The following is a 60,948-nucleotide window of genomic DNA, read 5'->3' as shown; positions in this document are numbered from 1 at the left end:
ATTTTCAGTAGATTGCGTTTCTGCTATACGATTTATTACTTTTTGATCGTCCATACAAATCGACTCGGGCCAAATTACCGCATTCATATCGAGTAAAATTTATCGTAATTTTCCTATTTGAGATTATGGCATTCGATAACGAGCAAGAAATTTAGTTCATTTTATAATAATTTCGATATCGAAATCATTTTTCGATACGATAGGTATCGACCTACTGTACACAATTATACGATTTGTATATTCCCAAATTCGAATATTTGGTCGTCTCCAACTACTCGGCTGATTAATGACTCTTTCAAAAAGACAAATTATTAAATAATAAATTAATCTCTGAACCCTATATTTTGCTTTTATTGTTCCATGTTCTAAATTTAAAAGACATTAAACTTAATTTTGTAATTAAATAATATATATTTGCTTTAATCCATTAAATTGATGTTTAATACACAGACGATATATTTATTTAATCATGTTGTTTGTAGTACATGCATTAAATATTTAATATTAAATGAAGTTGTTTAGTATAAACAACTCACAGGAAGTTAAATTTTGCTTTTAAATGAAAACAATAATAATGTTAGCAATTTAAACAACATTCCATAAAATAATAAAATAAAAAGCAGTATACGAATTTTTTAAATAAAAAACCAAATATATTTTTATGTTTTTTTTTATATAATATTAAATAATATTCATAACCGTATGTTTTCCTTGAAATAATTAAGAAAAATTGAGTAACTATATAAAAATTAAAACAAGATTTAATTAAATAATAAAAATTGAAATGTTTAAATAGTTTTGGTTTAAGTATTTTTTTTTTTCGTTTATGTATTTTTTTTATCTTTTGAAAACATCCATCTATGGTTAAATATAGTAAGAGTGTTTCTATTTGTTTTGACATTTATTACATTTAATTGATACATTTTCATTGTTATTTCTTTTTTTACTTTTAATATTTGTTTAATTAGTTTGGTTTTAAATATAGTTGAGAAAGAATTGCAGGGTGTAAAGTGTATGTGGTTGGTTTGTTGGTTTGTGTAGCTTTTCTGTGTTACTATTTTTAAAAATGAGAAAATCAAACGAAGTGTTGTAATTAGAAACAAGCCAAGAAAGAAAGTTTTATTCTTAACAATGAAGGTTTGCAAAATCACTCTCCTTCTTGTTTTCTTTTGTTTTTTTTTTTTGTTTTATAAGATTAATAATATTCAATTTAATTTTAATTAGCGCTGTGTTGTTGTTGTTATAATTATTGATGTTAGATGATCGTACCTCCCGATAATTTATTTGAGCTTATTTTTGCTGCTAGCTGTTGCTGTTGTTGTGTTGTGGCTCAAGTGAGAAGAGCTATTTGGTTGAGCCGTTGTTAGTGGTTTTTCAGTTTTTAACTTATTATTTGCTGTTTGCTTACCAACGGCTGTTGATGTATCTCCTCCACTAGTACCGCCACTTGTTGAAGCAGCGGTTGTAGTTTTTCCTCACTTACCAGGGGGCGCCATCGGTTGGCCGCGGTCTTTGCCTCGCAATTTTAAACCAATGACACGTTCAATTTTGCCCAACACCATATTGTTGGGAATGCCACGGCCAGCCTCATAATCAGTAACCACTTGTGTTTTTTCACAAATTTTCTACAAAATACGAGTGTTATAAAGTTATATATTAGCATAGTAATGAAATTAGTACTCGTATAACAAATAAACTTTCTTACAGTTGCGAGATCCTTTTGACTTAAACCTTTAGATTGACGTCCTTGCATAATAATTTTTCCCACTTCTAGAGGAACTTTTTCATGACGCAACTCTTCAGTCTCACGATCCAATTTGGCAGTGTTCTTAGTTGTTATATGTTGTTTATTAGTGCCAGCACCATCTGAAATAGATAATCATTATAATATTAATAGGCAGTCAATTGAGACCCCTTTTACGCTCACATTATACATTCAATTTGGGCAAAAAATATACCATTTTAAAGGAATTTATTCACAAATATATATTTTATTGAAATCGGTTCAGTTTTTTAGCAGTTAAGCAAGTAGTCAATGTATACCTTATAGACAGTAATTGTCACTAATGTCTGTACACTTGGCTGACTCCACTTTATATATTTTGGATCATTTGACACGTATGTGCTCTAAGTAGTGTGAAGTGAATTGGTTACTTTATACTTAAGTGTCTCTAAGTAATCTAGAGTAAGGACATGCACAATATGCATGCTAAAATAACGAGTCAAGTAACTATGTAAAATCAATAGTTCGGAACAGTCTCCTAGAACTGCTGGGATGTTTAATTCTCACACCTCTGCAGGCAAAATTATTTGTGTTTTTTTTCTTTTCTGTTTCTCTCAACCACTAACCTAAAATATTCTTCTATAAATATCACAGTCTCAGTGATAACGTATGCGGGAAACAATTGCATCAAAACAGAAAACGGTTCAGAATTTTTTAGCTCTTTTTGGAATTTTATGTTATTATTTTCTCGTGTTTTAAGTTAAAATAATCTACAAACTCTCATCTAAAACTCTAAACATTGCGACATTTCTTCACTTCGCTTGGGTGTGACAGACAGGTGGATGCTCGAACAGTTAAGAACTCTATTTTTAAATAATCTCTGATGTTTGTTTAGATGAAATTATTAACTTTCTGCTAATATTTCAAAATCCGAAAAGCACAAATTTGCAATTTACGGCAAATTTAGGGATATTTCCTTCCAAAAAAAATGCACTTCTCTGCCTTTCATTGCCACCTAAGTTAAATGATGACAAATTGTTTCCGTTGCAAATAGAAAAATTATCGAAAAAATTATAAATATGTTTACAAGGTAGTTCTTTAAAAAGTTTCAAATTAATTAACAAATTTGTTAACATTTTGAAATGTTGAGATACAACAAAATACATTGACTAACATGTATATAGTTGTTGCGAAAGTTAGGTTTTTGACAATTACGCCTCTATGTAACCCTATAGTTTTATCCAAAACCGTATTTTGTTTGCTGTAGACCGTTTTTCATTCATTAAATTTATTTGTCATTATTTATTAGATATATGTACATAGATATAATTAATTATAAAATTTATGCAATACAGTTTTCAGATGCAGTTGCATAGGCTATCTATCAGCTCATAATCAAATTATTGCTTGTTTACTCTAGTTTGTTTTTCATGAAATCTAAATTTGTTATAGAAAGTTTTTAAATATCAATTGTTTTGGGCTATATTTAAGTTTCAATGAGCTAATTTTAGCTATCTGACTTGTTTACTCTTAAACACAAAAATATGACGTTATAATAAAAAATAAACCATTGGAACTATATTAAATCTTCACACAGAATGACACGTGAAATGTATATATATAAAAATATAAAACAGATTTCTAACTAGAATGACTTTCTCTAAATGTCATTTAGTTTAAATTGATAAAGAACTAAATTAAACTAAAAATAGGTCAATATTATTATGTTTGTGTGTATATTTATGGAACAACAAACAAAATACATCATCAAACACATACACTTGTACAACTCCCGCCCCCCTACTTTCCCATTTACACCAGAAGCTATTTAACAAATAATACCGGAACACTAAAATACAAGTTAATTAAACCTTACAAAAATATTTATCATAGTGCAAAACATGTGTTTTACCTGCAGTTTACTAAAAACTAGCAAAAGTATGATGAAATTGCATTGCAAAACAAATCGATAAAGAACAAAAAAAATGAAAACAATAACACTTAATAGGGTTATATAGAGAACTTCGGGCATACATAACCTAAAACACTAAACCGATATATCCAATTTTCTTATACACGTATCAAAATAAAATAATACTTACATTTTTGTTGGGTATCAACTTGTACACCTTGGCGCCTGGCGGCATTAATAGCTGCTTCAGTTTTAAGAGCACCGGCCTTTGGAGCTTTCTTGCGCAGTACGGTTACTGTATCCCAATCTGACATGTCTGCAGTTGTAGTGTGTATATATAATTTTCTTAATTGTGGTAATGTAATAAAGTAGATGACTAAATTTCTGAGATAACGAAATAAAAAATAAACTTATTTTTAATTTATGCAATACTATGGAAATTTATTAGCTATTTTTCTAAAACTGTTTTTGTTTTAATGAAATTCGTCTTACAATTTTCTTAACAAATATATATCGTTTTGTATTCCAGAAAAATCCAAAATATACAATGACAATGTGTTATTGCAGAGTTGTATTTAATTGAAAATAACATTTACAGAGCCCTCTGGTGAGCAGTAGTAGTACTCAAATATTGTATAGTATAAGTGTTGCCGGTTTCTGTGTATATAAATAGAAAAATTAAAATTTCTTTGGAAATAAAATCGTTGTGAATCTTAAAAACTATTATGCTTTCTCTATAACTTAACCCTAGTCGAACATATACTTATTCGTGGTTAATGTATAAATCTATTGCTTCCAAAAATTCTGAAATAACAGATAATACGCCAAAACGAAGATATTATTTAGTTTCAGTAATCACATTTCATACAAAATATATAAAGATATCATTGTAAATTTTTAGCCTTTTAAGGGAGTCAAAAGAAAACTAGGGTAAGATGTATGTGCAGGTTACATTTGATCGCCGCTTGTATATGACAGCTTTGAAAGACATTCATAGAGACACTATCAATTCCGCGGTAGAAGCATACCGTAGGAATGTGGTACGGTATGCTTCGCCCACCACCGATAGCAGAAGCCGAGAAGATTCTGCGCGTAAAACAAGAGTCTGCCACAACTATGATCAGGATGAATCAACAGGCTTAATGCTTTTTGGTCCCGTATAGACCGTGCCGTACTGCAATTTTACACCATGAACCGGCGATACTTTTCAACAATACTATAAAATGCCGAAAATATACAACACTGTCAATGAATATTTATCTAATTTTGGTTATGTGTTGCCAGTTTTGGAGATTTATCCCCAAATTGTGGATTTTGATTTGGTAAATGAGGATAACTTTTTCGGATTGGGAAGCTAGCTAATTGTTTGGTATGAAAAAAAACATTGTTAGTGAATTTTTGGGGAAAAATATCATTGTAGTAGAAGAACAATTTTAATAAGTACCTTCAAAAAATGTCGTCATATTAATTAACTTTTATTACACTACATAATTGGTCCTATATGTATATGGATTACTCCACAATTCTCTAGTAACATGTTGAAAAGGAGTTTAGGGGATACAAAAACATTAACAAGGGAGGACGACTGACAAAATACTGACAACTCTACTTTTATTGCACATTCTCTCATTCGCACTCTTTTAATCAGCTTGATTCATTTATTTAGAATTTCGCGAGAAATTAAATTATTTTATAATTTTCTTTTAACAAATAAAAGATCTTACCTATTTTGTTGCAATTAAAAAAATAATAATGGCTGATTGTGAAAATAGTAAAGTGGCAGAAACGAATGAAGCGTCACAGTCTGACGAAAGTGGCAGTGAAAATGCAAATGAAACCCCACAACAATCAGATTTGGTGGCTAATTGTGAAAAGGCCTCTACTCGACCAAATGTAATACCGGGTGAACAACTTGCTTCTATTGAGGATGTAGTAAATAGTGATCCTGAATGTTATGAGTTGGATTTGAATCATCATCGTATTGATAAACTGGAAAACTTGGAGCCGCTTACTCAGCTGGAACGGCTTTTTTTGCGTTGGAATCTAATAAAGAAAATTGAGAATCTTCATACATTGACTACACTTGTTGAGCTGGAGTTGTATGACAATCAAATAACGAAATTAGAAAATTTGGATGCTTTAGTTAATTTGGAAATACTCGATATCAGCTTTAATCGTTTGACTAAAATTGAAAATCTGGAAAATTTAAAAAAGGTGGAAAAATTGTATTTGGTTGGCAACAAAATTACTCATATTGAAAATATTGGCATGTTAACTAATCTCACTATGCTGGAGTTGGGCGATAACAAAATCAAAATTATCGAAAATCTGGATTCCTTGGTCAATTTGCGTCAATTGTTTTTGGGCAAAAATAAAATCTCAAAAATTCAAAACCTCGACAAACTGGTCAATTTAGAAATACTCAGTTTGCAGGCAAATCGCATAGTGAAAATTGAAAATTTGGATAAATTAACCAATTTAACCGAACTATATTTATCTGAAAATGGCATAGAAATTATAGAGAATTTGAACAATAACAAACAATTGGACACTTTGGATTTGGCTAAAAATCGCTTAAAAACTATTGACAATATAGAAGAACTTGGTCAGTTGGAAGAATTATGGTTGAATGATAATGCCATTGATAATTGGAAAACCATTGAGGGCATTAAGAATAACAAGTCCTTAAAAACGATTTATTTGGAATATAATCCCCTTGCTAAGGATGCCATGTATCGTCGTAAATTGAAAGATATCGCACCATGGTTGGAAAAAATTGATGCTACTCTGTGCCGATAAGTTTAAAGTAAAACAAAAAGTTGTTTATAAAACTTTTAAATTTAGTTTCATATTTTTTTTTTTAATATTTCACCACCTTATTTATCTATACATAATTTGTAATAGTGCTTGAAGCACTTAGATTGTAAACATTTATTTTGTCTAAAATTAAATTTAGATTTTTAATTGAAAAAAGTAATAAAATTGGTATTTAAAAAAATGTATGTATTGTTTGATTCGAAATAATGATATAAAAGGACGAACGGTTTAGACATGTGGACTCCACAAAAAAGTTTTGTTTTGATCTAAGAGTTTTATTTTTGGAAATTTGAGTTTTTCTTTCGGTTTTTTTAAATAATATATCTCGATTTAATTTATAGCAAATTCGCGATTATATCCATTATTGGTCCGACTTTGATTTTCAATATTAAAACACTATGCAACAAATTTGGGCTCCCGGTCTCAGATAATTTTGAAGATGATTTATAGCAATGGAACTAATTCCTGATTCAATTTTCAAAATCAAATTAAATATATCCTCTTAATTCTTAATGTGTTAATTATGTAAAATGTTTAATAAAAGTTGTTTATAATGTCTCCATGATCCGAAATTATATAATGTATTTGTACATTAAAATATAAAAGATATTTTGACTTATATCTCCATAAAAAATCTTAAGAACAAGTAAAGTGTATATTAATTACATGTTACATACTTTTAACGAATAATTGAAAACCTGTTTTTTATCAAGAAATAAGATAAGATAAATTTAAGCTGTTCAAACACTATATAATTTAAAGTAGAAAATAAGAAAATATAAATGAAATCCTAGTATGTATATACGTATTAGGGTGGATCAAATTGTAGGGGGTCGACAAAATATACAAAGGCGCATCGCGATTCTTGTTCTATGGGTCATTCCAAGCCGGATTTCATGACCAATAGAACATGAATCGCGATGCGCTTATGTCACAAAAAATTATACTCGAAAATAATACTTGTCAACAATGTTGATAACACGCTATTATTAACATTGTTTATAAGAACAACAACATTAACTGTTAAAGCTTTAACAGCTCTAGAAATAAAACATTCTAGTTTTATCCATTAGCTAATTCATGAAACTACTAGAAGATGACTCTGTGTATATAAATAGTAACAGCGAGTTGCAGATCAATCAGTATATTGAAGGCGCTGTTAGGAAACATCAACTGCATTACCAGTGTATTCTTGTTAATTATAAAGTGTGTGTACTAAAAACGAGTGTCTATTTAAATTATTGTGTTAATTCAGATAAATAAAAAGTTGTTACAATTTTTAAACTACTGATCGCTTTTATTTTCAATTGAAAGAATACGGTTTATTTAAAGGAAATAAACTACGGTTTTTAAAAGGTAAAAACGTAACAATATATTACCATTTTAAATAGAGTAGTTGCAAAAAAGAAAAACAACATATTTTTGTATATAGTTTTTTAAATTTATATTTGAAATTTCTTATACGAGTTAGTTAATATAATTTTATGAGTAAATAAAATTAGGAAAACTACTTCATTTTACTTTGTTGATTTTGTAAATCTTTACATGTTTTTTTTTAATTTTTTTTTGTACAAAATATATATATGTGTGTAGATATACATATGTACATTTATGTACTATGTAGTATATATCATAAATTTACATTTGAAAACTTAGTTATCAGAAAAATTTAGTTAAAAACGTGTATATGTATTATAATTGAATGCCCTATTCAAAATGAAAACCGTGGTTAACTAAATTTTTTTTAGGGAAATTTACACAAAAATTGTTTTAATTTTGAAGACGGCTGTTAAGTGTCCAACAGTAATGACCCAGAGATTACCATTCTGTACGAAAATATGAAATTAACTTCAAATATAATGAATTTCTGTGGCATACCTGTTTAAATTTTTGACTGACAGTCTCACAAAGGGAAATCGTTGCAGCATTATTTTGATAGTTTCAAAATCGAAAAAAAAATGGGACGTACGGCAAAAGTTTTGATCGAAAACTTTTATCGAAAATAACTGAACAGATATGAATATAGAATTATTACAATGTTTTTATTTTTTACCCAGGACTTTGCAAATTTATCACTTAAATTAACATAAAATATAAAATTCAAAAATAATTTTTTTAAACCGCGATAACTTTTGCCAAGCCCCTTTCACACTAGGCAAATTAGTTGCTCAAATCTGCTTTACATTTTCAAAAATATGAATGAAAAAACAAACAAACTTGCTGTGTACAAGCAATCCTTAACCCGACCTTACCTCTGAAATCTACAAACACAAAAATTTCGCAGAAGACTTGCGTAACTAATTCCTAATCTGAAAGGGGTCCAACGATTTTTTTTGTTCATACAAAACGCTATTGAAGTGCTAAGAAAAAAATCATGAAATGGTAACAGTAGATGAGTAACTTGTATGTCCACAACTGTATGACACAGACGGAATATATGTATACTTTATGGGGTCACAATTGCATATACCATTACGACTCAGTATTCGAAAAGTAGTCGAAAATTAACATCTTTCCAATGAAATTCTAATATAAAATTCACTGGTTCTTCACCATAATTCGAAGCACTTCAGATTTAGTAGTTGTGGTGGTGGTCTTTCTACTTCTTTTTCCTCACTTTTCATTAATAACAAATTCATTTGAATTTAGATCGTCAAAATTACATTCATTTTCGTTTCTCACTCATTCATATCGTACTGTTCAAAATTTTTCGCATACATTTAATTTTTTTAAGCTGTGATATCTTTTTGTGAGACTGTTGGATACAGTTTTTTGTATTATTAATTACAAGTTGTAAGTCACTATTAATATGTGTAGTACTTTGTATGTTTTATGTTCTTTTGTGTGTTTGTTGTATGTTATATTATTAAATAGTAGTATTAAGTAAATAAATCATGTTGATAGGCTAAATATTTATTGAATTAAAAATTATTTTTGTTTATAAAAGAAAACAAAATGATGGTGGGTATTTTATGGGATATGCTGGTGTGGTGTATTTTGTGTGTTTAAAAAAAAATAAAAACCATATTTATAATTCAAAATAAAATTTTACTTTATTTTTAAGTAATATTTATTGCAAATAAGAAACTTATAAATTAAAAAGTCTTAAAAATATATATATTTTTTTTTTCCAAAATCACTTGCACAATTTTGTTTTGTTTGTTTTAAAAAGATTATTAAAAAATTAAGAGAAAATAATTGAAAAATTAAAACAATTTTAAAAAAATTAATCTCAAACTAATATTGAAAAATAATAAGATAAAAAGCAAAAAAAAAATAAGAAAACATAATTATCATGTGGCTATATAAATATGGAACAAATACCAAACAAATAAAAGCTAAAAAAGACATGTTATTATTTATTTCATAACTATTTTCAATGGTGTCAAGAAGAAAATAAAAAAAGTGATGTAAATTGAAATTGTTTTCAGAGGTTGTAAGAAATTAAAAAAATATATTATAAATATTCTATTTAAGAACTAGCATTACTTCCCCCTTCTGTTTTTACAGCAGCTGCATAACTGTTTGAAGATGATGATGACTTGGCTTCATCTTTTGAGGAAGAAGTACCACCAGTAGAGCCTGGAGAGGGATTTGTTGTTCCCGTAGCACCACCAGCTGATGGGGTTGCCACACCTAAAGATGGTGTAGAATTAACTGTAGTATAGTTAAAATTCAAACCAAAAAAAGAAAAATTTACAAATTAAAAAATGCAAACCAAAATAATGAAAAAATAAAAAATATACAAGTGTTATATTCTCTTGTAGACTCTTGTATACCCATCACCAATATAATACGGGCACCGATATTTGTGTATTATGTATAATAACATTTATCTGGTTTACCCGATTAACTGGATCATATATGGGAGCTATGGGCAATCATGGAGTCACAAAATCCAGTAGTATGATTTTTACACTGATGTGTGTAAAATTTTGGTTCAACATCGATATTTATAAGACATTTATGTTGGTTAATGAGATTTGTGTGGTCCAATTAAGGGCTGATATTCATAAAATTACGAACGGATATTTTTTTGTAACTGGGGGTTGACCCCGAATTTTTATACGATATTTATGCTTAAATACATTTTCGGAAGTGGACCTTATTTGGTACGAGAATTTTTATATATGTATATTATAATTATCTATATCACATTTTGAGATTTAAGGAAGTGGACTTTATCAAAAATGGACCGATACAAACAAAATATAGTTTTGTAATTATTTTTCTTTCTTCATGAATATTATTTTTGCTGAATTTTGCATGGATTTATGTACCAAAGAGCCATATTGCTGGAAGGAAATTTTTATAGGAGCTGGACGAATTAATGCACCGATTCTTACCATATTCAATATAGATTGTCCTTTTATCATAGAGAAAATGTCTGCAAATTTTCATGGTATTATCTGCAATATATTTAAAGAAAACACAAAAAAAAAAATTTTGAAAAATATCATCTTTTTGGGGTTTGTCTCTCATTTTGGTCCACAATTCTGGTTATACTTGACCGATTTTGCCCATTTTCAACACGAAACATTTCTGATCAAGAACGAATTTGTGGGGAATATTTTGAGGCCCTATCGTGCTAACAGTATACGGACAGACATAGCTATACTTTTTGGTTCTACGATCAATATTTCGATATGTTACAAACGGAATGACAAAATGATCTTATTGGTGGTGGGTATAAAAATGTAAAAATTAGTTTAATATGAATTTAGGAAAATTTACCTCGAACATCAATGGCATAACTGTCATCCAGACGCAAGTCATGTTTTTTAATCAATTGACATTCAGCTCCTTCTAGTGAGGGTATTGAGTAAACGTATAAATAACCATCTTGTGAAGCAATAAGAAGTCTATTAAAAATAAATGGAAATATTTGGTAAAACTTTTCTTAACATAAGAAGTAATTACATGATACAATATCACTCGAAACATTTTTTAAGGCGCCGTTAATATAAATTGAAAATAATGTCCAGAAAAAAACTTACCTCAATTGCTTTTGAATTTTCGTTATGGCACATATACGCCTTACACCAGCTTCCGGCAGAGTCACTGAAGCAAATGCTCGACCTTGACTGAAAACATCTGTAACCTGGGTCGGCAAATAGCTGGATACCGTTTTGCTAAGAAATCTAAAAAACGAGTAACTTTTTTGAAATGTGAGATGTGAAGATAAAATGTATGGATAATGGATGAGGATACAGTGTGAGCACAGGATTAAATTATAACAAAAACAATTTGTGTACGGGTGTTTGGTTGATACGTGAGATTTTTTTTGGAGATTTTTAGGATTATTCGTTTAAAATATGGTTGAGAGGTAAAGTACAACATATACAAAACAACAAAACAAATACATAAATACAGTAAAGTGATTGGTGAATGTTGAAGTAGTAATGTGAACATAGAGAGGTGTGGTACATGTATGAAAAAAGTAGAAAAGAAAATTATAAAATAAAAACAAATTAAAATAAAGCATGATAATATTTAAAATGAATGTTTAAAATGTACAAAAGTAAAAGAACATAAATAATTAACAATAACCAAAAGAAAATAAAGAATTTAAAAAACGACTTGTTGAAAACAAAAAATGAAAAAAAAACACACAAATTCCCCCATATACAATATGTTCTAAATGCTGTACAAAAACTAATAACACAAGTTTACAACTTACCCCATCCAATCGTCCGAACTTTGTTTGGTATCATTGGTTTCCGATGCAGTACGATCCAAACGGAATATGTGCACAGTTTCAGTGTTTGAGCTAGATACCAAAAATTCAGCACAAGTGCTAAACGACAAAGATGCAATGGAGACACAACGTTTTAAACCACGTCTCAATTCAAACAGTTTAGTGCCATCCAACGAGGAAAATACCCGTATAACAGTTCCACGTTCACTAGCAGTGCCAATTTCAGTGCCTGATGGACTAAATGCCAATGCGGCCAAAGGGCTGTCATGAGCTGGTATCATAGTTTTTGCATGTAAATTTATGGCATCGAAAATTTGCACTTCCCCCGCAGTAACACTGCCCGGATAGGCTAAATAACAGTGCTCTGAGGATGAACTTAATGCACATAGACCGGCAGAATTACAAGGAGTATCACGTATGGTATGTACAACCTTCATATCTTGTATGTTATGAATGTAAAGACTCTCCTCCAAACAAACAATTAAACGTTCACGATTTAGTTTAACGGCCAGTATGGAATTTGAATACGAGTAATTACATATTTCACTTTGTTTCTTAAAATGACAGACCTAAAAACGAATACAAAATATTAATATCATACACTTGCTTGCAATAACTTAACTGGTTTTACCTTTAGTTTTCTGGGAGCTCTTTGGGCCACAATTGCCACCAATGAACTTTCAAATAGACGTTCAATTAAAAATATTTCCTCTGCGGGGCATGTATAGATTTTATCTAGGGTGTTGTCTACCGAGCCTAAACTATATAAACTGTAACCAGCTTTTGTTCCAACGGCCAGCGAACTGTATTTGATTAAAATCGTATTTGTTATAATTAAAAGTATTTTTTTATTTATATAAAAAAGAAAATAAATACTACTTACGTAACATTTTGATTGAAGTTAACAAAAACTTCACCAGCATCCATGTCTGGTCGAAACAAAAGGCTCATCATTTGGACGACTTCAACAAAGATACTCTAACAATTTGTTGTCCTATTTTTTATGTTTTCTGTAATGTTGTTTATCTTGAAAAATAGAAATAGGTATAAGAGATATTTAAATATTATTCAATTGATTTGAAACCAAATTTGTCCATTAAAATATGCTTAAAAATACAAGTTAAGTTTTCGTTTAAGACAACTTCTCTCTCTGAACTCTGAAAATAACAGGAATTGGAAACTCATATGCGGTATTGGCAAACAATTACACAGATATTAAATTAAACTAAACCTATTTTCATTTATAATTGTTAAAAAGTTGGCCACCTAAAACTTTTATTTTAAGGCTTGTATTGCAAAAGTATAAACAAATTAATAATGTGGTAGGTAACTATAATAGAATTTTGTAAATTTAAACTAATAATGTAAACATAATAGGTAATACACATTTCTAATTTTATATTAATAGTCATGTTTTCTATTTCTATTATTAAAATTAAAAAAGAAGTTTTATCTACATTTAAAGTATTCGGAAAATACAATAACTTGTATACTACCTACAAGGATGCAATTAAACAAGTGAACAAATTAGTTTTCTTCATTTTTTGTGAGACAACACCCACTTTAAGGTAATTTCTTTAATTAAAATACACCTTTATAATTCAAATTCTAAATATATATGCAAAACAAATCTTCGAAAGCATTAAACAATTATATTTTCAAAGAGAAATAATACTAATTGTTAAATTATAAGACTGAAATAAACAAAATAAAAAATAGACTAATAGCAACTGATAAATTCCTCAAATATTGTGTGCAATAATAATATATGTATATAAAGAGACGTTGTCCATTGTCCAGTTGCTTACCCCACCAATGAAAACAAAACAAGTGAAAATTTCACAATTATCCTTAGTTATACTAAACTCTATTTATTTGGTTTTTACACTTTTAAGATTAAATATTAATGAATAATTCCTTAAGTTTGACTTTTTTTATAAAGGCGCAGTTAATATTTATTTTTATGTTTTTCGCGTATTTTTTTTAACTAGCAATCGCAACAACAAAATCCAAAGTAAGAAAAAAACTACAAACAAAAGCAACAAGACGTAAAAAAATCAGAACTGTGTACAAACAAAAGAGAATAGAAAAAATAGAGTTGTCAACTTTTTTAAAGAAATGAAAAACAAATATTTAATTTTCTAAATAAAACAATTATAATTATTTTCAATTTAAATAAAAAGTTATTTAAAACCAACTTGTTTATCTTTAAAGGATTTGAAATAATTCATTGTTTAGAATTTGGTTTTCTGCAATAAATACCTTCAAAATATAGGTTTTGCAAAACGAAATTTGGCAACTCTATACTAAAGTGAAGAAGAATCAAAATAAGTTCGAAGACAAAATGAATGAAAAAAAATATGTTGTCTTTTGTTCGTTGTTGTTGTTTGCTTATTTATAAACTGTGTGTTTTGTCTTCGTTTTCCTTTTAATTTCATAACTTTGTATGTTTACACAGTATTTCTTTAACACTTTTATTTTAACTTTTTAAATAATTACATTTACTATACTATTACTGTACTATTATTATTATTGTTTAAAAACGTTTCGAAAAAACTGTTTAAAGCAAAATTAAATAAACCAATAATAACAACTCTCGTTATTGTGGTGTTGACATTTTTTCTTAACGGTAGGGTTTTCCGAAATTCTTAAAATTTTAGTTTTTTGTGGGGATTTTGTTAATCTGGGGATCTCTTTAATATATCGTTCACAACACGTTTTGGGGAAGTGTTAATTTATATTTTTCACACAATAACAATTTTAAACTGCACAAAATGACATACCTATTACCGGCGATATATGACGGATGTGAGTATATTAGTGACAATTTCAATGTTTAACACGAAAATTGGAAAGAAACTGTTAAAAATGCCGAAAAATAATGGAAAATAATTTTACGCGTATTTAAATTTTGAATGTATCAACTGAAGTGTCTACTTTATTATGATGACGGTTTGGCTCACACACTAGGCATATCAAAATCTCAAAACCAAACCTAGACGATTTATAAAAGGTGACGACAGAACTACAAAACAACAGGCACTATAGCTTAGCATAAAAAATTTGACGTTCATCCATATTTACAAAAACAAAGCGCCTGTTGTTTTTGTACATAATGTTGTTGTCACTTTGTTGAGTGCAAGGCAAATTCATTACAGGTCCATGCGAATTCATTTACAGGTAGTAGAATTTATACAAGATGCAAGGCGTATTTAACAACCCTACAAGAACAGTGGCAGTCATGGGATGGGTTTATACATCAGTAGTTCCCATCATTTTATTAAGGGCAATATGACAAAACTGATGTAAACATTCGTGTACGTGTACGTCTAACTATTGTTTTCTCTTTCCAACTTGTGCCTTGTTATGCATGCGTTGGTATATAAATTGCTAGTGTGTTAGTTTCCATCAGTCATTTCTTGTAGGGAAGGTGACAGCAGTGGCGAATTGAAATAAATACAGGCGTATTCACTTATTTTTTATATATGGAGCAAGGCGTATTTAACAAGGTGACAGCAGTGGCGAATTGAAATAAATACAGGCGAATTCACTTATTTTTTATATATAGAGTTTGACATACGGGCGAATATTTTTTATATATGTAGTTTGACATTTGTGCGTACTATTTCTATAATCAGCTGTGCTGCCGATGGCACCTTATTAAATGCACCTTGATATGGAGATTGACATAAATGCGTTGCGGCGAATATTTTTTTTGACCGGTACGCAATTATGTCAAACTCCATATAAAAAAATTGTGAATTATTTTAATTCGCCACTGCTTGTTTGAAACATTAAAAAAAAATGGCGAAACCAAAAAAAATAAATGTAATTCTGCTGTTTGATTTCCACAAAAAACTAATTCTGCGACAGAAATCCTCATCAAGCAGTCACCTCACACGAACACATGTAATCCTTACCTGACTGACAAATTTACTTTGCACTGCTTATCCGTGCTTGACAAACACGCCATGCAAATTAGATGGGATGTTTGAAAGGTCTGACTGACAAACAGTATTTTTTTGTGCTGCCTTTCCAGTCATGGAAATAGTCAAAATACTCCTATAAAATACAACTCTGTACGAACAGGGGAGCAAAACATAACGTCATAAATTCTAGTTACCTGCAGCGATTGTCAAAATTTTGTTTATAGTTTTCTATTTTTGTAGGTCTTGCATTTTACAATTTTCCTTCGAGACAAAATGTTTTAAAAATTAATAAGTGCTTAAAATATATATTACCAATTATAAAATAATCAAATAAAATTCATATTATTATAATGAAAGAAAACAAAATCCTGAAATTGATACACGTAGCCTGGCGTGAAAGATGGTCCGACTCACAGTGGGGCATAAATATCAAAAACGTAAGTTTATTTTATTAAAACTTGAATTTATTTTGTATGTATACAAAATGTATTGAAATTAATCTTAATATTTATAAAAACACATATATTTTTGGTTAAAAACAAATTGAGTGTTGTTTACGTGTTACAATAATTTCGAATGGTGAAAGTCGACTGTTGGAGAAAAATTAAAATCCCCGTTCAAATGTTTGATCTTCGGTTTTGGCCAGAGCCAATATCAATTGCCTTTGTTTCATGGTCAATTGACGCGGTATACGTACTTTTATGGTAACTATGTGATCACCCACATTATCTCTGCCCTTAATACCACGGCCTTTAACGGTTATCTTTGTGTGTGACTCGGTGCCGGGTTCAATTTTAACATCAAATGTATCATATATGCCACGCACCTTAATGCAGGCACCCAAAATAGCTTCTGTAAGATTCAAGTACCTTTCCGTTACTACATTATTACCCACACGTTTATAATAATCGGACTCTTTGACTTGTAAACGATAGTTAATACGTTGCTTGGTATTGGGATTCTCGCCTGAAATAACATCTCCTGTCTTAACACCGGCTGGTACGTGAACCGTTACTCTGGTCGACTCTTGGACTAAGCCACGACTATCGCACAATTCGCACTGGTTGCGATTAATATAACGCTTTCCTTGACACTGATCGCAAACAGTCAGAGATGTGTATGTGGCCGTCTTCTTGGACAATTGTCCACTTCCATTACATTTGCGACATAGTTCTGAATTTGTACGGCCGACCAGGCGTTGTGACTTGCCATTGCAGGAGGGACATTTTTTCAAATACGCAAATTCTATATTCCTTTTTACACCATGCACCGACTCGATAAATGTTATATCGAGTTTTTGCTCAATGTTGTTGTTTATTTGAGGAGTAGCTTGAAAAAATAAAAAAAAATATTTTTATTGCAATCACAATTTCATTCTTTAATTATTGAAAAGATTTAATAAAACTGTTAAAATCATGTTGGAATTACCTTCATTTTTTGATGCATTCATTAGTGTATTCGTATCTGTGAATCCCATAAATTCTTTTAATTTGTTCGTTGTAGTATTCAATAGTTTATTGCCAGACTTGGAAACTTTATTAAAAAACGACTCCTCATCTTTGATCTCACCCAATTCGTCATATTCTAGACGAGTCGATTCGTCTGTTAATACATTGTAGGCATTCGATATTTCTTGAAAACGTTTCGATACTTGTTGTGGAGCATTTTCCAAATTCAACAAGTCCGGATGATAACGTTTTGCTAAAGCATAATACGCTGCCTTGATTTGTTGCAACGAGGCCGTCTTAGGAACACCCAAAACCTTGTAATAGTAATCTTTAGGCAATTGTTTGTTCTCCTCGGGCTCGGCAACCAATTGAGACTTTTGTTGTTCTTCCATGCGTTGCATTTCCATTTGACGATTTGGATAATAGATGGGTTTGTTAACCTTGAATTGATAAGCAACTGTGGCACATTGTATTTTATTAAATATAAGAAAATTTTGCAATAAAAAAGTACGCGAAAAGGGGTTGAACATTAATTTCATGACAATATCTATGCGGATGGTTGTACAGATCTTGATATTGAAAACTTAAAAAAATATAGACAGAAGCTATTATAAATGATTTTATAATATTTGAAAAAAAAAACAAGAAATATTTTTCATTTAAGTGTCAAAATATTGATTAGTTTTTCTATGAATTTTAGGTTTTACCAAGAGGTGTCAGTGGAGATGTATATAACTTATCAGATTGTATATTACAACAGGCCTTAATTGGTTCCACAGCGAATCCGGTAAGTACTCTAAAACATTAATTAAAATATAATTTAAAGTCTTTTTAATTCTAATTTATTGAGCTTGAAATAAATAAAAAGAGCCGGAACAAATTAGGATGAAAATAATCTAAAATATTTTTTTTTGGGTTTTCAGTTGGTTCTCAATTATCTTAAACATTCGCTTTGTGCTCACTTAGTATCATATTCTGCGGTGTTGAGGCGTATATCAAAGTATGAATATTTTCCAAGGATCTATTGTATAACATCACTTTTGGATTTTTTAAATTCCATTTTAGATGGTGTTACATGCCGGTAAATATAAAGAAATTATTAAGAATTTTATTAGAAAAATAATCATTAACATATTATTACATTAACAGCACAAAAACCGAGGAATCCATATTGCCTGGTGCAATTGTTTCACTGGTCAATTGGTTAATGCAAATATTTGCTATGGTGGCCACCAATTACGAAATGAACCGAGAGATCTCAGGCGACCAATCGTATATGCTAGATCAATGTTGTATGGTGATTGAGAAACTGGTGAAAAATCAATTTCTTTTGGCCATACTATATGTGGGTCGTCAAGAAGACCTCGAGTATTACAGTAAAATTCGTGAAAACTATGCCACTATTAAGACCTCTCTAACAAATTCCAATTTTACTCCTTCCCATCCTGGCATTGAGAAATATTTACAACAATTGGCCTACATAGATGTGCATCATTTGGAAATGAAAACACTAGATGTTAAACAATTACCCGAACCCATTACCTACTGTGTACAGCCCCTGTTGGCTGTGGAGGTATTATTGAATCCTTGCAATGACACCTCCTATTATGTGGCCGAAATGCAAATGTTGCAAAGACTTAAGAAATTCTCGAATACTCGCCTGTTCTATGAAATCATAAGAGCGGGATTTGTATCGCTTAGCAATGTGGTGGAGACCAGTCATGATACCACCTGGGGAGCTTTTACATTTTTCAAAGTACCACAAATTATTAAACAATTGCATGGTCTAAATAAAGGTAATTTAAAAATATTTTTGAATAAAAAATAAAACTTGTAACATATTTATGTAATTTTTATTTAGCTCCCGGTGACCAAAATCCACCAGATTATATACCCGAAGTGGTGGAAGCTTTAGAAATGCTGTTGGAAGACAATCTCTTATTAGATTTTATGGATTCCAAATGTTCTTGCAATATTATTGACTTTTTATTAAACGATTGGACCAAACAGCATTTGGTTAACGATGCCCATGTCAAACATTTTGCCGCTCAAAGAGAAGGAGTTTCAATGCTGCAAAAGCGCGAGACCGGCAATAATATGCAGCTTTCCATTATAAATTTCATTATAAGAGCTGAGGTACCTTTGTCGGGTATATTGAAGACATTAAGTGCAGATTACAATAAAGTACAGGAAGCTTTATTGGGTGTTTTATGTCAAGTCTTAGTGGGTAAGATACAAGAAAAATAAAATCTTTTCTTTTCTCATTCATAATATGTATTAAATTAAATTTAATTTCTCTATTAGGCAACAGTTTCGATTTAATACTATCTGTAGCCACCGTAGAAGGACGTTTGAAAACATTTGTCTCCCGTTTAATACAATGCAATGAAAACTCCAAACAAATACCTGGAGAAGTGGGTAAAACTTCCATAATACGCTCTACTTTATTTGATGTCTCCTTCTTGATGTTAACCTCTATTGTACAAACCTATGGTTCCGATGTAAGTTTATTAATAAATTAAATTAATTCAAATATATTTTCTTATGCATTAATGCTTTTGTATTTAAATATTTAGGCCTTATTATCGGAAAATGGTGATAGTTTCTTTGAGAAATGGGTACGCATTTGTATGGTGGAGCGCAATAAACCCAAAAATTATCACAATATGATTGCTTTGTGTGATGAGAATATTGTTGATGAGCTTTTGCTGAGTTTTAGCAAACCAGAAGCCCAATTAAAAAATTCGTAAGTTTTTCCAAAACATATATAATATTTTAATTTTGATGAGAATTCAAACATTACAGTTTGTTAACAAAATTTTATTTTATTTGTATTTTTCCAGCAATATAACATGGCAGGATATCTGTCTTAATTTACCTGGTGTAATTTATCATGTGTTATTGGCGTGGGAAAAGGAAACTTTATCATCGGCAGATGTCAAAAATATTTTGGATAACATAAAAAAACGCATGTTTTCATTTTCCGTGTGTGCCGCATCATTTTTGTGTGCCTATATGCATTCAGCTAAAAAGGTAAGAATCATAAAATAAATAATATATGTATACATATGTAGAAGCGTTAATGAGAGGAAAAACCTAAGTTAGGCGGGAAAATTCTAATCCATGCAACAACAAGATACATACATGTTAGGAGTGATTATCTTTAAGTACTTGCTGTTTTTAGCTAGTAACTAGGTAGTAACTAACAGCTGCAATTTTACAAAATTTCCCTAATGGGAAAATAATGGCACGATGGTTAGCATTGCTTATTAACAAGGATGCGATTTTCGTGGAAATCCATGTTTGTTAGTCATAAAAACATTTCTTTTATTAAGTTGTTGTATTTGACCTTTTTAGTTAAATTTACAAATAAAATATGTAGTTTAGTTTAGCTCTAAAATAAACTGTAACCACCACATTCTTAAATAAATTTGTTATTTTTCCATCAGGATGAATTTTTGAAGCCCCTCAACATGATACAACAATTTCTATCGACACCCGGCAACGAGGAATTGTCTTCTCAAGAAAACTTCAAGGAACGTTTAGGTTTATCGCTGCAAATCATACGTAAAATGCAATATGATGTCCATCCAACGGGCAACCTTAAATCACGCAGTGTAACACTAACACAAAATCTAGTATCACGTAATCCACTGATAGATCAATTTAAAGATGTATGGAATACAGTGGTGGAACATGGTTGGGTGCCCGTTAGAGCGGCACAAGTAATCGAATCGTTATTGCATGCAGGCGGAGCTGCATGGTTGGCGACACGCCTGGTAGAGGAAATGCTTAAATGTAAATATAAAAAGGTTGGTACAAAAAAACAAATTAAAACTTGGGCAATTGTTAATAATATATATATCATTGTTTTTACTCTAAAGGATATGATGAAAACCATGGATATCATATTTGCCATTTTACATTTGGATATTGAAAGGACCACAGAGGCTTTACTAACAAATGTAGTACCCTCTATTATACACAATCGTCAAGGGTAAGTTTTTTTTTACTTTTTTGTTATATAAATAGTTTGGCTAACATCTTATATTTATGCTTCTTTGTTTATTACAGTGATGATATTAATGAACCTCAATCGTATGTTTTGGCACGTTTATGTGTCTACTGTATTATATCTGCTTTAGAGGCTCGTTCACAAAATTCCTCCAGCCACAAGAAACGTACACGTTCGAATGATGGCGATGAACACGATTTAAATGCTTCTAAAATGCGTAAAATAACCGCCGATGGCTCGGATAACTCCTGCTCAAATGATTTCCTATCCGAAAATAGTCTACTCTTAAGCTCTTCTGTGTCTATGCACTCCAACAGTCTACGCGAAACACCGGCTCAGCTTAAGGAATCATTACAATCGGCTATGCAATATATTTTCAAAGTATTCCAACAATTTGTTACTACAGATGAATTATCTCCAAAAATCTATTTTGTTTATCAATTCATAACGCTGCTGGTGGAGTGTGGCAAAGAGCGTGTACGGCCAGTTTTAAAATTATTGCCCCCCAATTTAATTAACAATTTAATTAAAGTCTTGTTGACCGATGACATTAATGTTGGCTTAATTGCAAGGTAACTATGACTGTTTTTATTTTGGTTTCAATCTGATGTTAAAATGTATGTTTTCTTTTTATTTTAGACTTTATGATTTGCGTGTTAATACAGGACGTCAAACAGCTGTATCGGATTTATGTCTATGGCGTAATATTAAATTGAAACAACAAAGCATACAATTATAAATTAAAATAAGCTTTTTAAAATGCATTCACTCAAATATATACATACTATATTATATTGCTTTAATATTTTACTGCTAAAATGTGTATTATCAACATATAATTACATAATTGAAAATAAAAGTGATTTTTTTAAATACATAATATGTACATATTTGGACATTTTATTTATAACGCCACATAGATATTTTATAGTTAGGATAAGTAATTAATTAATAATTATTTAAAAAAGTTTAGTTTAATTTGTATACCCTTCACCATGAGTGGCAAGGGTATATATAATTCAGTCATTCCCTTTGTAATTTCTACATTTTCCATTTGCAATCACATATATTCTGAATGGTTATAGAAAGCGGAGTGGATATAGCCATGTCCGTCGGTCTGTTGAAACTTTCCGAAGCCCCCAAATTACTAACATGATTGATATAGTTCCAGTTTGGTTGTTATTTACATTAAGAAAAACCACTACCTCGATTTTTGATCTATACTGATGATAAACATTTGAAAAACCTTTACAACGACAAATATAACGCCATAGAAATTTGGACGACTTATACTAATATTGAAATTCGGACCAACAATGGGTCAAAATCGAGAAAAATATTTTTTAGTCGGATTTTTTTCACCAAAAAAATTTATTCAATTCAAAAATTTTGTTTCAGCTTTTGTCACCAAAAACTAGGCTTTTGTTTTAAAATACTAAAACCATAGATAATTACACATAGATCGGAAACTAGAAAAAACCTCAATCAAAAAACAATTACACAAAATAATTACATGTACGAGTGTTGTTTTTGTTTTCACATAGTTTTTATACCCTTCACCCTATATAAGTTTGTCATTCCGTTTGTAATTTCTACATTTTTCATTTTTTTTTGCGACCCCACAAAGTATATATATTCTAGATCGTTATAGATAGCGGAGTCGATATAGCCATGTGCGTCTGTATGTTGAAATCAACTTTCCGTAGCCCCTAAATAACATGATTGATACATCAATATATCGAGAATTCTCCGTAGCCCCTAAATAACATGATTGATACATCAATATATCGAGAATTCTCCCGGCTCGGTTACTATTTAAATCAGGAAAATCGGCCCACAAATGGCTGAAATATAAGTAAAAAATCTGGACAACCTCGATTTTTGGCCTATTTTTTATCTATATGTATCTGGATTACTAAGTCATTAATATAGACAATATGTATATCTAATGATAGATATTTCAAAGTCCTTTGCAACGATGCTCATAAGGTTATAGTAAGCTGGACCTACAATGGGTCAAAATCGGGAAAAATATTTTTGTACCCGAATTTTTTTTCATCAAAAAAATTTTTTACATAAATTTTTATTCACTGAAATTTAAAAAAAAAATTATAAAAAAATTTTGAAAAAAAAAAATTATTTTCTTTACATAAAAATATTCCAAAATTTTTATTTTAAAGTATAATTTGGTGAAGGGTATATAATATTCGGCACAGCCGAATATAGCTCTCTTACTTTCTTACATTCTCATCACAAGGTTTTTGACAACTGAGTTAGGTCTTTGACAGGAGAGTTTCCGATCTATGTGTATTTATCTGTGATTCAAACATTGCCAATTAAATTCGGAAATACAGAATTATTAACTCTTTCGATCGGAATAATAATTACGGAATTGAAACCATTCCGAAGGAAATGTATGACAGGCCTATTAATTTTTGAAGCAATGCACATCATGTTTATAAAAAATAGACGTGACAAGTACTTAGATCCGCCTCCTTTTAAAATTAATAAAATTTTATTTTTGTCCCTCTAGATTAGCCAAATGTAACAGTGTACAATGGCCTGTTAAAGCCCAGATGACAAATACCTAATAATAGACAAGAATATTTTAGGGATTTTTGATTAAGTAGCATATTAACAAAAATTTATAACTAGGGGCGGATATTTATGCATTTATAATTGGAAAATAATCACCTAAAATATGCTTCAAAATCAGAATATGACCTAAAAATTTAAACGATATGTACTAATATATTTGAGCAGAAACATAAAATAACTATGGATCGCTCAATGTCCTAAAATTATACTAAGAATTAAATAGTTAAAGTTTTAAAATTATAATTGTTCTTCTGAGAAAAATTTTCAAAATGTAAAGTAGCATCCAACCTTAATTTTCATCTCGTAATAAATTTTTCGGTAATGTAATCTCTTATAAATCAAAATTGAAAAAAAAATGAATTTTTGAACTTAAAGAATTTGAAAAACACTGTTTTTAAAATTCTTTCGAATAGTTTTCATACAAATTTGTTCGAATCATTTTTCTTTCGAAATATGGCATTTTAAGTTTTCTTGGGAAGATAATTCCTCGTTGCCGGGTGTCGATAGAAATTTTTGTATCATGTTGAAGGGTTTCAAAAATTCATCCTGATGGCAAAATAAGAAATAAATGTAATAATTTGATTACTGTTTATTTGTAAATTTAACATAATAAAATATGTAAATATTTTTCTGACTGTGTTTACTACCTATAAACATGGATTTCCACGAAAATCGCATCCTTGTTAATAAGCAATAAATATTTATGCTAACCATCGAGCCATTATTTTCCCATTAGGGAAATTTTGCTAAATAGCAGCTGTTAGTTACTACCTAGTTAGTAGCTAAAAACAGCAAGTCCTTAAGGATAATTACTCCTACCATGTATGTATTTTGTAGTTGAGTGGATTAGGATTTTCCCGCCTAACTTGGGTTTTTCCTCTCATTAACGCTTCTACATATGTATATATTATTTATTTATTTTATGATTCTTACCTTTTTAGCTGTATGCATATAGGCACACAAAAATGATGCGGCACATACAGAAAATTAAAATATGCGTCTTTTTATGTTATACAAAATATTTTTGACATCTGACGATGATAAAGTTTCCTTCTTCCATGCCATTTGTAATACACAAGATTTTCTATAGAAAAGATTGTGATACACAAGATTAAATCAAACATTTTAGCTAAACACGTTACATTTTTCTCTTAAAATTCATAAGAATTAATATTTTTCTCAATACTTACTTCATTCAATCATAAAAAATGTATTAATTTTTATAGATCTTTTTATTTTTGCGAAATATCTACTGAGTTATAAATATGTATGTATTTTTTTAGTTTTTATTTTCTTTTTTAATTTAACATTACATTAATGAGTTATTATATTTTTTTTTTTGCAAAATTATTTTCCTGTCGCAATCAATTACAAAATTATTCAAATTAAAAACAAATGATAATTAAGTTAAAATAAATTGTGTTTTTTCTTCTTTTCATACAAAATTATTAAAGACATCATTCATGTTTGTTGTTTAAAGACGAAAATTAAAACTTTATATAAAAATAAATTTAAATAAAGGAAATGTTAAAGAGTGTGAAAGAAAAATTACTTTAGATAGTTAGAAAGAGAGAGAGGGAGAAGATAGACAGCCAGTGGCAAAGAAAATTGAAGCTTTACTTTTTTTTGAATTTTTATTTTTGTTGTATTTAGTTGCAGTATTAATTATTCTGAAAAGTTAAATTAATATATATGCGACCACCAATACCCAATAAAATGGCCAAAAGGTAGACGCCATTTCTTAAAGTAAAAACCTTTGATTTTCTATATCACTTGAGGCAGCATTCGAAATATGTTTCACCAACAAAATTGCCACGCATGGCCTTTGACACATTATGCTCAAATAGACGGCGATTTGTTTGCAAAACATCAGCAGCTTCTTTATTCAAAGGATCCTCAGGATTTGGCTCCTAATATATCCAAAAATTAAAAATATTAAATTATGATGTGGTTTAACCTTAAAAAAAATATGATGAACATACCAAAAACAAATATTGCAAACCATAGACAATAGAACTAATGGTCAATACCGGATTCCAGTCTTCACGTAAAATATTTAAACACACATTGCCCTCGAGATCGATGTTGGGATGATAGACTTGAGTTTCACATTTAACTTTTGGTGGTTCATGGGGATAATTGGGACCAACGCGGAAATTGAATACGAAACGGCCACCTTTGTAGAAACCTTCATCGGGGCAGATGATCAATTTAAAATTGAGCAAATCATCTGGATCGGGAAATTCCGTAGCACAAGTTTTTGGCAGGGTGAGTTCGTTGATGTCTGAATGAAACAAATTAATAATTAATGGGGGAAATTTATTAAAAGATAAATAATTCAATATAAATTTGGCAACAACATATTTGTAACTTTAATCCCCATATGCATAAACAGTTTTTAAATTTGTCAAAGGCTTATAAAACAAATTTTAAATAGAAATTTTGTTTTATAAACCTTTGATAAATTTAAAAATTGTTTATGCATATGGCAGTAAGTCTTTAAGGAAGATTCAGGAGTTATTAAACCAAAAAAATAGTTTTTGTACGAGTGTGATTTAAATTTGAATTAAATTAAATTAGCAATGATAAAAACTAGTCCTGGCCGAAAAAGTTCATACGCAAAATAATTCAGAACATATTAGGGCATACAAAAGAGGTTGTTATTTTTCTAAAGCAACTATGAGATTAGAGAAATTTTGACTTGAAGGCTTTGGTCCTCGACAGTTCTATATTCATCAAAAGTCTTTTCCTGAGGAAAAAGTTTCATTGGACATTCTATCGTTTCGGAACGAAATCAAATTGATGTCAAAATATAATTTAACAGCCATATTAAAGATTTGTTGAATATTTGATTAACAAAAATTAAATTCTCATTACTTTATTTTTCGTATCTAATAATAATTTATCAGCCTAATTATAAAAAAACATTCCCCGGCAGTTTTTTCCCTTTTCTTTTTTTGACATAGAATTTGAATAGGAGAAATGAGAAAAGGGAAAAAAACTACCTGGTAATTTTTTTCATCATGGTACAATGTTTTTTCATAATTGGGCTGTATGGGTCGATTATGGATGGCAACAGAACTTTAGTTACGTTGCCAGAGGGCAACCACAAATTTCTGTTTGCCAATTTGGCAACAGTAAAAGATAGCTGACAACGCAACTTTAGTTCGGTTGCCATCCATAATATAGCCATTAGATATCGAAATTATAATAAAATTTCGTTTTGAATCATTATAAAACAGTGCTCAGCGCAAATATGGGGTGAACAGGATCGGTTATTTATCAATAAACAAAACGAATGTGAACGAAATTCATAAAAAAATAACAAGTAACACAAATTACAATCATGAAAGAAAGTGCTTAGCATTTTATCATAATCTATTTTCTCTTTATGCTGACCCCTGTTCTAATCTAATAGTTCTGCCCGGCATCAAAGGCCGGTCTTTTCTATGAAACAGTATTCAAACTGTATGTTTGTAAAAAGATATTTTGTTGGTTTTAGCTCGCTTTTAAAGAACAGTATCACATGTACGAATTTAATTAAAAAACTTCACAGTTGCTAAAAATGCATACAAGGTGGATGACGGAATATTTGAAGTACTTCAGTCCAGAGGGGCAAAAGCACAATAAATATGCAGTTTGAAATATTGTACCATACCTGAAAATAAACTCCAAACTATTATGCACCGAAAAAGTAACACATTTTCGGCAATAAAATTGCCTATAAGATTTTGTTTTTTTATCTTAAACTATGAATCTAATGTCCAATCAGAAAATGAAGTGATTAACCTATACACAAGACTCACATCGTATCATATATATTATATCTAATTTGTAGCAACGCCTAAACGAATATAATACAATTAATACATAAAACCTTGTTGCTGCGATATACTTTTGGAAAACAATTTCAAATACTTATACCCTGCTTACCTTTTTGTATACGCAATTGAGCAGCAGATGCTTTCTTTTGTTGACCACCACTCTTGCCCGTTTGGTCACCTTCTTTTTTCTGCTGTTTCAATGAGAATAATTTAATCATGATTTGATTTTTTCACTTGCTTGCGTTATTTTTGCTATTTGTGTTTAAAATTTTCCTGGTCTTGAAGTGAAAATTCGGTTTCCCGTTATAGGATTTTCCCGAATTGTTGTATTTGCAATGGGGTGTTCACTACTCTCCGTGGTATGTCTTGCTTGTCTATGCGTAGATGAGGTTTCAGGCTTCTAATGCTTCTTTTTTATTTTGCGTGGATTTTTTTTTTTTTTGCAAAATTTCTTTCCGTTGTTATTTTTTTTGGTAAGATTATTTAGATGATTAATGCAGCTGGTGAGGAGTTTGTTTTTATATTAATTATGGTAAAATAATGGTTCTTTTGAGTCGTATTTGAATTTAAAAGCGACTTTCCTTTTTTTGCTTTCGATTTATTTTTTGCCAAAATATAAAGAAAATACATTTACACAGCAAAAAATTCCAGTGCTGTTTGTCGTTTTTCTGACGTATGCAGTGTTGTCAGTATTTTTTTCAATCCTCATCCCTGGTTAAAGTTTTCTTTATGTCCAAAACTCCTCAACAATATGTTACGAAAGTCTACACTAGAATTAAAAAGCTCCCGACTGATGGCCATCTTCAAACGGAAATATTATTCATCAATGTTGGTTTAGAAACAACCCAGAGATAAAAACCATTAAAAACAAAATACTAAAAGTATCGAAATATAACAGACCCAAGATTCTCCAACAAATCTGTAGATCCCCAGTCCGTAAATTGTATTTACCAAAAAAAGTTCTCTATTTTGGATTAATCCTCAACACTGGCAATACTGGACGGATGGCAAATTTCATGATGCACAGTTGTATAGCGAGGGAGTTTTTGTTAGAGGCAGGGTTTTGAAATATTTTGCAAAATAATAGAAAATAAAATTGTAGTAATAAAATTAATATAAAACGATATCATGGCTAGAAAAAATTTCGTCAAATCTCGCAAATTGTTTGCGTTAAAATAAAACATCTGTCAAAATTTGTTTTGAAATGTTAAGCAGTTTTTTATATTAAATTCATTGAAAAATATTTCTTATGGAACGGAAAAAACAAAAGTTAATTTTTTCTGTCGAAAAAATGTGCTGAGTTAGAGAATTCTACTTCAGCCATTTTTTAAATGGCTCGGATTTATTTTAATAATCGGTTAGAAAATTCTACTTAAAAAACTTTATTGCTTTTAAAAAAACGTAACCGTAATATGAAAACTAAAGTGCTATAAAAAATGATTAAATCCCAACCCTGGGGGATTTCTACTTTATCACGTCTTAGAACCACCATATGATTTGTAATTCGAAATTCAATGTTCGAAAATAAAAAACAACATGCACATGGCAAAAAAAAACAAACAATAACAAAATTTACGCGAGTTCGCATGATACTCTAGTTTTAATTAAATTTATGTTAAAAAAAAGTTAAAATAAAATGTCCCAAGAGCCAGAAATTGCTAAAGATGCTGTACTCAAAAGAAGTGAAGCCATACCGGAGGGAACACCACAAGTCAGAGGCTATGATTTCAATGAGGGCATTAACTATAGTAAAATGTTTGAGTCATATTGCAATACCGGATTCCAAGCTACTAATTTGGGATTGGCCATAAAGGAAATAAATCGTATGGTAAGTTAAAATCAGAAAAGTAGATTAAAATCTTAAGTAACAAATTTTATTTAATAAAGTTGGATTGTAGATCACAACCATTAACCGAGGAAGAGTTGGATAAACATGAAACAGACGAGTTTATTAAGAGAAAACATAATTGTACTTTATTTTTGGGCTTCACCTCTAACCTGGTGTCCTCTGGCATGAGAGAAACTTTGAGATATTTAGTAGAACATAAAATGGTTGATTGTGTAGTAACTACAGCCGGCGGTGTGGAAGAAGATTTCATTAAATGTTTAGCTCCCACATTTATGGGTAAGTGCTATTAAATTAATTTCATTAAAAAAAATCAATAATTCAATTTATTTCAAAGGTTCCTTTGAGCTACCTGGTCGTGATTTAAGAGACCGTGGCATTAATCGTATTGGCAATCTGTTAGTGCCTAACGATAACTATTGTAAATTTGAAGATTGGATTATGCCTTTGCTGGATGAAATGCTAGAAGAACAGAAGTCAAAAGGCACAGTTTGGTCACCTTCACGTATCATACATCGTTTGGGAGAACGTATAAATGATACATCGTCTATTTACTATTGGGCTGCCAAAAATAAAATTCCCGTGTTTTGTCCTGCATTGACAGATGGTAGTCTTGGCGATATGATGTATTTCCACTCCTTCCGCCATCCCGGCCTAGTGGTCGACATACTCTCCGATTTAAGGCGTCTTAATACTATGGCGGTAAAGGCCAAAAATTCCGGTATGATTATTATTGGCGGTGGTGTTATTAAGCATCATATTTGTAATGCTAATTTGATGCGTAATGGTGCTGATTTTTCGGTTTTCATTAATACTGCTTCGGAATTCGATGGCAGCGATAGTGGCGCAAGACCTGATGAAGCCATCTCATGGGGTAAAATACGCAAAGATGCCACGCCAGTTAAAGTTTATGCTGAGGCCACTTTGGTGTTTCCTATAATTGTTGGGGAAACGTTTGCTAAAAGAGTAAATGCTCATAAGTGTAGTTAGAAAATTGTATATTCAATGTACATATTTGTCAGACTTAATGAAAATTTTATAATTTTAATATAGAATATTTTTCTATTAATAAAATAAAGTATTTTTGAATTTTAACATCCAATTTATTGAATTGTTTTATTTTAATTTAATATTTTTTTATGTGGAATTAATTAAAGCTTTTTATAAAACAGGGGGGTTATTATGTAATTCGATTCGAAAAGAAACTTTTTCGAAATACAATGTATAAAGCATACAATTTCGAACGAATTTCTTTTCGAACGGAGTTACATAATAACCCCCCAGTGTTCGGCACAAATATTGTAATATGTATTGTAATGCTTCCGTTCTGATAATTTTGTGTTGTATTCGTCTCAATTGTTGGTCCCTGGTGACTACGAGTGCTGACCATTTGAACCAAAAGTTGTCAATTTGTTGTATATGGAAGGAAACAGCATTATTCGACAAGGCATCGGTTCTTTATGGTCATACAAAATTGAAAGTTGCTAAAAAATTTTAAATTATCTTTGGTTTGTCTTTTATCGAGGTTCAAAGTTCAATTTTTATATATGAATGGTATAAAATCGTTCAATTTCAATTGTCCATAAATAACTTTTTCAATGCTTATCCAATTTTTACAGTATTGGTGTCATAGTACACTAGTTTCAATATATTTTCCTAAAAATCATTTTCTCTTGAATCCATAGAATACCGTTTCCAGTTTTTGCATATTTTTCCAAACAGTATAAAATAATTTTTATGAAAACAATATCAAGTCCTTTTCTGATAAAAATGTTTTTTGAGTAATACATTAAAATAAAAAAAACTTCCAAAGATTAACATAACACTATGATTATAAAAATTGCACAATAAGTTATAAAAATATACACAAAAAATATATTCCTAAATATCAATTATCTGGAGAACCACTCATGGTCCCATTCTGAATATTATCAGGCCTGTCACAGAATTCCATTCCGATCAAAAGTGGAATTAATTCCGTATTTTGCTTTTTCTTAAAAGTAAAACGAAAATTTCTATCGGAATGAAACCACTTTCAGTTGGTATACCGGAGTTAATTAGTTGATTTGACAATTTCTATTTATTTGTTTTTTAATGAACGTGAATTTTTTTTACACATTGCAAGTACATTAATAAAGTATCCAAAACCGAAAACCGGTCAACCGATTTTTTCATCTTTGTAAACTCCACCGGTTTCGGTTCTTCTAACTTTTCGGTATTTTGACAAACCGGTTTTTGTATGACGGTTAACCGGTTTTAATGAAATATATTTTCTAAAGCTCATTCAAACATATTTACGAAAAACTTTGATACCATTTTTAAAAATATTGATTTATTTTATAGAAAATTGTAGCATTTGACAACATTTCTTATAAGATATAAAATAATTGCATAAAGAATTCAAAAATGGTAAATTTCCATTAAATAAAAATTTAATATAAACCGGTTAACCGTTTTTTTTTGAAGACAAAAGCCGAAACCGCTTAACCGGTTTTTTTAAAAGACAATAATTGAAACCGGTTTTTTCAAAACACACAAATCGAAATTTAATTTTTTTGAAAAATTTTTTTTTGAATTGTTATTTTCATTTTTTTTGTTTTTTAAAATTTTTATTTTTTTTTGGTAAAAGAATTCGGGTTAAAAAATATTTTTCCGATTTTGACCCATTGTATGTCCAACTTACTGTGGTTTTATATACGTCGTTGCAAAGGTCTTTGAACTATCTATCATTAGATATCCATATTGTCTATATTAATGACTTGGTAATCCAGATATAGGTCAAAAATCGAGGTTGTCCTGGTTTTTTCCTCATATCTCAGCCATTTGTGGATGATTTTGCATATATCTCGAAAGCATGTCTGACAGAATTATTGAAGATTTGGATCCCGAAGATATCTGGGGTCTTCAGAAAATTGATTTCAACAGACAGACGGACATAGCTTAATCGACTCCGCTATCTATAAGGATTCAGAATATATATACTTTATAGGGTCGGAAAATTATATTGTGGAAATTACAAACGGAATGAACGGTATAAAAATGGGCTTGCTCACATGAGCTGCTCACGACGTTGGCAGCGCAGTCTGTGACTGGCAGAAATCTCAGTTCAAATATGGTTGTCTCTTCGAAACATGTCTGATTTGGTTAATGTCATTGATAAAATATGTATGTAGTATATTCAACACTTGAATGTATGACAATTATTTGTTGCTATAACATATGCCAGTGTTGTACAGGTACTAAAATATACATAAATATTATGGACTTTATAAATTTTTTTAAATAATTTTTCTATAAAATTATAAAAGAAATAATTATCGATAATATTTTTTACTATAAATCATCCTGACTCCTATAATTGTTCAAAAACTGTTATAAAATGGTCGAATGAATGAATTTCAATGACCAATATTTTTGGTAGGTCTTGTTTGTTTAGGGTGGATTCTACAGCTTGGAATCTGTTTAATTTTGCGTTTGCAGTGCATTGAGCATGAATGAAAGAATCCTTAGACAAAATGGATTCATTGCGATTTTGTTTTTTAAACATATAGTACAACTCAGATGTATTGCTGTTTGCCGGTATATTTTACACATATGTATGTATTTATTTACATAGAAATGATACGTAGTACATAAGTACATTAGGGTGGCCCCAAAATTTAAGTTGCGGATGTTCCCACCTAAAATGAAAATTTGATTCATTCTAAGACTACGTTTTGAATTTTTTTCGTCCTGGGGTCAATATTTGGCGAGCTGGATCGAAGGATAAAAAGGTCCTTTTTTGAAGTTTTTTACATTTTTTCCATATTTCTTCCAAAGGATGTATATGTAAATTTGGTATCATATGAAAGGTCTTTGAGAGACGCATTCAATTGGTTAAAAGAAATTTTTAAAAAAAAATTTTTAATTAAAAAATTTTAAAAATTTTCGACAAAATTTTAGTTTTTTTTAATTTTTTCATAGAATTTATTCAAATACATAGATGAAATTTCTTGATCATAAACATCATGTAATTTCACCGAAATGGTTTTTCTCGTTTTTTAAAATTCAGTCCAGTTCAATGTTTATTCAAATTTGTTTAAACCCAATTTCATCCCTATCTGTTAAGCAGTTTTTCACATGTTACTTAAAATTAACAACAACATTCCAAAGGAATAACATTAAAATAATCATTATAGCGCTATGTATAGCAAATGTTTTAGCTTAAATTTAAATATTCGCAGTGTAATAAAAGAAAAGTATAAGAATTTATACATCGATGGAAAGCTTATAAAATTTGAGTTATTTTGATGCCCATACATATACTATGAATTGAGTACAGAGATTGTCAGATAGGGATGAAATTAGGTTTAAACAAATTTGAATAAACATTGAACTGGATTGAATTTTAAAAAACGAGAAAATCCATTTCTGTGAAATTACATGATGTTTATGATCAAGAAATTTCATCTATGTATTTGAATAAATTCTATGAAAAAATTAAAAAAAAATAAAATTTTGTCGAAAATTTTTAAAATTTTTTAATTAAAATTTCTTTTTTTAAATTTCTTTTAACCAATTGAATGCGTCTCTCAAAGACCTTTCATATGATACCAAATTTACATATACTTCCTTTGGAAGAAATATGGAAAAAATGTAAAAAACCTCAAAAAAGGACCTTTTTATCCTTTGATCCAGCTCGCCAAATATTGACCCCAGGACGAAAAATTTCAAAACGTAGTCTTAGAATGAATCAAATTTTCATTTTAGGTGGGAACATCGATACCTTATTTTTTCTCCATACAAACGGGGCCACCCTAAAGTACATACATATATTAAATACACATGTACTAATTTGCAGTTTTTTATTTAAAAAAATTACCTTCATACATATCTTCACCTAAAATGCAAAATAACGTAACATCACTTTTTATAAGTTTATAGGAGAAGCAATAAACGATATAAAATGAAAACTGCTTGAGATATTGAAACAAAATTTTCAAATCCGACTTACAAAGAAACTAGAAATATATTTTGTAAACAAAAAATAATTTTTTAAAGCACACTTTTAGCTATGCGTATTACGTTTTTTTGAACTGTTGTTTTCTAAAACCATAATAACGTATCATCAATATAAATTTGTATTGAAAATTAAAATTTAAATAAAATTATTTTTTTTTTTTTAATTTCTAACAACTACATACATACTTATTTAAACTAAAAAATTTACTTCATTAAATTTTCATAAAAACCAATAACGGTATCGGTATTAATTTTATTACTATTTCGGTATCGGTATACCGGTATAATTTCAATAAAACGACCATATAATTCCCTACATTAAGTAAATGAGCAAAAACATTATATGGGAACTATGACTAATTATGGACCGATCCATAGTGGTTTAGAAACTTTTTATACCCTACACCACCATAGTGGGTGCTCCCGAAATTGGACTTTATCGGTCATAAATGTTTAATTTATATATGTATCTCCACAAATTCCGCTCCAAATAAGTTTTATATACACAAAATTCATGTCACCAAATTTTGTTACGATCGGTCCATAATTAGTCATAGCTCCCATATAGACCCGCTTCCGAAAATCACTTTAACGTCCATAAATCGCTTAAAAATTTTGGTAAACATACAAAATTCAACATAGTTAACTTTAATATAGACATAAATCACACGACCTAATTTCATGGTGATCGGTCCAAAATTGGTCATAGCCCCCATATAAGGCGCACTTCCGAAAATCACTCAAAAATATAAATTATTGAAATTTTAAAAGAATTTTTTTTGTGTTTTTGCTCTTTTACTTAGTGTAGGGTATTATATGGTCGGGCTTGACCGACCATACTTTCTTACTTGTTTTTTTTTTTGGTAATAATTTGGTCCCTCGGGAACTATTGGAGATATTGTTACGAAATTTCACAAGTTTGAAGATGAGGTGTTTTCGAGTTGATTTACATTTGTTCAGTTTCCTAGCGGTAATGGGGTCCAGTGCGTAGCCCCTAAAAATAATCAAATAAGTATCGGGTGTATCAAGGCTCTCTTGAACATCAAATACATAGTATCAAAAAAGTAAGATCGTAATAATTTTGCCGTACCTGTCGTCAAGGTTTAAATACTATTTTCTACTAGCAGCAAAATTGTTAAATTATGAAATTAAACTTTTATTTTTTCAAAAAGTGAGTGGTTGATATTCTTCATATTTTATGAAGTTTATTTAATTTCAAATGTTCAAAAATAAGTTAGGTTTTTAAAAAAAAATTGGGAAAAAAATATATATTTTCTAGTAAATTTTGGACCCCTAATGAAGGCTAAAATAATCTCTTAGAAAAAACCGGCTATTCGAGAAAAAAACCGGTTTCTTCGATATTCGGAATGTGAGCCTTTCAAAAAAAACCGAAACCGACTTAACCAAAAAAACCGGTTATAACCGGTTATTAAAAACCGGGCCGATCACCCTAGTATATACCCTTCACTGAAGTATTATTTAGATTGAACACAAATTTATTGAAAAAAAATTTGTTGGTATAAAAAATAGTTTGGGAAATATATTTTTGGTGAAAACAAAATGATTGAGAAAAAATTTCCAAAAACGATCCATTGTCGTTCAAATTTCTATGGCGTTATATACTACGTCGTTGGAAAGGTCTTTGCCTTTCATTTTATATCCATATCTACCGTTTAAAATACCTAAGGCTGCATTCATAATCATTTTTTATACCCACCATAATAAAAGAAGGTTATGAAGTAACTTAATAACTAAATTTCAAGATTTGCTTTAAAATTAAACTTAATCCTTCTACTATATATGTGTGTAGGATGTCTTATTTACAAAAAAAAATAAATTAATAAAGTTTATTTTTCACTTTCTTCAAATTATCTCGGCCCTCAGATAGAATGAAAAAAAATTTTAAAAAATCATCAGCATGTTGCTGATGATAAAATATAAAACTATATCTTCACATTTCAGTATTGTACAACAAGAAAACAAGGAAATATTTATGTTGTCCATTTGCGGAAAACTATGATATTGAATTGTTGCTACTTCATGGTCTTTATACATACATATATGTATGTATATGTATTTACTTCTTGGTTTCGGTAGTGTACAGTCAGTCAGTCTGTCCATGGCAACGATTTGCAGCAGAGTTTCAGTTTTATTTTTCTTCTTTATGTAATCGTAGTAGTTTTTGTGGTTTTCAGTTGTCAAACTGTCTTGAGCAACACAATGATGATGATGATGACGATGACAAATAAGACAAAAATTAAATAGAAATGGTTTAAAAATGCACTCACACTTACTCACAGACCTCATTCGATATCCAGTATTAAGGATGTGAAATTGTCGACGTCGTCACCAAGTCTTGTTGTATTAACAACTTATGTTTTTTTGTTTTAGTAAATATATTTTATTATTTCTTTAGGCGTTAAGGCAGCGGTGTGTATTTCAATATTTCTAAGCGTCTTTAAGAATTTTGAAATAATTTTTTAATAAGTTTTGCAAAAAATATGCTTTTTATTTAAACTTGTTAGATTTTTTTCAATTAATTTTGAAATTATGGGTCTGTCATTACCCCTTATGAAAAACTGAAATCAGTAGTATTTGAAATAAGAAATAAAAAAAAACAATTAAGAGTTTTATATTCGTCTGTGCCGAATCTTGTATACCCACCATATATCTATCTTGATAGAATGATTAATTTCTTAACCCTTTAATGCATATTGTTGTCAATTGTGTACATTCAAGTTCCACTTAATTTTAGACGAATATAGGCATGATACTAATTCGGATTCTAATTCAGAAAAATCAAATGGAGTACAAAAAGTTTCAGCTAACGAAATTCTAAATCAAACTAAAGCTAAAGGAAATATAATAAATAAAAATCAACTAAATATTTGATACATTATAGAAAAATAAAATTAAAGGTTAAATCTTCAAACGACTTATGTCGAAATTTAATTTTTTTATTGACAATAAAATATTTTTCTGATTATGGACCGATCATCACGGTTGGTAGAAAGATTTATGTTCATATGATCAACATATTTATGACTGGTCAAACAGAAATCCGAGGGGACATTTGTATGGAGGCTAGGTGAAATCATAAATCGATATTTACCGATTTTCAATACCAAACAAAGCTTGTCAATAGGGAGTATTTGTGGAAAATTTCAGCCTTACGTTTGGGACCCATCGTGATTTCAACTAGATCGTCTTAGAATCTTATTAGGACACAGAATATGTGATACAAACGAAATGACAAAATGTTTTTTGATTAAAACTATAAAATTTATCTTATTTTCTAGATATGAAATTATGTTTGGCAATGTACAAATTCAGAAAAAGGACCAGACTTTAAAAAAAATTTTAGTTTTTAATAAACAATTTTTTAAACAAACTGAGCTAATTTTTTATATTTATTTAAAAAAAAAGTAGTATTTCTGCTACTATTTTTGAAAAATTATGATTTATGGATTTATGAAGTCCTTTAGATTTAGATTTTTACTACTATTTTTATTTCCGTTAAAAAAAGAAGAATTTTAAGCATTTTTAACAAATTTATTATAGATGCATTTAAAAAAAATATTTTTTTAAGAAATTAGCTATTTACTGAACTTTTAAAAAAGCAGTAGATTTCTATTATTATTTGTTTTTTTTGGAAAAATCATAATTTTTTAAAATTTTTTTAAATATTAAATTTAATCAGGTTTTCAAAATAGTATGATTTTTATTACTATTTTAGTTTTTTAATATATTAGGAAATTATGACAATATGACTAATAACAGACCGTGTGAATACCCCATATGTTTATTGTGTTATCGTAACCAACCAGCAGAGACCTGAGCCGAACGCCTAAGATTCGGTTAAGCCGAGCCGTCGGGTCAAGAAATAGTAGGACATTATGACATTATAAGAGACCTTGTGAATTGACCAATTGAGTCAGCCCACATTTATTGCGATTGATATTGAAAATGTCTTTGCTTTGATATCAAATATGACCAGCTTCAACTTCCAGTCAGAGAAGAAAGAAAACGTTATAAGTATGGAAAGACATTCACAATAGTGATCAACAATTTCAGCTTGACGTTTTCTAGAGAAGCTAAATTCATAATTATTTTTAGCACCCTGCGATATGGGTGATATTTGAAATTCAAACCAAGCGATGTAAAATATATTATTTTTCCAATCTTTAAATCCCCTATACCAACCATGCCTAACATAGCATAACATAACTAAAAGTTAATAGACGATGTGTTGAAAACATCTTCAAACTGTTAGAGAATAAAAAAAAAATACAACCAAAAAAATAACTAAATTGAAAATAAAAAGGATGAGCTAGGATTTCAATGCATTTTGGCCACATTTCATGTTTAACAAGTGACTACACCAACGGAAAAAACACTGTGTATGAGTTGCGGTTGAAAACTAACTCCATAGAATGAATGAATGAATGACACACAAACTCACACAATCCACAATTCAACTTAATTTAAACTTTGGACAAAATATACTTTTACAGCCAGTGGGTAAAAATAAATAAATAAATGTATATGTATGTATGTATCTGTATCGTATCTGATTTTTACAGTATCTAAAACTTTACGACATACTAGTTATTTCTTTTATTTATTTATATTTAGTTTTTTTCCTCACTTACTTTTCAGTTTTCCTCAATATTTTTGTTAGCCAATATAAAAACTGCAAAAAAGTTTTTCATTCTTGTTTTTTTTTTTGTTCATTCCCATCATAGTTTTCCTGAAAGGAAACTTCTGTCTGTTTTCCGATTTTCTTTATGAAAAATTTTGTGCGTGAGACTTGTTCTTTCTTGTTTTTGGTATGTAACTTTTTCATATTTTTTTTTTTGACTAATCTCAGTTTTGCTTTCAAATGGAGCACACTTTTCTACTACTGTAAGGATAAAAACAAACATCTGGGATTTTTTTTTATGAGAAATTTATGGAATTTATGTTTGTGGGGGGAGTTTTGTAGTGTCTGAATACAAATACATTTTGTTAAATTTGTATTTTGTTCAAAAGTATGTCCATGTCGTCCTTTGATTACTAGTTTGCTGCACTAAACCATATTAAATCACGGAAGCAGTTCAAAACAGAACAAATTCGTTTGGGTTAGTTCCATGACCTGTCAAATTGTCTAAAATGTGTCAGTTTTCCCCCCTTATATGGCAACGCCATATTTTGTAGTATAACTAAATCTGGTCGCTATACCCGAAGTACCATTCACATAATTCTTTATTATTGAATCGCTATTGTGAATATATTATTAACAGAAAAAAGTAGGTTAATTTTATCACCGTACGAAATACCCCCCAAGTTATTTAGGACAGCTCATAATATTATTTTGTTGGTTTTGTTGTTTTTGTAATAAACGCATCATTAAAACTAAAATCATAATAGTTCATACCAACAAAATGTTTATAATAGTTTTTTTTTATTCCTTTGGTATAAAATGCATAAAGTAAGAGAGATATTAAACATTGTTGTTGGACAATGAAAACTCTACAATGCAATTTTCATATTCATTTCTTACTTTTTCTTAAGGGTTTCATTTATTAGCCGTGGTAATGCCAGAGGAGTGGAAATAAAATTAATTTTATGCAACAAATATTTATGTAACAATTTATTTAAAAACAAGTAAGAGAGCTATATTCGGCTGTGCCGAATCTTATATACCCTTCACCAAATTATACTTCATAATACAAATTTAAAATATTTTTAGGTAAACAAAATTTTTTTTTTCTAAAGTTGTTTTTTTCATTTTTTTGTTAAAAATTCATTCAGATAGAATGAAAAAAAATTTTAAAAAATCATCAGCATGTTGCTGATGATAAAATATAAAACTATATCTTCACATTTCAGTATTGTACAACAAGAAAACAAGGAAATATTTATGTTGTCCATTTGCGGAAAACTATGATATTGAATTGTTGCTACTTCATGGTCTTTATACATACATATATGTATGTATATGTATTTACTTCTTGGTTTCGGTAGTGTACAGTCAGTCAGTCTGTCCATGGCAACGATTTGCAGCAGAGTTTCAGTTTTATTTTTCTTCTTTATGTAATCGTAGTAGTTTTTGTGGTTTTCAGTTGTCAAACTGTCTTGAGCAACACAATGATGATGATGATGACGATGACAAATAAGACAAAAATTAAATAGAAATGGTTTAAAAATGCACTCACACTTACTCACAGACCTCATTCGATATCCAGTATTAAGGATGTGAAATTGTCGACGTCGTCACCAAGTCTTGTTGTATTAACAACTTATGTTTTTTTGTTTTAGTAAATATATTTTATTATTTCTTTAGGCGTTAAGGCAGCGGTGTGTATTTCAATATTTCTAAGCGTCTTTAAGAATTTTGAAATAATTTTTTAATAAGTTTTGCAAAAAATATGCTTTTTATTTAAACTTGTTAGATTTTTTTCAATTAATTTTGAAATTATGGGTCTGTCATTACCCCTTATGAAAAACTGAAATCAGTAGTATTTGAAATAAGAAATAAAAAAAAACAATTAAGAGTTTTATATTCGTCTGTGCCGAATCTTGTATACCCACCATATATCTATCTTGATAGAATGATTAATTTCTTAACCCTTTAATGCATATTGTTGTCAATTGTGTACATTCAAGTTCCACTTAATTTTAGACGAATATAGGCATGATACTAATTCGGATTCTAATTCAGAAAAATCAAATGGAGTACAAAAAGTTTCAGCTAACGAAATTCTAAATCAAACTAAAGCTAAAGGAAATATAATAAATAAAAATCAACTAAATATTTGATACATTATAGAAAAATAAAATTAAAGGTTAAATCTTCAAACGACTTATGTCGAAATTTAATTTTTTTATTGACAATAAAATATTTTTCTGATTATGGACCGATCATCACGGTTGGTAGAAAGATTTATGTTCATATGATCAACATATTTATGACTGGTCAAACAGAAATCCGAGGGGACATTTGTATGGAGGCTAGGTGAAATCATAAATCGATATTTACCGATTTTCAATACCAAACAAAGCTTGTCAATAGGGAGTATTTGTGGAAAATTTCAGCCTTACGTTTGGGACCCATCGTGATTTCAACTAGATCGTCTTAGAATCTTATTAGGACACAGAATATGTGATACAAACGAAATGACAAAATGTTTTTTGATTAAAACTATAAAATTTATCTTATTTTCTAGATATGAAATTATGTTTGGCAATGTACAAATTCAGAAAAAGGACCAGACTTTAAAAAAAATTTTAGTTTTTAATAAACAATTTTTTAAACAAACTGAGCTAATTTTTTATATTTATTTAAAAAAAAAGTAGTATTTCTGCTACTATTTTTGAAAAATTATGATTTATGGATTTATGAAGTCCTTTAGATTTAGATTTTTACTACTATTTTTATTTCCGTTAAAAAAAGAAGAATTTTAAGCATTTTTAACAAATTTATTATAGATGCATTTAAAAAAAATATTTTTTTAAGAAATTAGCTATTTACTGAACTTTTAAAAAAGCAGTAGATTTCTATTATTATTTGTTTTTTTTGGAAAAATCATAATTTTTTAAAATTTTTTTAAATATTAAATTTAATCAGGTTTTCAAAATAGTATGATTTTTATTACTATTTTAGTTTTTTAATATATTAGGAAATTATGACAATATGACTAATAACAGACCGTGTGAATACCCCATATGTTTATTGTGTTATCGTAACCAACCAGCAGAGACCTGAGCCGAACGCCTAAGATTCGGTTAAGCCGAGCCGTCGGGTCAAGAAATAGTAGGACATTATGACATTATAAGAGACCTTGTGAATTGACCAATTGAGTCAGCCCACATTTATTGCGATTGATATTGAAAATGTCTTTGCTTTGATATCAAATATGACCAGCTTCAACTTCCAGTCAGAGAAGAAAGAAAACGTTATAAGTATGGAAAGACATTCACAATAGTGATCAACAATTTCAGCTTGACGTTTTCTAGAGAAGCTAAATTCATAATTATTTTTAGCACCCTGCGATATGGGTGATATTTGAAATTCAAACCAAGCGATGTAAAATATATTATTTTTCCAATCTTTAAATCCCCTATACCAACCATGCCTAACATAGCATAACATAACTAAAAGTTAATAGACGATGTGTTGAAAACATCTTCAAACTGTTAGAGAATAAAAAAAAAATACAACCAAAAAAATAACTAAATTGAAAATAAAAAGGATGAGCTAGGATTTCAATGCATTTTGGCCACATTTCATGTTTAACAAGTGACTACACCAACGGAAAAAACACTGTGTATGAGTTGCGGTTGAAAACTAACTCCATAGAATGAATGAATGAATGACACACAAACTCACACAATCCACAATTCAACTTAATTTAAACTTTGGACAAAATATACTTTTACAGCCAGTGGGTAAAAATAAATAAATAAATGTATATGTATGTATGTATCTGTATCGTATCTGATTTTTACAGTATCTAAAACTTTACGACATACTAGTTATTTCTTTTATTTATTTATATTTAGTTTTTTTCCTCACTTACTTTTCAGTTTTCCTCAATATTTTTGTTAGCCAATATAAAAACTGCAAAAAAGTTTTTCATTCTTGTTTTTTTTTTTGTTCATTCCCATCATAGTTTTCCTGAAAGGAAACTTCTGTCTGTTTTCCGATTTTCTTTATGAAAAATTTTGTGCGTGAGACTTGTTCTTTCTTGTTTTTGGTATGTAACTTTTTCATATTTTTTTTTTTGACTAATCTCAGTTTTGCTTTCAAATGGAGCACACTTTTCTACTACTGTAAGGATAAAAACAAACATCTGGGATTTTTTTTTATGAGAAATTTATGGAATTTATGTTTGTGGGGGGAGTTTTGTAGTGTCTGAATACAAATACATTTTGTTAAATTTGTATTTTGTTCAAAAGTATGTCCATGTCGTCCTTTGATTACTAGTTTGCTGCACTAAACCATATTAAATCACGGAAGCAGTTCAAAACAGAACAAATTCGTTTGGGTTAGTTCCATGACCTGTCAAATTGTCTAAAATGTGTCAGTTTTCCCCCCTTATATGGCAACGCCATATTTTGTAGTATAACTAAATCTGGTCGCTATACCCGAAGTACCATTCACATAATTCTTTATTATTGAATCGCTATTGTGAATATATTATTAACAGAAAAAAGTAGGTTAATTTTATCACCGTACGAAATACCCCCCAAGTTATTTAGGACAGCTCATAATATTATTTTGTTGGTTTTGTTGTTTTTGTAATAAACGCATCATTAAAACTAAAATCATAATAGTTCATACCAACAAAATGTTTATAATAGTTTTTTTTTATTCCTTTGGTATAAAATGCATAAAGTAAGAGAGATATTAAACATTGTTGTTGGACAATGAAAACTCTACAATGCAATTTTCATATTCATTTCTTACTTTTTCTTAAGGGTTTCATTTATTAGCCGTGGTAATGCCAGAGGAGTGGAAATAAAATTAATTTTATGCAACAAATATTTATGTAACAATTTATTTAAAAACAAGTAAGAGAGCTATATTCGGCTGTGCCGAATCTTATATACCCTTCACCAAATTATACTTCATAATACAAATTTAAAATATTTTTAGGTAAACAAAATTTTTTTTTTCTAAAGTTGTTTTTTTCATTTTTTTGTTAAAAATGTTTTTTTGAATTATTTTAAAATTATTTTTTTTAAATTTTAAAACATTTTTTTTTTGGTGAAAAAAAAATTCGGTTTAAAAATTTTTGTGTCCTGGTTGTCCTGGTTTTTTCTTCATATCTCAGCCATTTGTGGACCGATTTTGCTGATTTTTAATAGCAAACTTCTCGAAAGCATGTCTGACAGAATTATTGTAGATTTAGATATCTGGGGTCTTCAGAAAATTGATTTCAACAGACAGACAAACAGACGGACATGGCTTAATCGACTCCGCTATCTATAAGGATCCAGAATATACATATATACTTTATAGGGTAGGAGATGAAAAATGTAGAAATTACAAACGGTATGACAAACTTATATACCCTTCTCACGAAGGTGAAAGGTATAACAAGTAAGAGAGCTATATTCGGCTGTTCCGAATCTTATATACCCTTTACCAAATTATACTTAAAAATATTTTTTTTTAAATATTATTATTTAAACAAAATTATTTTTTTTTAAATTGTTTTCAAATTTTTTTTAAAAAAATTGTTTTTTTTCGAAATTTTTTTTAAAATTTTTTTTATTTTAATTTAAAAATTTTTTTTCGTCAAACAAAATTTTTTGATGAAAAAAAAAATTCGGGTTAAAAAATATTTTTCCGAATTTTTACCCATTGTAGGTCCAACATACTATAGCTTATATACATCTTTGCAATGTACTTTGAAATATCTATCATTAGATATCCATATTGTCTATATTAATGACTTAGTAATCCAGATATAGATCAAAAATAGGGCAAAAATCGAGGTTGTCCCGGTTTTTTCCTTATATCTCAGTCATTTGTGGGCCGATTTTGTCGATTTTAAATAGCAACCGAACCGGAAGAATTCTCGATATATTGATATATGAATAATGTAAGTTATTTGGGGCTACGGAAAGTTGATTTCAACATACACACGGACATGGCTAATATACATATGTACTTTGTGGGGTCGCAAATGAAAAATGTAGAAATTACAAACGGAATGACAAACTTATATATACCCTTGCCACTCATGGTGAAGGGTATAATAAACTAGATTAAAGGGGCCCGAAAGGATATATTGTACAGCCCTTTAGTTCACCATAATAAGTAAAGTTCATCATGAGTTTATACAGATACATAGAACATGCTCTAAGATTTCTCCCTGAAACACACAGAATCTTAAAAGTCTTGTCGCATCATTACTAATGGCACGCCATGGAACTTGAAATTGTAAAAAATAACACAAAGATCAATTATTAACATTTGAAAATGATTTCATGGTTGCGATAGCTCACTTAGCGCCATCCTGTTGAAACCACATCTCGTCCGGATCAATATCATCATGAGAATGTATTGCATGTTTTTTGTTTTTGTATCACCCGTATGTGTGAAAAGAGAGTAATTTTCCGTTCTATGCGTTTATTCTATGTAATGGAGTTTGTAGGGTCTTGCAATTTCGTTTATTACCAAACCCGTTAAGCCAAAAAATAAGCCTCATCGCTGAACACAATTTTGCGATAAAACAGTCGTATATAAGTTGCACGAATCAATGACCGATTTTCAAAGTAAATTTGGATAATTTGGTAGTGTTGTTCAAGCGTCAATATATTTATGAAAAGAGAGCGCTGTATGCCAGTTCATTTGACAGTTAACCCTTTCGTAAGTTCTATTGGGCTTTAAAAAAACACCATTTATTATCAAGCGTTAATAGTATCTGAGATTTCCCCTTGACAGCTTGACAAAATGCTTCGTGAGTCAGATCCTAAATATGGCTTCCAGAGGCAAACGTACTCAACCCAGGAACTCCAAAGAAATGCCAAACAAAGGCTCTGGTTACACAAAGATAGCTATTGGCTAAATAATCGGCCCGTTCATTCAAAAAGTGACCTTAGTGGCCAGGTATCGAGCATAATGTCAATTTATTGTGGCTTCCTAGTTCGATCAGAAATGTATACAGTCTATGACAACACCCGAAATTACTTTATACGTTAATAAGACTCTGAGCGAAAGCTGAATATCCGAACCAATTTACATATATTCTCCTCAAGTACTCCTTATAGCCGTAAAATCAAAAAAGAACTAAAGAAATCATGTGGATTCGAAATTAAATTTATTATTTAATATAGGACAGATTTAAATCGTATTAATGGTTAACACTGTTTCCATGCACCATTTGAAAGTTAGTGTTTCGTCTTCAAACTAAGACACAGTTATAACCAGATCATCAGTGTATCCATATTAAGTTCTTAATATGTTTCCGGAAAAATATCGATAACCAGTGTCCACATTAAGATATTATCTCCAAATATACTAAACATTTGATGAATAAGGTCTTTTTTGGTGGAATTGTAATTCCAGCCTTTATATCAAAGGAAAAGTAAAAAATTAACATTAATTCAAGACAAATGCTTGAAAAAAAAATTAGTTTTTAAAATTTTTATCAATATTAAAACACAATTACATTTGCATTCAAGTCAAATTTCCACAAAATATTCAAGCGCTTGAATTTTTAACTCTTTAATGCTTGTTGGTTTAAATTTAAAGTTCTGGCAAAGATTGTTGTTTCCTTTTTTTGTTAGTTATTAATATGTAGTATGGAATTTTAACCAAATGTGTTTGGCTTCATTTAACCCAAATTCCTTTTGACTGCTACCAAACATTTAGAGTAGTAAAAAGTATTTTTATTGTTTGGTTGTGGCATGTCCTTTAATGCTACATACTCATATGTTTGTAAACTTGAATTTTAACAAATATTCTGAATAGCAAATAAAAAGTAGATTTCGAAATAGCTACTACTATTATTGTTATAACAACACTAAAATATAAGACATTGAAGAAAACACACTACACTTTTATATGTACTCGTATTTACAATATTTATAAAAATGTTATCATTACAGTTTGCAAGAAACTTACAATATATAATTAAATTTTATTTTTGCAATAAATTTTAAAATACCTAATTTTACTTTTTTTTAAATTTCATTAAATATCTTGGACTATTACAAATTAAAATTTACCTGCTTTATCTAAGTAGGGTAAATACGAATGTTTTTCTAAACCAAATACAAATACATAAATAAAAACCGAAAAAATTTAAATTTTGTAAAATAAAACAATAAACTAAATACATATTTGTTCAAGCCACAAAATGTATGCGTTTTCTTATTGTCTAAACAATTTAGTATTGTCTCTTACTTCCATTTGTTGTTTCCTTGATCTGTATATAGGGACTTTCAACAGGAGGAGTGTTAAGGGATTTAAAGCATACAAAATAAAAAGTAGAAGAAAACTAATTTTTAAACACATTGGGAAAAATAAGTTCCAAAATGAGAAACGAAATTTTTAGAAAACCTAGTAAATTTGAATTCATCTTAGAATTATTACAAACTAGTTGACCGCCCCGGCTTCGCCCGGTAGCATTTACTAATGTTAGTTCTTCAAGTTTTTCCAACCCACATACACCTGTCTGTTCTTATTTATTTGCAAGTAAAATATCTAAATTTGTACTGCATACTTTAGGAGCTTTTTTATTACAGTTGACTGGACTCAAAAAAAAATTGCGAGTTTTAGCCGTTTTCACGTGATGTCATTATATACATGGACCATTTCATTTTTATATATATAGATTATTGGGACAAATGTGAATATTGCGTCATACCTAGATGTTAAAAGAACACTCATGTAGAATATTTATCTTGTAAGGATAACTTATAATGGTACTATTTATAGGTAAGTTGTAAAAAATCATTTGAGAGGAAACTCTGTTCCTCGAAAACATTTTTAATACTTTTTCCAAACTTCCAGAATTAACATATGGTTTATCTTTAGAATTCAGTTCTTTGACTCTTCCGAAATTGCAATAATCCGCGCGTTGACACATCCATAAGAGACGTATTCGTTACTTCTAGAAATCACTAAAAAGCTGGAGGTCCACACTACGCGTCTTCGCGTCAAAGCATTGCGTACTTTTTTGACAACCGCGTTGAATGCGAGAAATCGTAAAACGCATGGTGTGGACCTCCAGCTAAAAGGATGGTGTCACTACTTCGATCAGAATACGATTTCATCCACGACGAATTTAATACATTATGACATTAATTGTTGACATGATGTAAACAATGTATATTTGGGTTAAATAACATAAAATCAAGCAGTTACATGAAATTTCTTTAAAATTCCTTAAAATTCTAAATGTTGACCTGATGTAAACAATGTATTTTTGAGGTAAATGATAAAAAAAATCTTCATATTTAAAACTTATTTCATTCAATTTCTTTAGAATCCCTAAAAAACAATTGTTGACATCATGTAAACAATGTATTTTTGAGGTAAATAATATAAAATCTTCATAAAATCTTGGAATTTAAGAACTATTCTTAATTATTATTTAAAGTTTCATTGTTGACATGATGTAAACAATATATATTTGGGGTAAATAATATAAAATCTTTATAAAATCGAAGAATTTAAGAAATATTCTTAATAATTACTTAAAGTTTAATTGTTGACATGATGTAAACAATGTATATTTGGGGTAAATAATATAACATTTTTAAGAAATCGAAGAATTTAAGAGATATTCTTAATAATTACTTAAAGTTTAATTGTTTACATCATGTAAACCATGTATTTTTGAGGTAAACAATATAAAATCTTTATAAAATCGAAGAATTTATGAACTATTCTTAATATTTACTTAAAGTTTAATTGTTGACATGATGTAAACAATGTATATTTGGGTAAATAATATTTTTTTTTTATGAAATCAAGCAGTTACATGAAATTTCTTTAAGATTCCTTAAAATTGTTAATGTTGACATGATGTAAACAATGTATTTTTAAGGTAAACATTATAAAATCTTTATGTTATGGATAAATTTGATAAAAAATTCTTAAGGATTCCTTTAAAAATCAATTGTTGACACTATGTAAACAATGTATTTTTGAGGCAAATAATATAAAATCTGTTTAAAGTTAAGAAAAGTTAAAAATTTTAATTAACTTTGTCTGATATAAAATGCTGGCAGGGTAGATTTCAAAAAAGTTTCTATTGTATTGTCAGGGTGAATACATTTCTTTAGGTTTGGAAACAAGAAATAGTCACTCGGGGCTAAATCCGGAGAATAGGATGGAAGAGGTAGCTTTTAATAGCCAAATTCATGGATTTTTGCCAGGGAAACCGCACATGTGTGCACCCGATTGTGAGCTAACGCGTTAGCCATCTAACAAAAAGCTTTTTCATACCGAAGTGGTCATTCAAATGAACCATGTGAGATGCCTATGGCTTCCACAATCTCTCGCACTTTCAATCTCCGATCGGCCAACGCCATATCGTGATTTTTTTCAATTGTTTATGGTATAGTGTCCTCAACTGGACGTCTAGAACAACGAAATTCAGTAATCCATTTTTTACCATTGAAATTGATGGTGCAGAGTTCCCATAGTATTTATCAAGCTTTGGATTTATTTGAGTGATGGTTTTTTCGCAAAAAATAATGCTTAATGAGCAGACGAAATTCACTTTTTTCCAATTTCTCCTCAAGTCACGAGGTAGTCTGCTATCAATGACTGTCAAACACAAAATAAATGACGCAGCTTGTTCAAATTTTGACAGGAGTCAACTGACAGATTCCTGTTGGCAGTATTATTATAGGAGGAATAACAAAGACGTCATGGACATATATTTACTCCTAACTTACATCTGAGTTTAAAATACTCTGTATTTAATGGGTTCTTTGGTTTTAGAATTTAGTGTTTCGATGAGATTCCTTTGGCACATGGTTTTTGTTGTAATTTATGTTTTAAATACTTGTCTTGGACTAATAGTTTCTCGCTTTGGATGTGGATGTGTGAGGATGTTGTGTAAACGGCATATTAGAAAAAAAAACTATTGTGTGTGAATGTTTATCATCACATGACAAAACAGAATTTAATGTTTATATGGCGGTTTCCAGTTTCAGTTGCCAACATTGGAAAATTCTTTTCTTTCATTCGTTCTTAGTGTTTAGTTTTTTTTATTGTGGTGTGTGTCCTTGTTGTACAATATTTACCACATATCCTTAAAGGGGTCCCCCAAACCTCCCCATCCCATCATTGTATCCTGCTTTTAAAGTTGATTTTTATTTTAATACGTAGTGACTGGTACGTATACGTATTGGGATAACCGGATGGATGGATGTTTTACTTACATGTGTGTGAGTGTAAAAGTGTGTGTGTGTTTATATGTGTTAATATTTACTTTTTGGTCAACATCTGGCGCTGGAGTTTTCTAAAGTGGTTATAAACGTAAAACTTTTTTAATGTACTTTTAATTTGCTCCTAATAGCTTGAATGTAAAACTTTCCTCTATTCGAATTATTTCAATTTGGAGTTGATTTCTTCTACTTACTTACTTTGCTTCTTTTCTGTGAGTGCTTAATGTTTCTTAGGGAAACTATTTGCAGGGAAGATGAAGGAACTTAAAAGTATGTAAAAGGATATGTTCACGTGTGTATGTGTTTTTCTATCAAATGCAGACTGTCGTTTATTTTTATATATAAAATTTTATTTTTAAAACAATATGACAGATTTCATTTTTAACTAAGTGAAAATAATAATTATGATGAAGGAGGAACAGTATTCTTCGCTTTACCTTTTATTAAAGAAAACAAACTTTAAAACAGATGTTGACGGTGTTAGTAATGGATTAAAAAAACTGGAACACTTTAATTAGACCTATTGAACTCAACACTAAAACTAGAACAAGAACAGATGTGGGAATTATAAACTTTGTGAGTAGAGATTGTAATTAAAAATTCTTGCCAAATCAAATGGGGCTTTAAATTAAAGTCCACAAAAAATTGCTTCTTATAAAAATAAGAATTTCACTTTTATATGGCAACTAGCGCTGTATCCGGTCCGTGTTGCTGGCCCTTAGAATTTTTTTTGTAAAGAAAAACAATTTTTTTAACCAAAATTATTTTTTTATTTTTTTTTTTCAAAACAATCACTGGCATTGAAAGCCTGTATATAGGAAATAGTTCTATCTAGTACTAGAGTTCAGCAACATGTTGATAGAGTTCAACAATTTGTTACTAGAGTACAGCAACATGTTGCTGAACAATTTCTACAGAGTTCAGCAACATGTTCCTGGAAGCAATATGTTTCTAAAATTTTTTTTTTAAATTAAAAATCAATTTGTTACTACAGTACAGCGACATGTTGCTGAACAATTTCTGCAGAGTTCAGCAACATCCTGGAGTTCAGCAACATATTGGCATAGTTCAGCAACATATTGGTATAGTTCAGCAACATATTGGTATAGTTCAGCAACATGTTGCTAGAGTTAAGCAACATGTTGCTAGAGTGAAGCAACATGTTGCTAGAGTGAAGCAACATGTTGCTAGAAACAACATGTTGCTAGAAACAACATGTTGCTAGAAACAACATGTTGCTAGAAACAACATGTTGCTAGAAACAACATGTTGCTAGAAACAACATGTTGCTAGAAACAACATGTTGCTAGAAACAACATGTTGCTAGAAACAAGCAACATGTTGCTAGAGTTAAGCAACATGTTGCTAGTGTTCAGCAACATGTTGCTAGAGTTAAGCAACATGTTGCTAGTGTTCAGCAACATGTTGCTAGTGTTCAGCAAAATGTTGCTAGTGTTCAGCAAAATGTTGGTAGTGTTCAGCAACATGTTGCTAGAGATGGGCAACATGTTGCAACATGTCCCAGAGGTTAGCAACATGTTTCAAAATTTTTTTTTAAAAATTAAAAAAAAAAAATGGAAACATTTAAAAAAAAAAATTAAAAAACAATTTAAAAAAAAAAAAATTTTGAAATAAAAGAATTACATTTTGTTTACCTATCAAATTTATTTATATAATTTGGTATATAAGATTCGCCACAGACGAATATATGTAGCTCTGAAAATCAAAAATCTGACTTTACAGTATTCTGAAGATTCCCTGAAAATTCCATCAAAATCGGTCCAGTCGTTTTTATATACAGTGAGCCTCAAAAGTGAGTAAACAGCAGCGAATTTTTTGATTTTTTAAGATCATGAAAATCATTATAGTCCGACTTAAATCTATATTTTTCACAACCAAAGATATTATTCAAGCCAATCTCTATCAAACCGAAACTTTAAAATTTTAATCATGGATAAATTTTAGAATTTTCATTATCTTAAAAAATATCCAATAATTTTTGGTGTATACTCACTTTTGCGGCTCACTGTATGTGTATATAGATAGAAGATAGGAATGTTAAAACCCAAAGTCGGATTTTACATCTCCGATTTTATCGAAATTTGCCACTGTTATCATGTATTGCAAGTGTTTAACAATTCATACACTTTTTGACTCGAGACGTCTATTTCTCCCTTTTTTGTATCCCTTCCAAAAAATAAGATTTGTCGAGATCATCAAAATAGATATTTTTTGTGAGATGATTTCATCGTTGGAAGAGGGAGCTTTGCGTAGCCTAATTCATGGATTTTTGCCATGGAAACTGCACATGAGTGCACGATACCCAAGTGATGATTCAATATTGAAATCAATGAGCCATGAGAGATGCCTATGGCTTCCACAATCATAATTTTTTTTCAATTGCTTCGGGTGTTGACAAATCAACTGGGCGTCCAGAACGTTCGCCATCTTCCGTGCTTGTACGTCCACACCGAAATTCGGTAAACCACTTTTTACCATTAAAATTGACTGTGCAGAGTTTCCATAGTATTTAACAAGCTTAACCATTATATTTCCTCAAAATATAATGTTTAATGAGCAGACGAAAGTCACTTTTTCCCAATTTCTCCTCAAATCACGAGATAGTCTGCTATCAATGGTTGTTAAACACAAACTAAATGGCGAAACTAGTTAAAATTTTGACAGGAGTCATCTGACAGATGCATGTTGACAGGAGCAGTGTTGCCCTTTTAGTTAAGAGCCGTGAAATTCAATAAGTCGCGGACTTATTGACCCACCATAAGTCTAAAAGTGTCCGCTTTAAACATTTGTAGAAATATATGTATAAGTCGGTTTAGTCGACATATTTTTGGACCGGAAAGGGTATTGAGTCAAAAAGTCTATGATTTGACAAGCAATTGCAATACATAACAACTGTGTTAAATTCCATTAAAATCGGAGAAAAGAAATCCGAAAAGTGCTTTCGAATGGATTCTCCCAATAAGTTCATTCATATTTTATGTTAAATTAATGTACATAGTATGTAGATTGGGATTAACTAAATTAAAATTAAATTGCTTCACAAATAAGAAACTTTAGATTGATTTGAGAATATTTTACAAAACAAGGAGTTTATTGTCAATTTGTGAATTATGTATTTGTCTTAATTCCTAAATTGTTGTCAAAAGTGAATTGCAAAAAAAATAAATGGAACACACATTTTAATTATGAATAATTAAAACTATCTTCCAATTCATTATTCATAATCAATAGGTGTTTTACATAGCTGTCATTCTATGCAGATTAGTATGGCCCCATTTTTATGTCATTCTATGCAGATTAGTAAGGCACCGATTTTATGTTGACAAAAATGGTTTTTAATGAAATTGAACTTAAGTTTGTTATGAGATATCAGTTCTAATCATAATTTCTATATCATACATACGTGATAAATCTTATATATAAATAGGCCACACGTTTTTTTGTGGTACACTTTTAAGTATGTTATTGTCCACCAATATTGATGAAACCTATATGGGTTAAAAGATTATTTTCTCTAAATGTGCACAATATAAAAAAATATTTAAAAATTCTTTCCATAAAAGTGGTAAAAAATGTTTTAAAAGTGGTCGAATTTCGGCCACCAGGCGATCCTAGTTTTGAATAAATAAATCAGCAGTTTCAAAAATTATCAAACAAATCCGACAGGTGCTGTAAAAACTAAACATTTGGGAGGAAGACTAATTTAATTATAAAATAGATTAAAAATTACTCTCCGATAGGTTATCATTAATCTAAAATTGGAAATAGTTCTCGAACTATTAGCCGGAAGTTAAATTAGGTTCGCACTGCTAGACAGTAGTGGAATACTGTTCTCTTTTCGGATGAAACTAAATAAAATTTAAGAGACAGTGATGGGAGAATATGTGTAAGACAGCCGAAGGACCTCAAGTTCATATATACGGCTGTCAAGTCTGGTGGTGGCAATATTCTGGTGTGGGGCTGTTTTCATTATAATGGTGACTAAATAAACTTATGCTAGATGTGAACATCGAAAACCTTTTCTTATTTTGGTGGGATCCTAATGTACCTAATAGTTATGTATGAAAACGAAATGTTTTATTGAATTTCTAAAAACAACAATCAACCGTCAAGTCAATACCCTTTTAAGGATTTATGAATATCTTTTGTGAAAATACAATAAAAAATTGGTGTTGGCATGAGACAAAGCGTTAATTGTTAGATACTGGAATACATATGAACATAAGTTTATCATTTAAATCAGCTCATAAGAGAAAACCCTGAGAGGAACAATTGTTAAGTTACTGTATTTATGCAAGTAATTTCGTAAAAAAGTTTTAAAACAATAAAATTTAACTCTTAAAGAGCATAAGTTCGATGTTGACAAAATGCAAATCGAGGATTTAGTTAGGTGATGGGTACTCATAGCCAGCAGGGACAGGGCAGGATTCAGATGTACACAAGACGAATGTTAGCTGAACTTATTAAAATTAAATTAAATGATCAAGAGGGAAACAAATTTTATATTTACTACTGTGGAATTATAATGTTTGTACCGATTTTGAGTATATGAATTTTATATTGATACAAATTGAGGTTGAAACTTAGTTTTTCAAAAATATTAACTCGTGTCCATACTTGACAAATATTTGTCATAACAATAAATGACGTTTGCTTTCAAGACAACGTAGTGTGCTCAGGGCACACTTAAAAAGGTGACTGCATCACTACAACAAATACAACAATACAAAAACAACAGGAACTTTATTTTTGTTAAAAGGTAGGTGAATTGTCAAAGTTGCCTGTTGTTGTTTTTGCTTTTGGGTTTGTTGTATTTTTCGCCACAACAACCACAAGTGAATTGACAATTTAAACTGAATACAAATAATAATCAGCTGTTTCATCGCAGTCACCTTTCTAAGTGTGCCCTGGCTGAGCTGAAGTTTTAAAAATTCCGCCATAACGATGCAATAACACTAATAAATGGAGACTATACCTGATAATTTTTTCTCTTTGACAACCATTTTTTAAAAATTATCATGACAAAAATTTATCAACAAAGACAACTAAGACATTTTAGTTAGTCGGTTATTGATAGTCGAATACTTGCAATTGGTCACCACACTATCTTCACTTACAGTATGCATGTGGATTTCTTTGCACTCCTATTTTTCCAGCTATGAATGTTATTTCATTCCTGTTTTTTTCCGGTATTTTTTATGTTTCCCTGAATCTTTTTTTTATATTTTATTTCTGTTTTGTTTGTTGCCTTTTGCAAAAGCTTTGAAATGTTTAACGCAGCATATCCATCAATAAACTATGAATGCTCTTGTCAGGATTCAATCGTATGGAATTTATTATTATTTTCTGTTTTTCCTTACGTTCCTGTCGTTTTTGTCGGTTGCCTTCTCAACACTTGGTTTAGAAACGTTGGATGTTGTGAGTTGCGGGGTGGGGTGGTTGTCGGCTGTGAAAAACCAACTTAAGTCATAGAATGAAACATATAGAATTCGTATTGTTGGATTGAAAGTATTCCATACGGTCGTCGTCAATATTTATTGTATGTATGTATATGTACAATAAAGAGAGCTCACAAGTGGCTTTACAAAAAAAGCATAAATTCCTTTATGATTTTCATTTCTATTTTTATTTTTTTTTTCTTCAATTTACGTCTTTTTACTTTTCATTATTTGCTGTACTACATGCCAAGCCATAACCTATCCCATCTTTAGTTTGAAAACAGTCCATATTAATAAAATTCCAATGTTATTGTTTAGATGATGATGAAGACGAAGGAAAGAATAGATAAACGGTGCTAGAAATATTATTATCAGTCACATTCTTTAGAATGTTGGTGCTGTAGTGAGGTCCAAAAATACATTTTTGACGTTGTGCCAACAAAAATGTTTGTTCCAGTGTTAATTTTTAGAGAGCAGGTTAAGAGTACAAAAAGTAGTTTGGAAAATGAGATCGATATTTTAAATCGTTCATGTAGATTTGAAAAATATTCATGTTCAACGACTACAAACCAAACCAGAATCAAAAATTCGGTTATTTCCGTCACCTATGGATATAATCGAATCATTCGAATGGCAACAAATTACAAAGAATCGGTGCAGAAATGATAATTTAAGAAAACTTACAAGGATATTCTATAAGAATGTTTCCGACACAATTTTCCCGAGTAGTAACTCTCATCCCCATAAATGGGATCCTCCTATTGTACTTATGTTTTTTTTCGTTTTACTTTCATATTCCATTTATTATCTTGTTGGTCAAATGTCATTATTTACTAAAAATCTAGGAGAGTATTCAGTGTCTTATGGAATATTAAAGTGCTAAATGGACAATAACATATTTTAAAGCACAAAAAGCTATTTTAAAGATTAGAATAGTTAAATATTTTTAAATAACAAATTTAACTGCTAAAATGTATTGATATTTAAAACATTTATATCAAGATAAATATAAAAATCTGGGATGGTTATTGAATATTTCGCGACGAAAGTAAACATTTACGAATATCAGTTTGTAAGTAATGTATACAAGTTCGAAATGATTGAAACAAAACACTATCTGCGATAAGTATTCATATTGTTACGTTTTTACCTTTTAAAAACGGTTTTTTATTGTAATGTACAAGAATACACTGGTAATTCAGTTGATGTTGGCTCTAACATGATGATAAAACTGCAACTTGATGTACTATTTATACACACAGTGCAATTTTCTAGAAGCTACATGAATTGTCTAACGGACAAAACTAGAAGGTTCTATTTCTAGAGCTTTCGCCAGCCTTAATGTTCATGTTAGCAGCTTTGACAGTTAATGTTGACAGCACTGTGCTGCCAAGTATCCACTTATGACAATGTATACAAAAGCTGTTGCATGTGGAAACCCGTGTTAAAATCCCTAAATTCAAATTGATAGTACAATTTCGTAACAATATAATAAATTAGCAGTTTCTAAATTTTATAAAAATTTCGTGAGACAGTTACTGTAAAAACTAAACTATGGAGAGGAAGGCATCGACAAGATAATTTAATAACAAATTCCCAAAAACTACTATCTGGAAAGTTATCAATAATTTATAATTGGAAATTAGTTCTCAAACTGTTAGTCTTGGTTGCTATAGCCCTGTGAAAAATCTATTATTTCTAAAAATACTGTACTGCTCACATACAGTTTGCCAAAGAACATTTAAACTGGTCGAGACAGAAATGGATACTGTTCTCATTTCCGATGAATCCAAATAGAATTTAAGAGGCAATGATGTGACAACATTTGTAAGACGGAAAAAGGGAAAGAATCTTGACACCAAATACAAAAATACAAAGATTGTCGGTGGCAATCTTATGTTATGGGGCAGTTTTTCAAGGAAAGGTATTTAAAACGATATTACGTATCCAGCCTAATCGCCAGATCTCAATCTCATAGAAAATGGACTCAAAATTATACCATGAATGAAGCATTATCAGAGGGCATGGCGAAATATTTCAAAGGAGACGATAGAATCTTTAATTGGTTAATCAACCTGACTCGTTGACTAGTCTCAGTTCACGATAGTAATAACAAGTTTCCATTGTTTTTATTTTAAAACATTTGTACAATATTAATTTATTCAAAGTATTGGACATTGCTAGCTATGACCTTTTCCCATCTTTCTGGCAACATATTGATTCCAAGCCTGCTCATCTTTTGAGGCCAAGAAGGAATCTAGTCATTATCGGATACTCTGTACCAAAGTGAAGCATATCCCAGAGAGAGGGCATTATGCATCGATCGAAACAAATAGGACGAGCGTTGTTATGATGGGATATTACGGATATTTGGCATTGGTGACGATTTGGCTGGTTGGCCGGGTTTCACATACGTTCTGTATCGCTTCTGGTTATTGTCATAGATCAATTTTTCATCGCAAGTAATGATTCGGTGTAAAAATTATTCACCCCTATCGCGAATCAATATTTCACATGAAATATTTTCCCTTTTCCTTTTTTTGTTCATCAACTTTGTTCACGTGAAAAAATTCCCCTTGTTGTGAAATTTTTAGATGGAATTTTGTAAACAATAAACAGCTGCTACGAACAAAATCAACTATTGTGAATGTAAAGTTCATCGTGATATTCCCGATAGCAATTTTCCCTTCGAGGGAAATGGACATTTCATGGGAACAAAATTTCACATGTTATTGCCGATAGGGGTGATTGTCTTTTATAGCGTTCAAGCAGCATTTCAGACATGCAAAATCGTCGTTCAAGGTCTCTTGGCTTCAATTCGTAATTCCCTGGTTTTGGATGAATCCTGCTGCTCCCAAACATTTTGAAATAGCTGCTTGAGTAGCTCCCAATGATTTTCCAAGCTCTTGATAAATTTTACAACAATCTTCCTCCAATTCTTGGTCTTCAAACTTTTTTGGCTGGCCTGGGCGATCTGAACCGCGCAAACCATCTCCTGCACTTTGAAAACGATGAAATACATTCACCAAAAGCTTTAGTGAGCAATCGGTGTGCTTCAGCGGCACTTTTTTCAAATTAAAAAAGTAAAGCAAAACTTCCTTTGTTGGTACAAAATTAAAAATTTTCGAAGTAAAAACAATTTTTTTTTTGGATTTTGACTTATTTTTTAAATGTTTGGAAAAGTTTCCATTGTATTGTCACTCAATGTATGTACGAAAATTTTTAAACAAATTAAAGATTTTTGCATTCGTTTCACAATAAATTTAATTCCCTTTGTATCATTTAAAACATAGTTTCTATTTCCAAGTATCTAAACTTTTATCTTTGAAAGTAAAATATGAATTAAGTATAAATAAATGCTGACAATATAAAAAATAATAAGTTTTTTTTTTGCTTCGTTTTAAATAAATTTTAAATCTCTTTTAATGTAAACCCCTGTGTTTCCACTAAATAAATGTCTGAAATGTTACTCCAAAGAACAAATTGAAATGCAAATAATAATAGACAAAATAATGCCCGTATACCGTCGCATTGTATATAGAAAATATGTCCCTAAGGATTATTAAATTTTGTTTAAAACTCTCCTAACAGTACTTTTTAACATCCTTTTATTAACTTTTTATATTTCCTTTTTTGTTTTCGTTATTCCTGTGATGGTTACACCAGAGTTGGCAAAATAAACTGTTGGAATTTGTGTCTGCTATGTGTGTGAGTTTGTTCCAACTATATAATTTTCGTATTTTTATGTGTGTTTTTTTTTATTTTTAAACTGAAGCTAATTAAGAAGTTTTTACAATTAATTTCTATAACTGACAAAAGTTGAGACTAGAAAAATGAACATTTGTGCAATTTACGAGTAGATTTTTCAGTTGTTTTTCTGTCTGTTTTTAATTTGTTCAAGTTTAGTTTTCTTTGTATGTGAGATATTGTGTGGGAGTTGCTTTGTGATATGTGGTAAAGGAATTTATTTAGGTACATAGGATTAGACGGCATATATTTGTATTTATGATGTTTACAACTTTTTTATTAATGAAGACTAGGGTTTATAATCGAGAAAAATGTATACGGGAATTCCCGGCAGTTTTTTTTTTATAAATTCTCGGGGTTTTCTTCTTAAAGTTTTTGGATCTGTCCGTCTGTATGTTGAAATCAACTTTCCGTAGCCTCCAAATAACTTAAACTTTTTTTTTTAAACTGTGAAGCGTTTTGCTTATCTGCAGAAACACCCAGAGTCTCTGGCAGGAATCGAACCCGCAACCCTTTTATAGTAAAGCACATAATTTATAGTAAAGCACAATCGTCTAGTCTATCGGGGCACCCTGATACATGATTGATACATCAATATATCCGTTATAGACCCGGATCGGTTGCTATTTAAAATCGAGAAAATCGGCCCATAAATGGATGATATATTAGGAAAACCCCATAACTATCTCGATTTATTACCTATTTTTGATCTACATATATCTGGATATCTAATGATAGATATTTCAAAAAAACCTTTGCAACGCTATATAGTAAGTCGGACCTACAATGGGTTAAAATCGGGACAAATATTTTTTAACCCAATTTTTTTTTAAACATAACATTTTTTTTGGTCATAAAGTTTGTTTCACTAATAAATTTCAAATTAAATTTTTTTTAAAAATCAGAAAAAAAATGTTTTCTTTATATTGGATTATATACACATACACAACACCATATAATTGTGCAATCAAATGCTTGTGCCAGCTGATTGACCGTGTATGAACTTGTGGTGTGATTTTACCAGCTGCTGG

General features: G+C 29.9%; 7 protein-coding genes across 12 annotated transcripts; 3 read left to right on the top strand and 4 right to left on the bottom strand.

Annotated features, from left to right (window-relative positions):
- Positions 1-1,017: 1,017 nt before the first annotated feature.
- On the bottom strand, positions 1,018-4,247 carry mbf1 (multiprotein bridging factor 1). Of its 5 annotated transcripts, XR_010576242.1 has the most exons (6): positions 4,128-4,247; positions 3,826-4,019; positions 1,706-1,866; positions 1,409-1,625; positions 1,270-1,344; positions 1,018-1,054 (listed from the first exon to the last, which is right to left on the bottom strand). XR_010576242.1 is itself a non-coding variant. In XM_065504115.1 (4 exons), the coding sequence occupies exons 2-4, from the start codon at positions 3,947-3,949 to the stop codon at positions 1,476-1,478; spliced, it is 435 nt and encodes a 144-aa protein (XP_065360187.1). In that variant the 5' UTR covers positions 3,950-4,019; positions 4,128-4,247; the 3' UTR covers positions 1,018-1,475. The 5 variants fall into 5 exon arrangements, 2 of the variants coding, with proteins under 2 accessions (XP_065360187.1, XP_065360188.1); XR_010576240.1 differs by having other exon boundaries at positions 1,270-1,625; XR_010576241.1 differs by having other exon boundaries at positions 1,018-1,344.
- Positions 4,248-5,324: 1,077 nt separating this feature from the next.
- Positions 5,325-6,650, top strand: sds22. The gene has a single exon (XM_065504571.1). It carries the CDS (start codon positions 5,388-5,390, stop codon positions 6,432-6,434), a length of 1,047 nt encoding a protein of 348 aa, XP_065360643.1. The 5' UTR covers positions 5,325-5,387; the 3' UTR covers positions 6,435-6,650.
- Positions 6,651-9,479: 2,829 nt separating this feature from the next.
- Positions 9,480-14,145, bottom strand: Atg18a (Autophagy-related 18a). 2 transcript variants are annotated; one of them, XM_065504914.1, is made up of 7 exons: positions 13,959-14,145; positions 13,034-13,176; positions 12,782-12,953; positions 12,133-12,719; positions 11,450-11,608; positions 11,187-11,314; positions 9,480-10,109 (listed from the first exon to the last, which is right to left on the bottom strand). In XM_065504914.1, the coding sequence occupies exons 2-7, from the start codon at positions 13,102-13,104 to the stop codon at positions 9,925-9,927; spliced, it is 1,302 nt and encodes a 433-aa protein (XP_065360986.1). In that variant the 5' UTR covers positions 13,105-13,176; positions 13,959-14,145; the 3' UTR covers positions 9,480-9,924. The 2 variants fall into 2 exon arrangements, with proteins under 2 accessions (XP_065360986.1, XP_065360987.1); XM_065504915.1 differs by having other exon boundaries at positions 11,450-11,593; positions 13,959-14,141.
- A 2,164-nt stretch (positions 14,146-16,309) lies between these two features.
- On the top strand, positions 16,310-22,428 carry MED24 (mediator complex subunit 24). Its single transcript, XM_065503618.1, has 12 exons — positions 16,310-16,516; positions 18,228-18,314; positions 18,451-18,608; positions 18,677-19,323; positions 19,389-19,754; positions 19,832-20,028; positions 20,104-20,273; positions 20,371-20,560; positions 20,977-21,339; positions 21,412-21,524; positions 21,602-22,114; positions 22,182-22,428. The coding sequence occupies exons 1-12, from the start codon at positions 16,430-16,432 to the stop codon at positions 22,279-22,281; spliced, it is 2,991 nt and encodes a 996-aa protein (XP_065359690.1). The 5' UTR covers positions 16,310-16,429; the 3' UTR covers positions 22,282-22,428.
- Positions 16,471-18,166, bottom strand: LOC135953657 (chaperone protein DnaJ). Its single transcript, XM_065503619.1, has 2 exons — positions 17,508-18,166; positions 16,471-17,408 (listed from the first exon to the last, which is right to left on the bottom strand). Exons 1-2 carry the CDS (start codon positions 18,064-18,066, stop codon positions 16,684-16,686), a joined length of 1,284 nt encoding a protein of 427 aa, XP_065359691.1. The 5' UTR covers positions 18,067-18,166; the 3' UTR covers positions 16,471-16,683.
- Positions 22,429-25,353: 2,925 nt separating the features above from the next.
- Positions 25,354-28,562, bottom strand: UbcE2M (NEDD8-conjugating enzyme UbcE2M). The gene is made up of 3 exons (XM_065504485.1): positions 28,074-28,562; positions 26,123-26,424; positions 25,354-26,050 (listed from the first exon to the last, which is right to left on the bottom strand). The coding sequence occupies exons 1-3, from the start codon at positions 28,180-28,182 to the stop codon at positions 25,910-25,912; spliced, it is 552 nt and encodes a 183-aa protein (XP_065360557.1). The 5' UTR covers positions 28,183-28,562; the 3' UTR covers positions 25,354-25,909.
- A 981-nt stretch (positions 28,563-29,543) lies between these two features.
- Positions 29,544-30,912, top strand: Dhps (Deoxyhypusine synthase). The gene is made up of 3 exons (XM_065503478.1): positions 29,544-29,792; positions 29,852-30,089; positions 30,148-30,912. Exons 1-3 carry the CDS (start codon positions 29,601-29,603, stop codon positions 30,798-30,800), a joined length of 1,083 nt encoding a protein of 360 aa, XP_065359550.1. The 5' UTR covers positions 29,544-29,600; the 3' UTR covers positions 30,801-30,912.
- Positions 30,913-60,948: the final 30,036 nt, after the last annotated feature.

The sequence above is a fragment of the Calliphora vicina genome, chromosome 3 (assembly GCF_958450345.1).
Source record: "Calliphora vicina chromosome 3, idCalVici1.1, whole genome shotgun sequence".
In the NCBI taxonomy this organism is placed as follows: Eukaryota; Metazoa; Arthropoda; class Insecta; order Diptera; family Calliphoridae; genus Calliphora; species Calliphora vicina.
This window is presented reverse-complemented; position numbering and strand designations above follow the sequence as displayed.

Coding starts and splice junctions, on each gene's coding strand:
- Dhps (XM_065503478.1), top strand. CDS start 29,601: ATGTCCCAAGAGCCAGAAATTGCTAAAGATGCTGTACTCAAAAGAAGT. Junction 29,793..29,851: donor TAAAGGAAATAAATCGTATG/GTAAGTTAAAAT, acceptor TATTTAATAAAG/TTGGATTGTAGATCACAACC. Junction 30,090..30,147: donor TTTAGCTCCCACATTTATGG/GTAAGTGCTATT, acceptor TTTATTTCAAAG/GTTCCTTTGAGCTACCTGGT.
- Atg18a (XM_065504914.1), bottom strand. CDS start 13,104: ATGATGAGCCTTTTGTTTCGACCAGACATGGATGCTGGTGAAGTTTTT. Junction 12,954..13,033: donor AACTTCAATCAAAATGTTAC/GTAAGTAGTATT, acceptor AATCAAATACAG/TTCGCTGGCCGTTGGAACAA. Junction 10,110..11,186: donor TTATGCCATTGATGTTCGAG/GTAAATTTTCCT, acceptor ACTATACTACAG/TTAATTCTACACCATCTTTA.
- UbcE2M (XM_065504485.1), bottom strand. CDS start 28,182: ATGATTAAATTATTCTCATTGAAACAGCAGAAAAAAGAAGGTGACCAA. Junction 26,425..28,073: donor TCAATTGCGTATACAAAAAG/GTAAGCAGGGTA, acceptor TGTTTCATTCAG/ACATCAACGAACTCACCCTG. Junction 26,051..26,122: donor GTTTGCAATATTTGTTTTTG/GTATGTTCATCA, acceptor TGGATATATTAG/GAGCCAAATCCTGAGGATCC.
- MED24 (XM_065503618.1), top strand. CDS start 16,430: ATGAAAGAAAACAAAATCCTGAAATTGATACACGTAGCCTGGCGTGAA. Junction 18,609..18,676: donor TTAGATGGTGTTACATGCCG/GTAAATATAAAG, acceptor TTACATTAACAG/CACAAAAACCGAGGAATCCA. Junction 19,755..19,831: donor TTTATGTCAAGTCTTAGTGG/GTAAGATACAAG, acceptor TTTCTCTATTAG/GCAACAGTTTCGATTTAATA.
- mbf1 (XM_065504115.1), bottom strand. CDS start 3,949: ATGTCAGATTGGGATACAGTAACCGTACTGCGCAAGAAAGCTCCAAAG. Junction 1,867..3,825: donor AGTTGATACCCAACAAAAAT/GTAAGTATTATT, acceptor TATCTATTTCAG/ATGGTGCTGGCACTAATAAA. Junction 1,626..1,705: donor GTCAAAAGGATCTCGCAACT/GTAAGAAAGTTT, acceptor CGTATTTTGTAG/AAAATTTGTGAAAAAACACA.
- LOC135953657 (XM_065503619.1), bottom strand. CDS start 18,066: ATGAAATTAATGTTCAACCCCTTTTCGCGTACTTTTTTATTGCAAAAT. Junction 17,409..17,507: donor GAATGCATCAAAAAATGAAG/GTAATTCCAACA, acceptor TATTTTTTCAAG/CTACTCCTCAAATAAACAAC.
- sds22 (XM_065504571.1), top strand. CDS start 5,388: ATGGCTGATTGTGAAAATAGTAAAGTGGCAGAAACGAATGAAGCGTCA.